At 38.3% G+C, this 61,606-nt stretch overlaps 4 protein-coding genes and 1 long non-coding RNA gene across 12 annotated transcripts in view; 1 reads left to right on the top strand and 4 right to left on the bottom strand.

The window, feature by feature from the left end:
• The window catches only part of LOC147495629 (DNA excision repair protein ERCC-1-like), a 7,584-nt gene extending 5,256 nt beyond the window's left edge, over window positions 1-2,328 (bottom strand). The window contains exons 1-3 of the mRNA XM_086564233.1: window positions 2,093-2,328; window positions 1,791-1,887; window positions 1,593-1,696 (exon numbers count right to left, since the gene is read on the bottom strand). Of these exons, the coding sequence (XP_086420359.1) occupies window positions 1,593-1,696; window positions 1,791-1,887; window positions 2,093-2,298 (407 nt within the window). The 5' untranslated portion in view covers window positions 2,299-2,328. The remainder of the gene's footprint in view (window positions 1-1,592; window positions 1,697-1,790; window positions 1,888-2,092) is intronic.
• A 21,817-nt stretch (window positions 2,329-24,145) lies between these two features.
• LOC147495630 (uncharacterized) lies at window positions 24,146-26,085 on the bottom strand. The gene is made up of 3 exons (XR_015197615.1): window positions 25,850-26,085; window positions 24,838-24,928; window positions 24,146-24,350 (listed from the first exon to the last, which is right to left on the bottom strand). It is a non-coding gene; the product is annotated as an uncharacterized LOC147495630 (long non-coding RNA).
• Window positions 26,086-28,715: 2,630 nt separating this feature from the next.
• LOC147495631 (putative disease resistance protein At4g27220) lies at window positions 28,716-35,965 on the bottom strand. 4 transcript variants are annotated; one of them, XM_086564242.1, is made up of 4 exons: window positions 35,843-35,965; window positions 35,469-35,647; window positions 32,205-32,281; window positions 28,716-32,088 (listed from the first exon to the last, which is right to left on the bottom strand). In XM_086564242.1, the coding sequence occupies exon 4, from the start codon at window positions 32,080-32,082 to the stop codon at window positions 28,822-28,824; it is 3,261 nt and encodes a 1,086-aa protein (XP_086420368.1). In that variant the 5' UTR covers window positions 32,083-32,088; window positions 32,205-32,281; window positions 35,469-35,647; window positions 35,843-35,965; the 3' UTR covers window positions 28,716-28,821. The 4 variants fall into 4 exon arrangements, with proteins under 4 accessions (XP_086420368.1, XP_086420367.1, XP_086420366.1 ...); XM_086564243.1 differs by lacking the exons at window positions 35,469-35,647; window positions 35,843-35,965 and adding an exon at window positions 32,623-32,860 and having other exon boundaries at window positions 29,379-29,539; window positions 29,623-32,088; XM_086564241.1 differs by lacking the exon at window positions 35,843-35,965 and having other exon boundaries at window positions 35,469-35,822.
• LOC147495632 (putative disease resistance protein At5g43730) lies at window positions 35,962-51,999 on the top strand. Of its 5 annotated transcripts, none has more exons than XM_086564238.1 (5): window positions 35,962-36,102; window positions 36,367-39,720; window positions 39,893-39,956; window positions 41,318-41,400; window positions 51,707-51,999. In XM_086564238.1, exon 2 carries the CDS (start codon window positions 36,369-36,371, stop codon window positions 39,684-39,686), a length of 3,318 nt encoding a protein of 1,105 aa, XP_086420364.1. In that variant the 5' UTR covers window positions 35,962-36,102; window positions 36,367-36,368; the 3' UTR covers window positions 39,687-39,720; window positions 39,893-39,956; window positions 41,318-41,400; window positions 51,707-51,999. The 5 variants fall into 5 exon arrangements, with proteins under 5 accessions (XP_086420364.1, XP_086420365.1, XP_086420361.1 ...); XM_086564239.1 differs by having other exon boundaries at window positions 36,044-36,157; XM_086564235.1 differs by lacking the exon at window positions 35,962-36,102 and having other exon boundaries at window positions 36,212-39,720.
• A 1,556-nt stretch (window positions 52,000-53,555) lies between these two features.
• LOC147495633 (DNA excision repair protein ERCC-1-like) lies at window positions 53,556-58,138 on the bottom strand. The gene is made up of 4 exons (XM_086564244.1): window positions 57,856-58,138; window positions 57,550-57,646; window positions 57,352-57,455; window positions 53,556-53,770 (listed from the first exon to the last, which is right to left on the bottom strand). The coding sequence occupies exons 1-4, from the start codon at window positions 58,095-58,097 to the stop codon at window positions 53,704-53,706; spliced, it is 510 nt and encodes a 169-aa protein (XP_086420370.1). The 5' UTR covers window positions 58,098-58,138; the 3' UTR covers window positions 53,556-53,703.
• Window positions 58,139-61,606: the final 3,468 nt, after the last annotated feature.

A 61,606-nucleotide genomic window follows, 5' to 3' on the forward strand; every position in this document is an offset into this window, starting at 1 on the left:
ACATATGACTGATACAACTTTGACAGATATACGAACAAAAAACGAAATATAAACACAATATACCATACTTCTGAAAGAAATGGTATTTTGCTTACTTGTGGTACATGAAAACTGAAAGGTCTCTAATAAATCTTTTGTCCTTTCAAATACAACTTTGTAATTTGTGTGGTAATCCATTACTAATTCGCCTTCACTGAAAACTTCATATGCAGAAGCCACGTAATAGATGTGGAACTGACAAATTGTACGGATCACATAGAAGGCATCATCGATGATCCTCACTGTACTTGTTATAATCTCTAAATTGTTGTTGAAATCTAAATAGTTGGTTGGGTCAATGTATAGATGAAAGAAGAAAAAGGATCCACAACTACAGAGAAAATACATACTATGACAAGAGTCTATTCCATGAAATTAGGCATTTGTCTTCTGGTTTAAAATTTATCTTTTCATAAACCTTAAATGACAACAACAGATAGACTGAGTGATTGGAATCCTTCAAGTGCCATTGTGACTTTTTTTCAGTAATTTGGATGATTTAAAATACTTTTATCAGTTGTTTATATCAAGTATTTAAGATAAAAAAGGGGAAATTAGGTGTAAAATGACGAAATTGAGCCCAAAAATGAATGCAGACATGGTAATTATGATATATACCTTTACTTGGTTCACTTTCATTTATATTGGAGAATTTCGGTTGTCAATTTCAACAAAAAATCTTGATAACAAAATAGAATAATGGACTTATCCGTGAGCGAAGCGAACTTTTGGGATGAAATAGTGTGTACAAAAATTAGCTTAATTGTCCGTCTTACCCCTTTCTTGTCTTCTCTTTGTTAAGATAAAGTTGTCAAATGGACTATCAAGCTAATTTGTGTATCTACTCTCTTTACCCAAAAGTTTGCTTTACTCCCGGATAAGTTCATTATCCCTCTTTGTCAAAATTTTTTTTACAGATTCGTAACACAAAAAAAAAAGGAAACGCACTCCAATATAAATGGAAGTGAACCAAGTCACATGTACCATACACATCTCTTCTTGGTTTGTGTTCATATATTTATAATCATTGTGTTGTCTGCAATCATTTTATCAACTTTTCCGCATTTCCTCTTATTTCTATTGAAAACTTGATCCAAAATAACACCTTATAAAGGTGCTTTTGTAGTCCAAATTGCATATTAACTACTTGGAAAAGAATGAAGTCGAGAGGTTTCATATCAATATGTCAACCTATTGTTGCCCCTATTTCCGAAAATAATAAAGGTTTTGAGCATATATTATTTTTAAACAAGAAGACAAATGTGTTATGTCATGGAATATGCCCTTTATCCTAGTATGCATTTTTTGTTGTATCTATATATCTTTTCTCTTTCTATCATCTATGCATTTACCCAGCAAATTGTTTAGACTTAAACCAAAGTTTAGAGACTGTAACGAGTGCGGTGAGGAGTATCATTAACGTCTTATATGTAATTAATACAGTATCGTACCAGTTACGTGGGTTCTTGAAGGTGAATTAGCACTGGATAACACGCAAATCATTGAAAATGAAAAACACATAGTAAAGTAATAAACGCTGTAGATAACATAACCTTAAATATAAAGCGCATGAGTTCTGCCCCAGCAAGTAGTCGCAAATAATATCTGCAAACACCCACTTTACATTCCTAATGTGCTTGAGCAGCGGATTCCCTTTCTAAACAAAATTACACAAAGGTGAAACAATTGAGAATGTGAAACCACAAAATGGTATTCTAAGAACATCGATAAACTGAAGTAAACAAACACACCTGTCTATGGCTGACGAGTATGGCATTGCGATTCTGAAGAGAAAAAGAAGAAGAAGAAGTTGATGTTGAAGGAGATGCTTGTGGTTGAGTAGTTTGGCTGAAACACTAAAATTTCTACTTAGCTTATATTCTAGTTCCAAAAATACAAACTTTAAAACAACATGGGCTCAAATTATAATAGTAAAAAAACAAACTTTCATTACAAATTAATGGGCATCTCAGTTTCATTGCATTTCATACATAATATCAAAAATAAAAACTTAAAAAAAATGAAATACTGAAGAATTAAGAAAAGGGGGCACCTTGAAAATGAAGAAGGTGGAGGAGGGGCAGAGTAGAATTCAGTGTTTTTGATGAAGGAGAAAGCTTGAGAAAAAGAAGGAGAAGGAGTGAAGAGAGATGGAGGTGGTTTTGGATTTGAGGTTTCTGATAAAACTTCTTCGTATGATGGGATTGTTATTATGTTCTTCTTCTTCTTCTCTCTCTCTTCTTCTCTTCCATTCTCCATCTCTTTTCTCTCTTTCTTTCTCTGTTAATGAGAAAATGGCCGAGTAGTTTCAAGGTTTGAGATTTTAATGGGCTGGGCCAAATGGGCTTTGAGAATGTAAGTTCACTGGGCCTAGCCTTGAAGTTTGAACAACTAAAATGTCCGAACAGATTTTAACATTCCGTTCAAGGCTCTTTTCAATTTCTTTGGTTTGGATGATTACTATACTGATTAATTATTACTTGGATAGTATACAAAAATGTTACAAAGACAAATGATTACTTAGATATTGATATTGCATAACCATCTGTGGGATACATTTATACATCTGCAGAATGACTGATGTGAGCGTCTTCCATGACACTGATCTCTTCTCGATAGGAAAGGGACTCAGAAGCTTCATTTGAAAGCAGTAATCGACACCAACAGCAGCAAAAACAAAGACAAGAAGATTTTCTGAGACGTAAACTGCACCATCAACCGCCATGTGAAAAGAAGCTCGCACTAATTAATTCCAAAGGGGGTCCGGTCCCTAGTGCACCAAGCCCTGCATTGTCAAGGAAGTGCATTATCTTACTATCTGATACCCACAAGATTACATACAACTAATTGTGCATATAAAACATAAATATTTTTAAACATACACCACGAACGTGAGACTCAATTTCTTTTTTATGATAGGCACCTACTCAGTTAACTACTAGTACCGTTGGTCTTTTACAACGCCATAAGCAGCAAATGCCCCACTCTTCCGATGAATGTCATCCAAGTCTCTCCTTGTAGCGTATTGATACGCTACTCTAAATAAAACACAATGACTACTCAATACCTGAGAGAATAAAATTGGGAGTTTTTGGGCAATAATTCACCTAAACACACTAATGAAGTCGTAAGGGTGTTGACTATGGTAGAGAAGAGACTAAACCATATATGTAGCTGCCTACGTATCCATAGTGTTTTCCATAATCAAGTCTCCATAATGAGAAGTCTTATTTATGTAAGACAGTTGAAAAGTTTCATTTATTGTTTAAAATCTTACGAAGCTTTTTAAAAGGAAAAACATCTTGCCATGTTTGTATCTAGATCAGATGGCCGATTATGTGGCTGATTATGTTGGAGTAACAATATATTACAGTATGTGGTATATTTAAAAAGTATATTGTAATCTTAACAAGTATATCGTAATCTTTCCCTAGATATGTAGATCTCTTATAATCATTCCTATAATAATGGGAGATCTTATGTATTCATAGAATCCTTCTTGTATATATACCCCCTTGATATATCAGTAAAGATCATCAATATTCATTCAAACATCTTTGACGTGGTATCAAGAGTCAACTCTGATTTCATTTCCACTACTCCATTAATATAGGAATAGGAGCCTTTTTTTTGTGTTTGGTTTCTTTTTCTGGTTATATAATACAATTTGTTACATTATATCAGATTGTATTTATTATCCCCTTCTTACTTATCGTTGTTTTCGATCTACTGATCTAGTTCATTGTTTGTGTTATATATCATAATGACCGAATTAAATTCTAATAATGATTTCCCTGCCGTGCCTGCTCTTTATATGAAAGAAATGTCCTCACTAATTACTCCATAATGACTTGATGGTACTAATTACATCGCGTGGTTCTTGAATGCGCAAAACAAGATCAAAGGCAGGAAGCATTGGGGCTTTGTTTATGGTACTAAGGTTGCTCCAACAGACATAAATTCTGAGGAATATGAAGCTTGGGAGGACGAGAGCTGTCTGGTCAAGTCTTGGCTCCTTGATGCAATGACTAAGGACATCATGTCAATTTTCCTTCGTTTGTCTACGACCAAGGAAATTTGGGAAACTGCCAAACAAACTTACTCAGTCATCCAAGATACATCAAAGGGTTATTAGTTATATTGTGAGGTAATTTCTGTCCGCCAAAATGGAGGTTATGTTATTTCTTATTTTGGAAAACTACAAAAATTATGGCAGGAATTTGACACTATTAAAGATTGCACTATGGAGTGTGCCAATGACATTAAGAAATATATCACAAAGGTTAATTCTCAGCGTGTGTATGTTTTCTTGGCCGGTCTTGATTCTCATTTGGATGGGGTTCGTGGTCGTGTTCTTGCTATTAAACCACTTCCAGACATATAGTCTGTTTATGCCACGGTTTGTGCTGAGGCGAATCGTCAGGATGTCATGCTTGGTGGGACTGCTATGGCGGCTCGAAAACCATTTGCTCGTCCTGAGTCAAAGAAAGGTGTTTGTAAGTGTACTCATTATAATGGTGCTAGATAACCATGTAGTTGATACGTGCTTTAAGCTCCATGGTTATCCATATTGGCATCCAAAGGGTAAGATGGCATCTCCCATATTTTCTAACTCTAAGACAAAAGGTTCAAGTTCGAAGGGTCACTGCTGCCGAATTTGTTGCCCAGTCAGGTATGTCTAACTCTGTTTTTAGTCTTACTGCTTTTACTAGAAATAGTGATTGGATAATTGACATGGGTGCTATTGATCATATGACTTGTGATCGCTATAAATTTAGCCATATCTCCTCTAGTTGTTCAAAATCAGTCATTACTAATGCTAATGATGTGTCATCTCCAGTTATTGGTGTTGGCACTGTACCTCTGTCCTCTACTTTATCTATCCATGATGCTTTATTTGTCCCATCACTAAAATGTAACTTTCTCTCTGTTAGCCAGTTAACCAAGTCTAATAATTGTGTTGTCTTGTTTTTTCCTACTCACTGTATTTTTCAGAACATCCATACCAAGAAGAGGATCGGCAGTGGTAAACAAAGTGGAGGATTGTACTATCTGGAGGATGGTTGTCAACTGTCCAGTTGAGGAGTACTAGCTCATGTTATGAGTGATGACAATGTTAAAAATAATAAAAGAGAGATTTGTCTATGGCATAGACGACTAGGACATCCCTCATTTAATTATCTTAGGAGATTATTTCCATCATTATTTAATAGTTGTAGTCTTTTTTATTTTGCTTGTGAAACTTGTGTAATGGCGAAAAGCCATCATACTGATTTCTATTCGAGTGATAATAAAGTTGATGCTCCTTTTTTTTTAGTTCATTCAGATGTTTGGGGTCCTGCCCCACGTCCTACACATAACGGAATGAAATGGTTCATTACATTTGTCGATGATTGCACCCGGATGACTTGAGTATACTTTCTGAGACATAAAAGTGATGTATGTACAATTTTTCCCCTTTTCCATAAGATGGTGTTCACACAATTTGGCATCTCTATAAAGGTTGTTCGCTCTGATAATAGGGGTGAGTATTTCAAGAAATAATTGACTGGATTTATGCATTCGGCTGGTATTCTACATCAAACATCTTGCTCTTATTCACCTCAATAGAATGGGCAGAACGAAAAAACAGACACCTTTTGGAGGTCACTCGGTCTCTATTAATTGGTGGTCATGTCCCATCTCACTTATGGGGCGAAGCTTTGAACTATGTTGTTTACTTGATTAATCATACACCTTCTAGCGTTGTAAAATTTTGGAGACCCTTAGATGTGCTTTCTGACCACTGTACACTTCCTCCCATTGTTCATTTAGCACCTCATATCTTCGGGTGTGTGGTGTATGCTTAGTCACCAGAACATAGAGCGGAAGCGGAAGCGGGAGCGAGAGCGAGAGCGGAAGCGGGAGCGTCAAAGCGCATGACTTGAGAAGCTCCGCTATCTAGAGCGTGGTGGGAGCGCTCACGTTACGTAATAAATTATATAATATTTGTGTATTACTAAATAATAATATACTTTAAAATAGTTGATTAATAATTGATTTTATGAATTAAATTTGTTAAATATGCTTTTTACCCATGAAAATTATGTGTTTTATAAAATAAATAAATAAATAACATTAATAAACAAAATTAGTGTCAAGTCATTTCAATCTTTCATGATAAAGTGAAATAATATGAGTAATATTATTAGCTTAAAGTGGTATTGACACCTGTTATAATTTGGATGCCTCTAATTTACAGTCTATAGGCAAGTTACAAGTAACAAAGATGAAAAAAGGATCACCGGATCAAAAGTTAGAAAAGGTGCCCAAATTCAATTATGGGAGTGGTTTATGCCTAAAATTATGGGAGCGCGATCTAAAAAACTGGGAGCGCGGTTTTGGAAATTTAAGAGTGCGGTTTGATCGAGCTTTGGGCCTAAAATCGTGGGAGCGCGGATTTAGAGCGGGAACGGTACACCGTGCCCACGGTTTGTGTGACTAAGGGTGTATGTTCACTTACATACACAACAACGCACCAAACTAGCTTGACCCACGTGAGTTGAAGTGTGTATTTGTTGGGTATGGCTCAACTCATAAGGGTTATAAGGGTTATCATCTAGCTTCTAAAAACTTTTATGTATCCATGGATGTCATTTTCCATGAACATGAACTTTTTTATACAACAGAGATCACTGATTCTTCACTTCAGGGAGAGGATAGAAATGAAATGCAGAATCATGATGATATAATGGTCTTTGATTTATCGAGACCACAATCATCGAATGATAAAAATTCATTAGAAGAAGTCGATACAACCTCCCCTGAGTGCTTAGGTGAAGAATGCGAAGATCAAGCCCATGATAGTACATTACCTCCTACAACGGATCCACTGATCCAATCTTCTCCAGAGGACCCATTAGAGGTATCACGCTAACTCTATTATTGATGATTCCAATATTCATAATGTTGTTGATTCTGAACTAGTTCAATATCATCTTCCACCTCGATCTAATCGTGGCCAACCACAAATTAAATATGAACCTGATCCTAAAGCTAAAATGAAATATCCCATAAGCAACCATGTGTCATCTCACAAGTTGTCCAAGTCATATGCATCTTATGTATTCTAGTTATCATCTGTCTCTATTCCTAGTAAAATACAAGAAGCTTTTAGCATATTCTAGATTGATCAAAGCTATGGCAGAAGAAATGGCAGCACTGAAAAAGAATGCCACTTGGAAACTTGTAATCTTACCAAAGAGAAATAAGACTGTGGGGTGCAGATGGGTATTTACAGTCAAGCTCAAAGCAGACGGGAGTATTGAAAGATACAAAGCTCAGCTAGTTGCAAAAGGGTATACACAATCTTATGGTGTAGATTATCAAGAAACTTTTGCACTAGTTGCCAAACTCAATATTGTGAGAGTACTTTTGTCATTAGCAGCTAATAAAGATTGGCCTCTTTTTCAATTTGATGTGAAAAATGTTTTCTTGCATAGAGATCTTAATGAATAAGTATATATGGATCCTCCCCCAGGTATACCAGAATACTTGGATACAACTAACAATGGTTAAGTTTGTAAACTAAAGAAGGCATTGTATGGATTGAAACAGTCCCCAAGAACTTGGTTTGGCAGGTTTACCAAGTCTATGAAGAAGTTCGACTACAAACAAAGCAACTCAGATCACACTTTGTTTTTAAAACACAGAATAGGTAAAATCACTGCTTTGATTATCTATGTTGATGATATGGTGGTGACAGGTGATGATCACGAGAAGATTTCTAGTTTGCAATAGTATTTGGCTTCTGAGTTTGAAATGAAACAGCTTGGAGACCTTAAATATTTCCTTGGGATTGAGGTAGCTCGATCAAAACATGGTATTTTCTTATCCCAGTGAAAATATATTCTTGATTTATTATCTGAGACGGGAATGCTCAGATGTAAGCCAGTTGATACTCCCATGGAGCATAACCACAAGTTGTTTCTGTGTTTGAATACAACTCCAACCGATAAGGGGAGATACCAGAGGCTTGTGGGAAAACTGATCTATTTATCTCATACTAAGCCAGATATTGTGTATGCAGTTAGTGTCGTGAGTCAATTCATGCATGACCCACGTAAACCTCATATGGATGTCGTAAAGCGCATATTGAGATATTTGAAATCTGCTCTAGGTAAAGGTTTATTGTTCTCAAATCATGATCACCTAAAAGTAGAAGGCTACACTGACGCTGATTGGGCAAGTTTAGCCGACAACAGAAGGTCTACCTCAGGATATTTCACCTTTGTAGGTGGAAACCTTGTGACTTGGAGGAGTAAAAAATAGTCAGTAGTATCAAGATCAAGTGTTGAAGCTGAATATAGAGGTATGGCATATGGGGTATGTGAGTTGAGAAATTTGTTGAAGGACTTGGGTTTTAAACCAAATTAAAGTGGAAATGAATCTATATTGTGATAATACATCAGCTATAGCGATAGCTCATAATCCTGTTCAACATGATCAGACGAAGCATGTAGAGATTGATAGACATTTTATCAAAGAAAAACTTGATGCTGGAATTATTACTTTTCCATTTGTAAAGTCTGAAGACCAACTAGCAAATGTCCTTACTAAACCATTTGTAAAGTCTGAAGACCAACTAGCAAATGTCCTTACTAAAGTAGTGGCTAGCAAGGCTTTATTGACTTTCTTGTCAAGTTGGGCATGTGTGATATCCACGCACCAACCCTCATTGGGTAACAATATATTACAGTATGTATTATATTTAGCAAGTATATTGTAATCTTAGCAAGTGTATCATAATCTTTCCCTAGATATGTAGATCTCCTATAATCATTCCTATAATAATGGGAGATATTATGTATTCATAGAATCCTTCTTGTATATATACCTGTTTGGGTAAAAACTCACCCGAACACACTAACGATCTTGTTAGGGAGATTGTTGTAGAATTGTTGAGACTGTACCTTCAATGGATGCCTACGTATCCAAATCGTTCTCTAGAATCAAGTCTCTCAAATGAACGTACTTCTTTGTTTCAAAAGAATGGGGTATTTATAGGATAATAATGAGAAATATTATTTCCTTAATTGCTAGAAAATCTTATGTAATATGTAAAGTCTTAATATGGAAGCATATCTTGACAAATATATTTTTTAAATCTGAACCTGCTATATCTAGCTTATGGTGCCATAATTTTGGGCAGGGCAGGAACGCCGTAATTTTGGGCAACGTACCTATTAGTGAGTGGCGCTATAGTGGTACTCGACAAATTATGTTTGTAGGGTTACGAATATAGTGGTACATACATCTCCCCCTCTTTGCTATATGGAATTTATTCCTTGTAGCAAAAAATAAAAAATTGTTGCATATATAAATAGGAACTCAAGCCATAAAATTAAATGAAGGAAAATTTATGGTAGACACGTAAATATCGTCTTGAGATGGTGTAAAACATTGTTATGTCCATACCATGACTATTGATGTCTGAAGTAAGGTATTACAAATGCAAACTTGATGACCTTTGTTACGTAGAGTAAGGTGTCGCAAATGCAAACTCCACAACTTTTGATGCCTAGAGTAAGGTGTCGTAAACGCAAACTCTATGACTTTTGATTCGTGAAGTAAGGTGTCGCAAACGCAAATTTCACGACTTTTGATGCCTAAAGTAAAGTGTCATAAACGCAAACTCCACGACTTTTGATGCATGGAGTAAGGTGTCGCAAACGCAAACTCCACGACTTTTGATGCGTGGAGTAAGGTGTCGCAAACGCAAACTCCACGACTTTTGATGCGTCGAGTAAGGTGTCGCAAATGCAAACTCTACGACTTTTGATGCCTAGAGTAAGGTGTCGTAAACGCAAACTCCACGACTTTTGATTCGAGCCAACGAATTTTTTGTTTGTTTGTATAGACGAAAAATTTTTATATAAGAGAGGATCGTCTCTACACCAGAGAACTAGCTTGCTTTTAAACTCCATGATATGGTTGTTTGGGTCGCTATTTACTTTACCAAACTTTGGTAGATCTGAATGTTTGAATCCTTCTTAACGCTCTGCATTCTGTATCATCAAAGGAAATTGCCCAACGACATCTTCGTTTACAACTAGGTATTTCCAACGAGTTTTAGCTACACCGGAGGAACTTCTTGGCGTTATATTTCATTTAGTGGTCGCCTCCAATTGTTGCTTAGCTTCAGAGTCCGTTGGTTTCTTGAATTGTGAGACCTAAGTCTATAGTACAAACTATACTGTCGAAGTTGAGAGTAGTTTCTTCAATACGGTCGCATTCTGAGCTAGTCTACAGTAAGTATTCTGTATCAATTGTTTGTATTCAAACCATCGTGTTTAACTTTGTCGCCCCCAAGTTTTGAGTTGTACATAAAGTAGTGGTGAAGCTTGAACTTTATTGTAATACCAACTTCTCGATATGTCTCCAATTTTCTTTACGAATGACTTCTTGACCATGTCTTTATTTTGCTGGTCAGTGTAGGCAAGCTGGGGTTCTCTAATGTTTTACGCCATATTATATGACCTTGACGTCGATTTCTTGCGGTCGCCCCCAGTTCTGCATTTTGTATCATCAAAGAAAATCGCCTAACGACATCTTCATTTACTGTAAGATCCTTCTATCGAGTTTCAACCACACCCGCATCGTTCATTGTTTTCTTGATAATGTCTTTGATTGTTGTATTGTGAATGTTGCTCCTGTGGCATCTTAATTTTAAACTTAAGGAGTAACTTCGCTATGCTGCATCTAACGGTGTGGTCGCCCCCAGTTGTTGCGTACTTCTAGATTTTGCTGGTTCCTTAGACTGTGGGACCTATGCCGATAATACGGGCTAAGCTGTCGAATTGGGAAGTAGTTTCTTTGGTGTGGCCGCATTCTGGGCTGATCTTTGTTAAACCTTCTGTAGCGGTTTGCTGCATTTAAACCATGTCTTAGGTCGTGTTGCAATTCGTGCCTGAGGTCATGACCTTGTCGTCTGGCATCTCCTCTTATGGTTGATGTTGTCCATCTTTCTGATCTTCTTGACGTGTTGCGATTAACGCATGATGATTTTGGAATCTCATGGGAGGTATGATGTCTTCCTGACAACGTGTTTTGTTGTTCTTTATGTCTTGTGCTATGACCCTTGCTACGCCCATCGTCCTTGTTATTTTGAGATCTGGATCGCCTCCTCGAATGGGATGAACGTCTGCTTGACCTTAAGTGATTTGGATGATTTTCAGGGACAAGTTCTAATGGACGGAATCTGCCATTATTATCCTGTATTCGGTTGAATATATTTCGATTTTCACTCTATTTGGGGGCTCTTGCCATTGTGGAAGAAGTAGCATCGGTGTCATTCGTTTGTATTTGCTTCCCTTTGTCCAGTTGCTTCTGCAAGTAGTTGTTGTGTTCATTTTCTCTTCTGAACCTTTGACGCATCATTTCTAATGTAACGTCTTCATCTTTTGTCTGCATATTTTCTGGATCTACTTCATTTGCATTTGTAACATCTAGATCTTGAGGATGAGCTGTTGGATCCTTCGGTAGTGTACGTCTAGATCTAGGTTGTCGTGGCATTTGGAGATGTGAAGGTCGAGCTTGCAGATCTTGTGCAGCTAGTTGATCCATTGCAGCCTGATTAATCGAAACTTCAGGATTTGGTAAGTTGTTTTCTTCTTCTTGTCGTGTTCTTGCATTCTAGCTCCTGTGAACCTGTGTATAAAGGTGTCTTCAGTTAGACCTCGTGTACTTTTGAGAGAGTGGGCAAGTCGTGAGCCTGGAGCTCTATGTGAACCCATAGGGCAGAGGAGTTGAGTAGTTTGTGGTTAGACCCTTAGTGCTTCGACAACATAAGTGAACACCATGTTAGCCTAGTGCGTAGATGGTGTTATTGATTTTCCTTATGATGTTATCCACTAGTGTTTCCCCACTTCTGTTGCTCACTAGTGCTGCCCACTGTTGGTGCCCAAAAATGTTGCTTACTATTGCTTCCCACTTTTGGTCAGAACTAGAAGTGTTGCTCGTTGGTGCTGCCCACTTTTAGTGCCTACGAGATGGTTCCATCTTCCTCCGTTCTTGTTATCTGTTGCCTTGTATTCAGTCCATACGTTATAGTTTATATTAAATCTGATTGTGTTATAGAAGTGGCACGTTATTGTCGTTGTCTATCTTGTGGTTGTTTCATTTTGCTTTACGCTGACAATATTGTAGCGTCTCCTATGTAACGATGGTATTGTCTTGTGTGCAGTTATGTTTTCCATTACTGAAGCCTACGGACAAAAATAAATAGTAACAAAAATTTAAACAAAGAAAAAGTGAAAAGCAAATATTAAAACTTTAGACTGTAAAAGTCTGGATCTACATTGTGGTGGTCATTAATGAAGGCGGTAGAGGATGCAAATTAATATTGAGCATTTTGGCTTAACAAGTCTCTTTATCCAGCGAGTTGTTGTGTTAGACTGATGAACTTTTGTTTGCCTGCTTGTATGATATCGAGTAACAACCGTTAATGAAACTTGAAAGTAGTAGATCTATTTCGGCTGATAGTTAAAATTTGAATGTTGTTTAACTTCTTCATTCCGTTTTTCGCCATGGTTGACTTTGGTGTTCTTCTCTGTAAGGGTGTGAGATCTGATAACATCTTGGAGCACTTGTGAAAATTCTCTTGCGTTTTCGCCATTGTTGATAATTGTACTGGCCTCCTTTTGTTTAGTTGCTTCTACAAGTTGTCGATAAGTTTCTTTGTTTTTCTGAACCTTTGATGCAGCACTTCTAGCTAGGGTCAGGCTTTTATCATCTGTCTCCATATTTTTTAGATCTGCATCTCGCGAAATTGTGCCATTATGAGGAGAAGATACTGGCTAGTCAGACCAGAGAAGTTTAGATCTTGGCTTTTGTGGTATTTGAAGCTACAAAGGTGAAGCCTTTTGGTATGGTGGAACTTGATTGACTGGATCTTCAAGATTTGCTAAGTTGTTTCCATCGGACTGTTGCGTTCTTGCCTGGTTGTTTACTTGAGATCTTGTAGTTGTCGCCATTAAAGGAGTTTGAAGAAAAAACATGGAAGAGGGCCCGTTGATATGAACCACAGACGACGCCAATTATGTTTGGGTAAGAACTCACCCCGAACACACTAACGATCTTGTTAGGGAGATTGTTGTAGAATTGTTGAGACAGTACCTTCAATAGCTGCCTACGTATCCAAATCGTTCTCTGAAATCAAGTCTCTCAAATGAACATACTTCTTTGTTTCAAAGGAATGGGGTATTTATAGGATAATAATGAGAAATATTTTTTCCTTAATTGCTAGAAAATCTTATGTAATTATGTAAAGTCTTAATATGGAAGCATATCTTGACAAATATGTTTTCTAAATTTGAACCTGCTATATCTAGCTTATGGTGCCATAATTTTGGGTAGGGCAGACACGCCATAATTTTGGGCAGCGTACCTATTAGTGAGTAGCGCTATAGTGGTACTCGACAAATTATGTTTGTAGGGGTATGAATATAGTGGTACATACAATACCCCCTTGATATATCAATAAATATCATCAGAAATATTCATTAAAACATCTTTGACAAGGCGCACTAGTGGACAATGAAAGTGGGCCACACTAGTGAGCAGCGTAAATATGCAACCCTTGGTACCGAACGATGGCCACTTGTAGGGGTACGAATATGGTGGTACATACAGAGAGCCCAACAAATGTGCCAACCAAGGCAGAAACAGATGTTGCTTTAACAGACTCCCATCTTTCTTGATCTTAATTTGTCAATTTCCACATCTTCAGGACCAACATTATCCATGTTCAGTGCAAGAGACCGCTCGGCCTCTTCAACCATGGCCCTAGCATCAGTTATTTCCTTTTGGCATTCTGCAATCTTTGACAAACATGAAACCCGGCTTAAAGTGCAACAAATTTGGTACTACAAATATAAACTCAACAAGTGAATAATAGAAATTTCTTTGATCGTCCTATTATTGATACTCCTTTCAAAGCCTAAACAAAAGCACAATTCACATATGGTAACTACATCTAAAGGATGGAGACACATCATAGCAAGATTTTGTGGCTACTGATAGATATAAGGGCTTACATAACAAAAGAAAAACGAGTTTCAAGTAAACGATCGACATGACAAACTTGTTAGAAAAATGGATGTGCAATTGAAAGTTCAAAGTGTAGTGAACACATTGAACTTGGATTTACACAAATCCATTAAGAAATGAATGAGTAATTTGCCTCCCAAGTTACCCCACTTGAGATAAAATAGTTGAGAAATTAGTGTGGAAAACACTTAGTCCCACATGGAAAGAACGCCAAAGAGTTGTCAAGTTTATAAGGCCTAACTGTGGCTACTTAGGTTGGGCCCCAAGGGGTACCACTAATTTTCCATGGAGACGGAACATAATCAAGCTCAACAAGAAACATACGCGTGCGCACCGCCGCCGTCCGATCAGCTGGGCTTGGGCATGGGCATGGCTAGGTGGTGTGTAATGTATATTCTTTTTGGACAACCAATTTCTTAACAAAGCCTAATCCATTTGGATCCATAAGGCTTAATAGTTTCACTTGAAACAGTAAAGAGAGAAAACATTTCCGAAATAGTGCAACAATTTGAAAAGTTGCATTATGCCGAAAAGATGCGACCTTTTGAAAAATACAACAGTTCAAAACGTTGCATTTTGCCGAAAAGGTGCGTCCTTTCGAAAAGTGTGATTGTTCGAACAGTCTCTGTGTCGTTTTGAAAAGGCACCACTCTCATATAAATATCGAACGTTTTTGCATGAAGAGAAATCTCTTTCAATCGCTTTTCTCCTCTATGTTCTTAGTCAAAACACTATGTTGAGTTCGCTTATTCTGTGGAATTGAAATGTTGTTTTCCATAGAAGGAAAAATCCATTCTATCTTGGGAGACAGTTTCTCATCCAACCTTGAAGCACCGTGAGGGGGAAAATTTGTCTTACGGATTGTAATTTTCGTACTTGGCACAAAATAGAGAAAGGTTTATTAACCAAGCTAAGTTACATCAAGTGTAGTGATCTTAGCTCTCATAAGATTAAGATTGGTTTGATCCATTTAAGCTTTAGCACATGATTTTTTGTATGGGTTAACTAGTATTACACCCCCACTAGATGACCCAGATGGGAAATTAGGGTCCCCCCAAATATACTGAAAAAAACACACGGTCAACCCCAATTTTTTTTTTTTTTTTTTTGTGAATGGCAGGGGGGAGACCCTAATTTCCCATCTAGTGGGGGTGAAATCCTAATTGGCTCATCTAGGGGGTGTAATACTAGTTAACCTTTTGTATTAAGTGTCAACATGCAAAATAGTCAAATTTAGCCCAAGTGTTAAGTTACAGGCATAGTATATAGGAGTAGAACTTTATATCAGACTTAGTAAGTTAGAGTATATTCAATTGCTAAGAAAACAATCCTTGCATAATATACACGGAACGGGAGTAGACGAAGGACTGAAGTGAGATGTATGTACCAGTGTACTCGTACCCCTACGAACGACCATCATTGGGTACTACTATAAGAGCCGCCCACTAATGAGGCATGCTTGCTTGCCTACTAGTGAGGCGTGCTTGCTTGCCCACTACTATGGCATTCCCGCTTGCCTACTAATGAGGCGTGCTTGCTTGCCCGTTACTGTGGCATTCCCGCTTGCCTACTAGTGTGGCATTCGGGCATGCCCTCTATTGGAGCAATGACACTGCACACTAATATAGCACCCAAGTTATATATAGCAGGTCCGGAGATATGTCAAGGGATTTTTTCCATATAAAGATTTTGGAAAGATTTCATATAAAGAGGGAAATATCTCATCAAATAAGGAAATGGTATTTTAAGCAATAAAAAGCTTAACATATTAATTTTTCTATAAATACCCAACAATCATTTCAAACAAAGAACTACGTGCATTTTTTAGACTTGATCTAGAGAACGATTTGGATGCGTAGGCAGCCATTGGTGGTACAGTCTCTCTCAGTTCATATCAATCTCTCCAACAAAATCATTGGTGTACGTGTTTGCGTGAGTTCTTACCCAAACATGATTAGCGCCGTCCGTGGTCCTTATTGACGGGCCCTCTTCCACGTTACTTCTTCCAAGCACCATTAATGGCAAAAACTACAAGGTCCCAGGCGAACAAGAATGCAAGAACAGAACAACAACAACAAGAAAATCCGAAAGTTCTAGTCAATCAAGAAGTGATAGATCAACCCGCTGCAACAGATCTGCAAGATCAGCCTTCACATCTCCAAGTGCCACGACAACCCAGATCTAGACGTCCACCAACTCAGGCTCCAGTAATTCACCCTCAAGATCTAGATGCTACAAATGCAAACGAAGTAGATCCTGAAAATATGGCGGCAAACGATGATTACCTTACGTTAGAAATGATGCGTCAGAAGTCCATAAGAGAGAAAGAATGCAACAAAAACTTGCAAAAACAACTGGACCAAAGGAAGCAAGTACAGAGGGATGACGTTGATGCAGCATCTTCCACATCGGCAAGAGCCCCCCGTGATCCGGGCGAAACCGGGCGTATTCAACCGAATACAAGATAATAATGGCAGATCCCATCCATTGGAACCCATCCCCGAACATTGTCAAGATTACTCGAGGATAAGCAGACATTTATCCCATTCAAGAGGGCGATCCAGATCACGAAATACCAACAACACTAGGCGTAGCAGTGGTCATAACACAGGGCACGAAGAACAACAATACATATTATTAGGTAATCATCATACCTCCCTTAACAGGACAAGGTCATTAAACGTTGATCGTAGCGCGTCAGAAAGGTGGACAACATCCACAATAAGAGGCAGTGCTGGACACCAAGATCATGACCTCAGAGCCGAATTGCATCATGACCTTAGACATGGTTTAAATGCGGCAAACTGGTACAGCAGATTTAACGCAGATCAGCCTAGAATGCAACCACACCAAAGGAACTACTCCCCAGCACGACAACCTAGCTTGTCTTACCAACACAGATCTCATAGTCCAAGGCACAAGCAAAATCTAGAAGTAAGCAACAACTGGGGGCGACCACACCGTAAGATGCAACATAGTGAAGTCATTCCTCAAGTCGAAAGTCAAGCGTCGATGAGCAAAGATTTACTTTAACAACAAATCAGAGACATTATCAAGAAAACACTGACCAATGCGTGTGTGGCTGAAACTCGATGGAAAGACCTTGCAGTGAACGAAGATGTCGTTGAGCGATTTTCTCTGATCATACAAAATGCAAAACATCAAGACGGCTTCAAACAACCAGATCTTCCTAAGTTTGATGAAGCAGGAGGTGACCCGAACGGTCATGTCATGGAATTTACAAGCAAACTAATTCTCTGGCGTGGAGATGACCCCCTCTTATGCAAACTTTTTTCATCGACATTAAAAGAAGAAGTTTTCCGTTGGCTCTCCACCCTGCCAGCTCGTTCTATCACATCATTCTAAGAATTAGCAAGTCAGTTCACAGACCGGTTCAAGCATAATTGGACACGTCCTAAGGATATCAACATCTTGCTAATTATCAAGCAGGAAAAGGACGAAACTTTGGCAAAGTTTGTAATTCATTTCTGCCAAGTGCAAGCAGAGGTTACTGATGTTCCTGACATAATGATCATTCATGCATTCAAGGAAGGAATACATTTCGATAAAAATGGAATTTTCAATTCCCTTGTACGAGACCCCCCGCAATCCAAGTCCGATTTGTTTACACGAGCACAACAGTTCATTAACGTCGAAGAAGATGTTATAGCAAAAGCCTCAAGAGACAAAGATTATTTTCGAGTAAAGATTCAAAGCCGATGGTAAAGCCAAACAAAAAGCAAAACACTACGGAAGGAACAACAAAAAATCGCACCACGGTTAAGCATAAGAAATGAAGCTTACTCCATTAAATTCCAAATATGCAACAATATATGAGAAGATTAAAGGACGTAACTTACTTTTTCCTCCAATGCCCTTACCTGAAAACACAAAGTCTAGGAGTGACAAAAATCTTTGGTGTCACTTCCATAATAATTTCGGTCATGAAACTGAAGATTCCAGATCCCTCAGGGGAAATATATAGAGGTTAGTTGAAAAAGGACAGTTAGACGAGTTTTTACTTCCAAAGACTATGAAGCAAAATTTAGCAATGACGGGCTACAATGTCATCCTAGCTGGTCATGCCAAAATTAATTACATTTCATGAACAAGGCAGAAGTATGAGCAATGAGCCAAGTTTGGTTTCTTGCATGAATTTTATCACGTAAATAACATTGATTTTGCAGAAGGAATTCGTTTAGAAACTACCGAACCCGGTCCCTTATGTTTTAGTGATAAAGACCTAATAGGCGTTCATCATCCTCATTATGATGTGGTCGTCATCTCTGCTTTCATTGGATTATGGCGAGTTCAACGCATAATGATAGACACGGAGAGTTCTGTCAGTGTCATTTTTGCAGGTTGCTACAAGAACATGCAGCTTGCAGAGAATTTGGTGGTTGCAGAAAATAATCCAATAGTCAGTTTTGATGGAACAACAACAACCCCAGTGGGCAGAGTTTCTTTACCAGTCACACTCATGAACAAGATGGCAGACATTGAATTCCTTCTGATGAATTGCAAATCCCCTTCCAATGCAATCTTAGGAAGGGATTGGCTCCACAATATGGGGGACAGTAGTCTCTACTTTTCATCAAGCAGTCAAATTCCCATCCCTCGGCAAAATTTGTAAGATACCAAATGGCTTCCCACAGCTGCCCCAAAAAAGTCTTGGAGGAGTATCGTCAGTCCGATATGCGAGGAAATACAGTTCTCAGCAATTCGCGGGAGGTGTCTAAGTCAGAATCAGTACCACACAATATTTGTACAGCTAGTTCACGAAATGAAGGGCCGCCAACTATAGACCGCCTCTTAGAAGTGCAGATTGGGAATTCAAGCGGCGAAACAACTTTCATATCGGCGAAACTGTCAGAAAGCGAACAAGCAGAGATGATTGTCCTCCTAAAAAACAAGACGATATTTGCTTGGTCAGTAAAACAAATGTTTGGACTTATCCCAAATATTGCATGCCACACACTTCACATTGATCCTACAATCAAGCCAGTGCGACAGAAACCTAGGCGTATGACACCGGATAGAAAACTCAAGGTCAAAGAGGAGATCGATCATCTACTCTCAGTCAAGCCTAAGAAAGATGGTAAAATGAGAGTGTGCATCGATTTCACGATCCTTAACAAAGCTTGCCCAATTCATCCATACCCTCTTCCGCGGATATCATAACGAGTAGATGCCATATCTGGCTACCCGCGATTATCATTTATGGATGTTTCTTCAGGATACCACCAGATTCCGCTATCTATTAAAGACCAAGAAGCACCTGCATTCATAGCTGATCAGGGAATTTTTTGTTACCAAGTCATGCCTTTTGGTTTAAAAAACACGGGTGGCACTTATCAAAGGATGATCAACACCATATTTGGAGATATGTTAGGCAAGATAATGGAGGCGTACATTGATGACATGATTGTAAAATCCAAGCATAAGGGAGATCACATCTCTGACTTACAATTAGTTTTTGACATAATTGAAGAATTCAACATGCGGCTTAATCCTTCGAAATGCGCTTTCGGGCTAATCTCCGGAAATATTCTGGGGTATTTGATGACTCATCAAGGCATCGAAGCTAACCCAGAGCAGATCCGATCCATTCAAGCCATGCCAGCGCCAAAAACAAAAAAGGAGATTCAACAACTCACAGGACGCTTAACAACTCTCAACCGTTTCATCTCTAAGTACTCGGACAGATGTCGTCCTTTCTTTCAGACTTTAAAGGACTCAGCAGGGTGGAATGATGACTGTGAAAATGCCTTCCAATCCATCAAGAAATACTTAGTCTCGCCACCAATGTTGGCCAGCCCAGCCACAGGGCAACCTGTCAGAGTTTACTTGGCCGCTACAGACACTGCAGTCAGTGCACTGTTCATCGATGGAGAAGACGGTCGTCCAGTCTTCTTCATTAGTAAGACCCTAACAGGGGTGGAAACTAGATATGCGAGAGTTGAAAAAATCGCTCTAGCATTGGTTCATGCTGCCAGACGCCTCAAGCCATACTTCCAAGGAAGATTTGTCAAGGTATACACTAAATATCCATTTCGCAAAGTTTTCCGCAGTGCTAAGGAATCAACCAGACTGGCTAAATGGGACATCTATTTAAGCACTTATAGCATTGTCTTTGAACCTCACATTTCAGAAAAGGGTCACACCCTTGCATCCCTAATGACAGATTTTCCAATTGACGATTTTGTCCCTAAAATCAACCAAGATGGGGGCATCTCTAGTGAAGCGCCAGTAGTTGGGGGCGAGGAAGGCCCAACAAATCTTATGGCCCCATCACCCGATTCATAGATGGTTTACAAAGACATCTCACACAACAAAGCCGGCTCTGGATTAGGATAGGCTTTTATCAAGCCAGACAATTAGTAGTTTGGGCCGACAGTTCCTTAGAACTTGTCCTTGAAGTAATTTTCTTTTGTTTTTCAGATTATCACTCATTAATAAATGCATTATTCCACATTTCTTTATTTTCATTCAGTTAGTTAGTCAAAAATAATATATATCAATTACTCAATTACCATTCTTAAAGACAAGCAGTTGATAAAAAATCTAAATTATAAAAAACATATACAAATTCAAAAGTCATGGAGTTTGCGTTTGCAACACCTCTCTCCATGCACCTAAAAGTCGTGGAGTTTGCGTTTTCAACACCTCTCTCCACGCACCAAAAAGTCATGGAGTTTGCGTTTTCAACACCTCTCTCCATGCACCAAAAAGTCATGGAGTTTGCATTTTCAACACCTCTCTCCATGCACCAAAAAGTCATGGGGTTTTATGCTTTCAACACCTCTCCCATGCACCAAAAGTCGGGAGTTTATTTTCAACATCTCTCCACGCACCAAAAGTCATGGAGTTTGGCGCTTTTAACACCTCTTCATGCACCAAAAGTCACGGAGTTTCCGCTTTTCAACACCTCTCCATGCACCCAAAAAATCGCCAAGTAAGCAAAGGAAACACCAACAAACACTATGCTTAAAGCAATAAATATTATTCATGCGAAGAAGCATGAACCAAAGATACCCCAGGTTGCAAAGGAAAAAATGTCTTACAGTTCACTAAGCTGGAATCGAGTCATAACCTCAACCCCCAATCAAATAACACGCTTCGCAACATAGCGTATCATAAGCAAAGTTTAGTAGTCTTAGCCCACACAAATGCATCCTATCACAAGTCCTTTTTCATCGACTCATATCCCCATAAACAAACATATAGTTCTTCTGCATCTTGAACCCAATTGTCTTTAAAGTGGGTAGTACAGCAACCACCTACGAATTAAGTCTTGTGGTTTCAACGCAATCATAGTTAAATATATACATAAAAGCTCTGTACTAACTTCATTATACAAGTTATACAAATGGGTTCTTTATCATAAATTATATCAAACAACAAAACAAGGAGTATATATTTGTATATGCAGTTGTTTTACTTCTTGCAATTTGTGTATCCCAGTAATACACATGTCTGAAATATCCTCCACACCTTTCGCATTATTCGAACTCATCTCCATTACCAATGGATTATTCATATACTCTTTGCCCATCTCGGTAGAGAAAACTATATCATCTGTTAGCTTCAGCGCCTCTATCACATCATCATCAAGAAATACAGTGGGAATGTGATCCGTGTGGTGGATTGGTATACCATTTGTGGCATACAAGGAGACACCAGGCACACTATTTTTAGTCCCATCTTCAATAGCACGATTGGGGGCGACTTGGACCTGTTCGATTTCCGTAAACGGTGGCTGCTTCTCCATAGTTTCAACGTCCTTTTCGGAAACAAGAATATCAGTAATCATAGCCTCATGGTTTAAAGCAACATGATGTGGCCGATGCTCAACACCCTGGGTAAATTTCCCCTAACCAGCTCCTTTGGCATCAATATCAACACTAGCATTAACAGATGCCATGTCAAACGGGCGGTTGCTACTATCAGCTTTGTCATGCACTTGCATCACAAATATTTCAATCACACTGTTTCATTCTTTTGCAGTATTATAATGTTTATTCTTCGCCGCAAGGAACGAATTCCATCCGACGAAGAGGGGGCGGTGTATGTACCAGTGTACTCGCACCCTTATGAACGACCATCATTAGGTACTCCTATATGAGCCACCCACTAATGAGGCGTGTTTGCTTGCTTACTAGTGAGGCGTGCTTGCTTGCTTACTAGTGAGGCGTGCTTGCTTGCCCACTACTATGGCATTCCCGCTTGCCTACTAGTGAGGCGTGCTTGCTTGCCCACTACTGTGGCATCACTTGCCTACTAGTGAGGCGTGCTTGCTTGCCCGCTACTGTGGCATTCCCGCTTGCCTACTAGTGTGGCATTCAGGCATGCCCTCTATTGGAGCAATGACACTGCCCACTAATATAACACCCAAGTTATATATAGCAAGTCCGGAGATATGTCAAGGGATTTTTTACATATAAAGCTTTTAGAAAGATTTCATACAAAGAGGGAAATATCTCATCAAATAAGGAAAGGGTATTTTAAGCAATAAGAAGCTTAACATATTCATTTCCTATAAATACCCAACAATCATTTCAAACAAAGAACTACGTGCATTTTTTAGACTTGATTCCAGAGAACGATTTGGATACGTAGGCAGCCATTGGTGGTACAGTTTCTCTCACTTCATATCAACCTCTCCAACAAGATCATTGGTGTGTTTGCGTGAGTTCTCACCCAAACATGAGATAATGCCAAACGTTCGGAAACACTTGTTCCATAAAAAATTCTGTGGCAGCAAGAAAATGGAAATGTCATATTACTCTTCGTATTTGCAAGTCTGTTTAGCACATTTCAAGTACCTAATATGATAGAATGTGACTTGGGACCTGCTCTATTACTTTTTCAATTTGTTCATGAATCTCCACATAGCAATACGAAAATTGGTATGACTGAAAAGTCTATCTAAGATTCTAAAAACTTCCTAATGACTAATGAGACATGTACTGGCTACTTTAACTACAACATATATTGTTGTTTTCTCGAGAGGGATGGGCTTATGCCCATGTATATGGTGACGCTGATGACAACCCTACTTATATGATTGGAGATCCCATGAAGTAGGTTCAAAAGAAAAAACAAGTCACTTTGTCGTCCTGCAGTACTATCGTCTTATGTATTTATGAGACGTCTCCCCAGTCACCCTATAGCGAGATGGTACTATAGTATACATTGTATGACTAGAATTACAGTGAGTAAGAATGAATTATTTAACTCTTAATGGATTCTATAGCCCATATTTTAATGAGGTGGCGTATTTAAACTGCAATCCACACCTGATGGAAATCCACTCATGTGAATGTAAAATTGGGTCAGTTCTTATGGATATTTGGGCAAGTATTCTAGAGCATTCATGTAACACAAGTAGCGCAAGATAAAAAAGCACAACACTGCAGAGCAAACAATACAATGAAAGAGCAGTGTGGGTGCATGTCCTCTATCTCGCTACAAGGGAATGTTGGTTCAAAGATTTTATTCTACCACTTTCATGTGAGATATGATTTGTTGCCCTATGACTGGTTTAAGCCCGTAAGGCACCTATCACTACAAAAAAATAGTCTATAAACGACAGCCATTCACCGTCGTTTTAAGTCTAAAACAAGTGCTATGGTCTGTTGTTGGGGCCGGCCATAAAATGGTCAGAAGTATTTGAAAAACGGCGGCCCGACACTTGTTATGCTTAAAAAGAACGACGGCTTTTAACACTTGTTATTTAACGACGGCCTTCAACCGTGGTTTTCTTACAGATTCGGTCCACTTTTTAAAAAAGTAACAACACCCCATAGCCGTTGTTTTTGCACTACTAAAGGGATACCGGTTGGTATTTTGTTATTTATTATCCCATGACCTGCTTATACCTGATAGCTTTCCACCATGAAATATATAAAAACAAATATAACACAAGCTAAATAAATGAAAATATTTCATTTCATATTTCAAACTCAATCCCAAGTAACAAACAAGTCTTGAACTTGAAAAAAAAAAAAAAAAAAAAAAAAACGAATCAAAGTACACCAAAGGTTCTTCCATTAACTCCATAAAGTCAATAATCTCATCCGCTACAATCCTATACGCATTTTCAGGTACCGTACCCCTCACGGTTGCTAAGCAATCTTCCAACAATAATAATTCTTCCACAAAAACTTTGCAACTCCCATGTAGATTGACATGATGACGACGCCTCCCTTGGAATCGTTGCACTACAAAAAAAACAATCAATTGATGAAAGGCTTGGTAAGCAAGCATACAAATATGACGTAAAAAGGGATGGCAAGAGAATAATGCAGAATGCTCCTTAACATATGTTGTAGGCATACTTGTAAATAAACTAAAAATATACTAGGATCCATGTTGATGGAGCAAAAATGTAAATTACCATGGCACTTGATTTCTGATGGTGTTAGTGATGGCTCTCTTAATTGCCAATTCTTTAAAGAAGTGGTAGTAAAACCAAAGGAAAGTTGTAAAGATGGGCAATCGGATTTAAAGCTACTAAAAACAGTAGAAAAATAAAGACACTTGAGCCATTTGTCGATCTGTATGTACTATTACACATGTCACCTTCATGTAAAAATTTTATGTTACTCATTAATTATTTAGGCATTTCGCCAACAACATGATTTACATCTAGTTGAAACCTGTAAGGACCAACTCCACACCATAAAATCTGACGAGATAAATCACTACCTTAAAATCTGAGCACTCCAAATGCTACCGGACTCCATCTGGTAAGACCTATACCAAAGTTGTTGTAGAGAGGTAGATAGTCCGCTTCATCCTGGCCAGCGATACAATATATCATGTTGCAATGAGATATCTAGTGAGGTTCTAAGAATTGCAATCGAAGAATTCATGATAGTTTATAAATATATTATAAAAAAGAAGCACAATGATGTCGAAATAAGACTTATTAAAGTAAAGAGTGAAGCAATTACTGCAAAAGCCATATTAAAGTAAAGTAGTAAACCATGTCAATCAAGTAGCTCGGTCATACTAGAGGGCAATCTCACCCTCCATCGAACTAACACATTGTCATAACAAAAGCAATGTGGCTCTTTACAGAAAACCTCAACAAATGCTCATATAAAGGAAATACTAATATTTCAAAACTAAGCTAGCCTTCAGTCACACAAAGCTTGATCACTGACTGTAACTAATGAGATAGAGTACTTGAGCCTCTTGTCCCACACTCTGAATGCGTAGAATTCTTAGTGTTTACATCCAGCTACAACTGCCACCCCAACCTTGCACTAGTACTTCGCAACAATCTATTCCATCTCAAGGTTGAAATTTATAAAGAAATATAGCGTACTCTTTGGACTAAAGAACAGTATTTGTAGTTCTTGGCATGCATCACTAATACCTTTATATGGGGAACATGTGTATGAAGAGAGTGACAGAGAAGCACTTGGTTTGCGCTATTACTTATCTCATTTCATAAGTCCAATTAAGATGTACAAGTGAACCTTGGTTTAAGTGCAAATGCATTACATATGAAAAGTAAGAACTGAACAACCAAGTCATAGTTATCAATCTTCAAGAACTCTAGGAGACAATGCCCAAGACAAACCTCACCTTTAGTACATGGTCTTATAGTATTCTACTTTATTAACTTTCCCTAATATATATATATGCAAGAGAAAGGAAGACAAGTAATAAAAGAAAAAAAAAACTTGTCAAAATATGATGGGTAACTTACTAGTAGTAAAGGCGCTTGTAAAGGCACTTTGTGGAAGTACTGCAAAATCAATACACGAAAAAAAAAATGAATATCTCCTTGAAACAACAAAAACTGAAATAGCAATAGCACCATAAAACAAGGAACTAACATACTACCAATGACCAATCAGCTATGAATTAAATACTTAAGTGACCAAAGTACTTATAAGCTTCTAGCAAAGTCATGGTCTTTGGGTAGCAGTAGGACTGGTATGTATAAACTAACCATTATGATGTACATTGTCCAACACCTAACAACTGAATGAGTATGCTCCGGTGAATTGAACTTGAGCCACCCCAAAAAAAAACCAACCTAACGTTCAAACAACATAAAGTACACAGGTCGCCAAAAATAGAAGTTTAACAATAATTTATTATCTCACCATAGTGTCTACTGCGCCATAACCATTTCTCCATGTCCAAATGTTCCAAATGTTCATGAACAAACTAATCCCATGCCAACAAAAGAAAAGAAAATACAAAACTTATTCCTAAACAATATTAATCTGCCAAAGTTTTTATTAGTCCTAAGTAAGCAAGTTTTGTTACAACCAGACTGATCCCATGTCAAATACACCCAATAAGTTTTCCAATTCATTTTTTTAAATACCCCAAGTGGTGGATAGATTACCTTATGAAGTCAAAGGTTAATTGGAGCTTACTTCGGTGCTTGGCATCGCTTAGACACTAAGAAATCCAACAACCCAAAAGAAAACTAAAAGAAGATAACCTTACATACTACTACCCGTCAGCAATACATGCATGATATAATTCCTCACAAACACAAAAGGATCAATGTGGATTTTTTCTACCAAAGCATAAACCAAAAATTAACTATGGCCCTTTATCGAAAAATTAATCTAGTGTAAACTCGACACCAAGTGTAAAACTTAACCTTTTCCTATCAAATGTCTTTAGTCAATAAGCTAATCTCAACCTACACTTTCACTTATCAAAAGGGATAATTTACAAGATGTATCGAAGTTGCGCGCAGTGGGTGGCTGGCAGTACTCTCAAGTGAAAAAATTACTCTATGGAACCCAAAAGATTTAGGCAAAAGCACACATTCTAATTATAGCATTTGGTAACTACGGAATAGAAATAGTAATAATTGTTTCCTTTGGATTTTAACGCCCATCATTATCCTAAAAGTAGAGAGATCAGAGAGAGAGAGAGAGGATAAACATCAAGTATACACCCTTGCAGATCGAATCAAACAAGTCATAATATACAAACAAACACCCCTAAATTTCACACATTCATTTCTTCCAGAAATATTTATCACAAACAAACATAGCAAACCCAATTCCGTAGAAAAGATTCAATTTTTTCTCATTAGGCATACATATTTCTATAATAACATAATTCAGTTAAAATTGTACCTGTTAATCAATGATTGAGAGAGAGAGATAATTAAAGGAACCTCTAAAGAACCAGAATCCAAATCCACCTGAACCAATAGCAAAAATGGAGAAGAAATAAAAGTAGTTAAGAAGTTTCAGCGCCGAACTATAACGATTTGAACTGTAAGACAGAGAGAAAGAGTTCCCGATTGAATAGCTGCTGCCAAACAACACAACAATTTTATCGATTTTTCCATTAAACCAAATAAAACCCTAGAACATAAATCTCATTACTTATTCTTTTCTCTGAGTTTCTAGTTTCCTTTTCGATTTTTTAAATTTTCATAGACCCGAACCAAACAACTAGAAAACAACGGCCCTTGGGTACAATACGATAGCTAAGCCCACTTGCTTTAAAACTAAGGCTATTAACCGTCGTTTATGACTGGTTGTGGTTGTGGCTTTTTGAGCAAATTGGTGTAGTGTATATTTTATGCAATGTAATTTCAATTCTCTCTAGCACTTCATTAACCTTTTTGTCATATCCTATTTCAAAATAGTGGGAACTATAAGTATTTGAAATAGTGGGGGATTGTTGGAATTCTCCTTTTGATATTTCAAATTACTTATGTGAGCTTGGTTGAGAAGATGAACAAGTGTGTTCTTTCTCTCCTTGTATTTTGTGTGATAGTCCCACATTGGTTGGTAAACTCTTGGAAACCAGTTTTGCAGTCTATATTATTGTTTTAGTCCCACATTGGTTAGTTAACTCTTTGTGAGTGACTTGAACTTCTATATAAAGGCTTGTAGTCATCAACCAAAGATATTCAATAATTAAAACCTAAACCCATCTCTTTCAATCAAGCCTTAGCCGTCAGAGAGAGTTGTGTTGCTGTTCTAGTAGAGTGAATTATTGAAGTGTATCTTAATCTACTTCTGTCATTAAATCATGTGAGTAGAGAAGCCTATGAAGCCTTATTCACACGCATTGATTGTTCTTGTTTCTTCTGTCCTTTTGTTCTATTCAATTATCTAACCCCGTTTACAACTTAACAAAGTCCTCTTAGGTCCTACCAATCATTTAAGGGAAACTCTGATTGTGATTTGGTTAAAGGGAATGGTTATATGAACTCCACCTTATAGTGACTCAAAAGTTACTCCACTCCTAAAAGTGGACTTACAAGATGAATTGAGAGCTAATATTTTGTGGATATGTAGATCACATGATGAAGAACATCCCTACAAAAAATCAGCTCAATTAAATATATTTAACCTTGTCAAAATTTGTTATGAATTTAAAAAAATATGGGTCGTTAGATAATTTAATAACATTCTAAACGATTTTTAACGATGTTATAGATCTTCAAATGAATTGATTTTTTGCGAGGATGATCTATATTGTGTGTGAAGAAGATCTCCACTAAAAATCAGTTTCTAATTCATTGTATTTAGTGGTGGAGTAACTTTGGAGTCACTTTAATTGGAGTTCATATAACCATCCCCTTGGTTAAATTCTTCAACTTTAAGATATTGAATGTGTTTCGGAAGTGAGAGGGCATTACAAGGAATATCCTTTGAGTTGGACAAACATAGACTTCTCTCATGCTCACTAGGGCCAGATAGTATGCATCTTTCCATCCCAATACGTATCTAAGAGATGTTCAGGACATGGATAATCCCATTCGAGTGAATCCCACCACTCTCTGTGTCCTTCGATTTTTTTGAGAGAAGGTGGTGCTGATTGATGTTCTCGGTTAAACAGAGGGAGCCTTCTCAATTCGGGACAATTGCGTACTCCAACTGTTTGAAGAGAGTCACAAACCATCACACCCTTCCAAATGCTCTTCAGTTTCGGTAGATAGCCGAAGGACAATGTCTTCAACCTTGGGAGTGTGACAGTATAATCAATTCTAGTACCAGTGTGGTTGCTGTTGTTGCACCCTTCAACTGATTCTTCTTCTTCTTCTTCTACAATTAGCTCCTCCAATTCCACACAATTCTCCACAGTGATCTCTTCTAGGTTTTGAAAGTGTTGTTGTAATAACCTCGTTGAAAATAGGTGGTCTGGTTGATCCAAACTCCAAATATCAAGATATCGCCAAGAGTTGCTGTACATGAATAGCCGACTCCAAGTGCTCTTCAATTTTGGCAAGAATCCCAATTCTAATTTGTGTAACCTCGGGAGTACTGGAATGGCGGCATTCTGAAAAGTACTACTACTAGAGCTCCCTTCACCACACTCATCTCCATCCGCTATCACTAGCTCCTCCATTTTCGCACAAGATCCCACGCTGATTTCTTCAAGGTTAAGAAGATGTTGAAGCAACCTACACGACAAGAAAACTTTGATATTACCACAATTACAGATCTGCAAACTCTTCAAACAAAGAAAAGCTCCGTGTGCTGAGACCTTCTCATATATCTTGCTTAGACTTTGACACTGACTAATAAACAACTTCTCAATCCGTTGTAGGAAGATGCCATCTTCATATTCTGGTACTATGAATTTGATTGAATTGCATGAACTAATCATAAGTTCTCTTAGGTCCGGCGAATCATTTAAGGGCAACTCTGATAACCTTGTGATTTGGTTAAATCCAAAAACTACAAGATATTGAATGCATTTCGGAAGTGAGAGGGCATTGCAAGGAATACCCTTTGAGTTGGACAAACATAGAGTTCTCTCACAATAACTGCCAATATTGCATCTTTCCATCCCAATCGAGTACTTTTTTAACCCTTCAAAGTTTCCAAATTCACCATAGGCAATAAAGTCCGACAACTCGTGAAATGCGATTTGAAGATTTTCCAATTGTGTCAAGCTTGAGAGTTCCCGCACAAAATCTCTCCCTCTTTCTCGCGCATACACATTTCCCGGTTTTATATTATGCAATTTTAACTCTTGAAGTAAAAAAAACTTGGATATCAATCTTGAGGGGAACATTTCTTTCAATTTACGATTGTATCTTAGATCAAGGCATCTAAGGTTGACCAACATTTCCATCCCTCGAGGCAGTTCTTCTATTGCAGAATATGTGAGCTTCAACACTCTCAGTGACTGAAGCTTGGATAGAGAAGGCACTCTAACTAATTCCGTACAATGAATTAAGAGTAACCCACGAAGATTTACCAAATCAGAGACTGAATCTGGTAACGACTCAATAAGAGTCCAAGATAAATCGAGAACAGTGAGACTTTTCATGTGCATAAAAAAACCACGTGCAACGTGTTTTAGTTGACGACCCTGCCAACCTTGAGAAATTATCAATGTCGAGAGTTCAGGGCATTTGGGAATAATTGAAATATCTTCTATACCACTTTCCATAAACGAAACCCTCTCAAGATCTTCCGACCAATCATCTTCATGCGGTATTTCTATTGATGAAATCCCAGTTCTGATCATGAATTTAGGTTTTTTTTTCGTGATATAAAGAGCCATATCTCTAATCAAATCATGCATTTTAACGTAGTCCCTATCATCTACATAACCACGACCTTCAAAAGAAACTTCTTCTAGCATGCAACAACGCTTTAGTATATTCAGTATGACATGGCCACGAAGCATTTCATCTTCTTTGCTCGATCCCTTAACTAACCCTTCCATAACCCAATACTCAATCAACTCACTAGTGTCAATTTCATAATCTTCAGGGTACAATGCACAATATAAGAAACACTTCTGATGATTCTTCTCCCTCAATCGATCGTAACTGAACTTCAGACGCTGAATGACCTGTTCCTCCATGTCCATGTTCAAACTTGTAGACTTTTTCAGATCTGATAATGCAACTCGCCACTCACCAACATCTTTGCTTCTCATAGATCGACCAATTATGATGATTGCAAGGGGCAAACCACAACATTCTGCAACAATTTCTTTTGCAATCTCTTCCACTTCAGGAACAAGCTGCCCAGCAACATGTACCAAGAACAGTTCCCATGCTTCGTACTCAGAAAGCGGTTCAACTTTGACATGTTTCTGGCACAACATGCTTATGCACACTTCCTTTGACCTGGTAGTCAATACTATCTTGCACCCATTGTCTTTTGAAGGTTCGGGAACTCCTAGCTCATGTAGATTAAATGGCTTCCATATGTCGTCCAAGAAAAGTACAAATTTTCCCTTTCTCTGCAATGCTCTGAGCAATAATGACGATCTACTATCTTCATCTTGTTCGTCAGAAAGATCCAAACCGAGTACTTTCGCAATTTGCTTTTGAAGTGTTTGAGCATCAACAGCTTTGGATACAGTGACCCACAAAACATTTTCAAAACAAATACGTTGTTGCACGAGTTGGTTACTGATTGTCTTCATAATGGCGGTTTTTCCCACGCCACCCATACCGTAGACACCAATTTTCTGAAACTCATCACCTACTATACATTCCCAAACCATCTTGAGGTTCTTATCAGCAGTACTACCAATCAGTCTTGTAGTCGGCATCTCCATTCCCAAAAACGTTAAAGACTCTTCTGAGAAATGACTAGCCTTATTTAAGAGATCATCCATCACTTCAACGCATTTCAAAATTTGTTTTTCCAACTTCAGCCGTGAACAACAATTAGGCGTACAAAAAACTCCAGATGTGCATATTTTTGCGGCGTTGGCTTCTTTGTCTACAACATCTGCCATATGTATAATAGTGTTGGCAGTATGACACCAATCCTGTGCGTCCTTTTTGCGCGTCTTTCCATGTATCTCTGCGATTTGTAGAATTTTGTTCACCTTGTTTACTCTGGCAATCAGTTCTCCTTTTTTGTCTCTCAATGTCTGAATTTGGACACTCAGACTTTTGACACCCAACTGATTAAGTGCATGAGTCAGTACGCTTTCAACAGCTACTCCAACTACTGCTCCAACAACTTCCATGTATACCTGTCATTACAATACATTGGTTGTTAATTAAAGTGATGAGACATGATAGAGCTACTCCAGTAGGATATATGTAAAATACATAACATTAAGTAAATAGAGAATATGTATAATCTCACTTGTTTGGGCAGTTAGCTGTTCTTTGAACCTCTAATAACAAGAACCAAAGGAAAACGTTCAAGTACGAACTGGATATCTGCACATTTAAAATCATGTAAAGGTGGAGAATTAGCAGCTAAAAATACATATCAGTTTTAAGAGATAGTCATTATTGGACTTTATCAGTAGAATTGGTTAGCTCAAATTTCAAATAAGTGATTGATCAAGAGTTCAAGTTTGCAAAACATGGTTGTGTTGTGAACATTTAACAATGAATGACGATTAAAGAAAATAATAATAATAATAAAAGTGGAGAATTAATAGATAAACATACCAATGGAACGTAGGATAATATCTTTGACAGATTAAAAAAAGAGTAATAATCAAGTGTGTGATAACAACAACAAACAAAAAAGTAAAAATTTGTAATGAACTGACCTTATATAATATAATATAATAATTGATTGAGTGATGTTAAGATGAGTACTAGATCAAGATCGACCAAGCTAAGCAGACCACCGCAAAGAAGTTATGGAAAACACTCTCTGCCTGTTTGTAATGAAAAAAAAACCAACAACTCTGCTTCTTCCTGCAGTCAATAAAGAGAGAACGTGTATTATTACGTCTCCTCTTTCTTTCAAATCTTCTTCCTTTGCGCATGGTGGTGGGTCTTCAATTATTGACTTATTGTTTGTTAGGTTTGGTACTTTAGTAAGATGCATGTACCTGGACTGTTATTGACTTGCTTCCTACGTAACTTCATTTGAATTTTTGGTCATCCGATTTTCTGTTTTTGCCGACATAAAAAATGCAAATTTCATTACAAATGTGAATTTTTTATGAGAATATTCCCAATGTAAATCACTATGAGGGGAGGGGAAATTAAGAGTTTTCACCTTTGAATACCAAAAAATCCTTGCCCGATGCAAATGTGATAAAGTTGGTGACTTGTAACTAAGTCACAACGAGGATACCACTTGCTACTGAGATTTTCACTGTGGAATGTTTTATTCAGTCTTGTGTGTGTTTTTTAATTTTTTTCTGTTTTTTTTTTTCCAGACGGAATTTCATTCAGTCCCGTGTGTTTTTTCGATTTTTTTTTGTTTTTTTTTAACTTCAGATGGAATGTTTCATTTTGTCCGGCGCATTTTTTCGATTTTTACATGAATCAAATATCCCGTTCGAGATTCAAAATCACCTCTGCATTGGGCACCCTCACCTTGTTTTTCACCAAAACAGTAGTAAATAGTGACTTGCATTGAAAATGCTCTGAATAGTGTAAATATATACAATAATAGATTCTTGTGGTTTTGTTCATCATTCAGTTCAAAATTGTACAAAGTCTGGTCCGGAATAATTCCTTTGTATTTCTTAACATCGGTTTAATTGTAAACTAAGTAGTAAAAGAATAAATGAATGAGAACATAACTTGATTGCTAGTATGATAGAATATAGAATGCGACTTGGGACCTGCTCTATTAATTTTTCAATTTGTTCATGAATCTCCACATAGCAATACTAAAGTTGGTATGACTGAAAAGTCTATCTAAGATTCTAAGAACTTCCTAATGACTAATGAGACATGTACTGGCTACTTTAACTACAACTATAACACATATAGCTGTTTTCTCTCATTGCACTCAGAAAACTCAATTTTCAACAACAATATTAGTACACTAATGTCTTGCAATTAGTTCTCAGTTTCACAATTAAACCAATAACAGATATATTTTAGCATGAAATGAATCGAAAACAAATAAGAAACTAAAATTTAGCTCAGATTATCTGCTTTCAAGATAATTAACATACTTCTTCAACGTTGTGTTGTATGCAGATAAAAGAAAACAATAGAAGACAAGGACAGAATAACAGGTAATAACCAAGGCGCGGATTAGGCTGTCCTTAAGGAAAGATTTCGCCCCTTCCAATGGTGCAGAAAGGCAACAGTGGCGTCTTCCTCACAGGATTCAATGGTTAAAGAAGATTGAAGCAATAAAGACTTATCTGTTTCGTGTAGGTAAGAGAAGGGTGTAGCACGACTTCAACAACTTCTGTTTCGCTGGTTCTATAGTGGCAGCATGCACGACTTCCTCGCCCCGATATCGAGGCAGCAGAAAGACACCTAAACCACTACCCACTAGACAACCAAGCCCACGACCCCATTACCCATTTCCGACTGCGGTCGCGGGTGGCTTTGGGTGAGTCCTCCCTCCTAACACAAAAGCATTTGTACCCTAAGGGCACGCCCTTATGCTAGAGGTTCACCTCAAATACCTCACTACCTAGTGGTGGTTCACCAATGTGGGACTAAACAACACACAAGTATTTGAAATACACATGAAGATTCCAACACGTTGCAGCTTCAATCTCCTGTATTTTAATCTCAGCAAGTTCTTTCTTTGCCATTTCAACTCTTAAACTAGCTTTATCTAACTAATTTAACAGCCCCATACTCTCTTCTTTCTTCAACAGTTCTTCTACACGCTTATCCACCATACCAGATAAAATACTCTTTAGACAATCATTATTATTACTCTCTTCTGAACTACATTTAAGAAGAAAAGATTTGGATATTGAAGAATACCCATTAAAGGGTCTGATTGAGATTGAAGAAGAAACTTTGAATTGAGTTGTGAGAAGAAACACATCTGCTCTAAAAACCATCCCTTCACTTGTTCCTCATGGTGACCGATGAGGCGATGGGTATGTTCAAATTTAGAACCTCCTCATATTTTGACCAATATACACGTCTGCAGGTGCATGTTCAATTTGTTTTACCCGTGTAAGTTAAACTTTTAGGAGACTTGTCGGCTTGTTAGGTTGGAATTCATGGCTTCGTGCCTTTGTGCACAATGCGGCCAAAGTACAGAACAGGGAAATAGTAGTCTCATATCTCTAAGCCACACTTCATCAGGAAGCTTCAAGCATTGGTAAAAGAAGATCAAATTATTATTCAGTTAAGAAAAAAGAACACAAACTTTCATACTTTACAACTCGCAATCATAACCATTGTAGGAGTATCATTGCCTGTTTGTCCCAATTGCAATGCCACATTCAATTTGTTCAGTCGTGGTACTAGGACGGAAACAATGAACAAGGAAGTTGACAGAACAAATTATAAATGTAGGCAGCAACGCAGCATGGAACATGGTAACAGTCTTTCATATTCTTTTAATTCAATCGTTTGTACTAACAGTCTAACATCGGTAGCGTAATTGAAAATCACAAAGTTAAACTAGCACAATACAATCCAAAGAAAGGAGAGATGTACAAATAGATTCCACCTTGGTTGGACTTCATCGACGCTTGGAGCTTCCCCAGGCGACCTCATCCATGCTTTGTCCACGTCGTCTATATCTTCCAACTCGTGTCGTGTTTATATTCATCAACCTTGGGTGAAGTTTATATTCATCTTTACTGGTGATGCCAGTCTGGTTTGGGACTTCTTCTAATAAAGAAGTAGCTGAAGGAGTAGAACGAAGGGAAGTGCGTTTAGCTTTCGCTTTAATTAGTGGTAATGAAATGTGGGACCAAGCTAGCTTTTGTTAGTGGGAATAAACCTTTTTGACTTGGGAAGAAAATCATCTAAAATATGGCAGAACAGAATGTGATACGATGAGATAGAATGCAATAGAAACAAAGACAGGGAACGGGTTACCTGCTCCTAACGGTCAAAGCAAGCCCTTTCATTCTGAATTGCCGTGCAAGCTAAGCAAAAACTACTTTCTTTTCTCTAGTGTGAAAAAAGAGATCGAGTTGGCTTCTTCATTTTGAAATACGGAGAGATCCAAGAGTGTGCTTTCCTGAATTTCATTGTTTCTACGAGAGTGATTTTATAAGCTTTCTGCTTGGTGTTTGTTCTTGATCAGACCAGCTTAATCCATTTAGTCTATAACATCAGTTCCCACCAACTATAAGGTCAGCTCTATTATATATTATAAATTCTCTTCGACGTGCCTCATTATAGATCAAAGTGAGTTATCCTCACTTCATGTATAATTAATATCCAGGATGGTCATGGTCTTATTATGTAATGCTGTCAAAACCAGCTCCATAGTTTATGTAATGAGTCTTGGAAAAATGGATATTTTGTTTATTGTTTACTCGTTCTGTTTTTCCTATGATTTATTCAGGTATGGTATCGTCACTCTTTAACAACTAATCAATGCGTTGTAATGACAGGAATGGAGATCCTTGTAGCAGCAATTGGAACCATATTGAGTTGTGGGTGTAACAGCATGAACGCATCACTGGAAGAGAAGTGTAAGTATATTAAAAGTTCGAAAGAAGAAGTTCAGTCGTTGAAAGACAAAAAACAAAAATTGATTGCCCAAGTAAACGATGTCAAAGCAAAACTGTTGATTGCGGAGGGGGAAGGAAAGACACGCACAAGTAATGTAGAAAACTGGTTGAATAAAGCCAATGGTGTTATATCTCAGGTGGGTGTAGTGCAAGCCGAAGCTGAAGCCGAAGTACCAAACAGTTGCCTAAGTGGAGTTTTACCTAATTGTTGTTCAAGAGCGAAATTGGGAAAACAAATGATGAAGCTGATTGAAGAGATGACTAATCTCTTAAATGCTGGTAAATTCTCAGAAGAGGCGTTGGCGTTTGTTGTTCAAGAGACAGGACTAGAGATGGCAACAACAAGACTGATTGGTAAAAATACTGCTGAGAAGAACTTGGAGATGGTTTGGGAATGTTTAATAGGTGATGAATTTCAGAAAATTGGTGTCTATGGGATGGGTGGCGTGGGCAAAACTACTTTAATGAAGAACATCAATAATCGACTCTTGCAACAACAAAACCTCTTCGAAAATGTACTGTGGGTCACCGTATCCAAAGAAGTTAATGCTCAAAAACTTCAAAAGCAGATTGCAAGAGTAGTCAAATTGGATCTTTCTATTGAACAAGATGAAGCTAGACGGTCATCATTGTTGCTAAGTGCATTGCGTAGAAGGGGAAAGTTTGTGCTTATCCTAGACGACATGTGGGAGGCATTCGATTTACAAGATCTTGGAGTTCCTGAACTCACAAAAGACAATGGGTGCAAGATAATATTGACTACCAGGTCAAGGGATGTGTGCGAAGCGATGTTGTGCCAGAAATATGTCAAAGTTGAGCAGCTTCGTGAGGACGAGGCATGGGAACTGTTCCTGGCAAATGTCGGTGAGGAGCTTGTTCCTGAAGTGGAAGAGATTGCAAAAGAAATTGTTGCGGAGTGTTGTGGTTTGCCCCTTGCAATCATCACAATTGGGCGAGCTATGAGTAGAAAGGATAAGATTGAGTGGCGAGTTGCATTATCAGATCTGAAGGAGCCTACAAGTTTGAACATGGCCATGGAGGAGAAGGTGATTCAACATCTGAAATTCAGTTACGATCAATTGAGGGAGGATCACCAGAAATGTTTCTTATATTGTGCACTGTATCCTGAAGATTTTTTAATCAAGCCTAGTGAGTTGATTGAGTATTGGGTTATGGAAGGGTTAGTCAAGGAATCTAGCAAAGAAGATGAAATGCTCCGTGGCCATGTTATACTGAATATACTAAAGCGTTGTTGCATGCTAGAAGAAGTTTCTTTAAAAAGTAAAAGTCGTTATAAAAATGATGAGGATAGTGACCGTGTTAAAATGCATGATTTGATTAGAGATATGGCCCTTTACATCACGAAATCAAATCCTAAATTTATGGTCAAAGCTGGTTATTTATTTGATGGAGTTCCGCCTGAAGATGATTGGTCGGAAGATCTTGAGAGGGTTTCGTTTATGGAAAGTGGTATAGAAGATATTTCAATTATTCCCAAATGCCCTAAACTCTCGACGTTGCTCTTTGCTCAAAGTGGGTTATGTTTAGAGCAATATCGACTGAAACACGTAGCACATGGTTTTTTTATGCACATGCCAAAACTCACAGTTCTCGATTTATCATGGAGTTTTATTGAGTCATTACCAGATTCAGTCTCTGATTTGGTGAATCTTCGTGGTTTACTCTTAATTGATTGTTGGAAATTAGTTAGAGTGCCTTCTCTATCCAAGCTTGAGTCACTGAGAGTGTTGAAGCTCACACATTCGGCCATAGAAGAACTGCCTCATGGGATGGAAATGTTGGTCAACCTCAGAAGCCTTGATCTCACTTACAATTCTAGATTGAAAGAAATGATCCCCTCGGGATTGATATCCAAGTTTTCCTTACTTCAAGAGTTAAAATTGCCGGGAATAAAACCGGAATATGCGTATCTGCAAGAAAGAGGGAGAGATTTTGCGCGGGAACTCTCGAGCTTGACACGCTTGGAAAATCTTCAAATCGAATTTCACGGGTTGTCGGACTTTATTGCCTATGGTGAATTTGGAAACTTTGAAAGCTTAAAAAATTATGCTATTGAGATGGAAAGAGACGATGATTTCATAATTCAGCGTGAGAGAACTGTATATTTGTCCAACCGAAAGGGTAGTCCTTGCAATGCCCTCTCACTTCCGAAATACACTCAATTTCTTCAAGTTCGACATTTCGATGAAATCACAAGGTTATCAGAGTTGCCCTTAAATGATTCCCAGGACCTAAGAGGACTCGTGATTGTTTCATGCAATTCAATCGAATTCATATTACCAGAGGATGAAGAGGGCATCTTCCTACAACGAATCGAGGAGATGAGTTTCAATTCATGTCAGAGTCTAAGCAAGATATATAAGAAGGTCCCAGCACAAGGAGCTTTTCCTTGTTTGAAGAGTTTAGAGATCAGGTATTGTGATAATATCAAAATTCTACTGTCATCTAGGTTGCTTCAGCAGCTACATAACCTTGAAGGGATCATTGTTGGGAATTGTAAGCAGTTGGAGGAGCTAGTGATAGCGGATGGAGGGGAGAGTGGTGAAGGGAGCTCTAGTAGTAGTACTCTTCAGAATAATAGTGATGCCATTCCAGTTCTCCCGAGTTTACGTAAATTGAAATTAGATAAATTACCAAAACTGAAGAGTACTTGGAGTCGGCTATTTATGTACAGCAACTCTTGGCGGTCTGTTAATTTTCAAGGTTTGGATCAACTGGACCACCTGTTTTCAACGAGGTTACTACAACACTTTCAAAACCTGGAAAGCATCACTGTGGCGTATTGTGCGGAATTGGAGGAGCTAATTGTAGAAGAAGAAGAAGAACCAGGTGAAGGGTGCAGCAACAACAACTACACTGGTACTGAAATTGATTATACTGTCACACTCCCGAGGTTGGAGAACTTGAGTTTGTACAATCAACCGAAACTGAAGAGCATTTGGAAGGGTGTGATGGTTTGTGACTCTCTTCAAACTGTTGATGTAATCAATTGTCCTGAATTGAAAAGGCTCCCTCTGTTCAATGAAGAACGTCAATCAGCACCACCTTCTCTCAAACGAATCAAAGGAAGCCAAGAGTGGTGGGATTCACTCCAGTGGGATTATCCGTGTCCTGAACATCTCTTTTGGAGATCATTAAGGGTTAATGGTCCTTTCTGGAGGCTTTGGTGCGATTGTTAAGGGATAATGGGCCTTTGTGGAGGCTTTTGTGCTGGTTAGTGGAGGCTTTTGTTCTTTCTAATTATTCTTTTAAGTTATCCATATATTCTGATCTAATGAAAATTTTCTTACAAGCGAAAAATTTAATCAAATGTGGCTATTAGAATTGAAATTGGTGCTTTCTCTCTTTGGTACTTGTGTTTCAAATAATTGTCTTTAACTTTTAGGGGTTGAGCATGTGGAAGTGAGCATCAGAAGGATTAAACTTGATGAAGAGGAACGTCAGTATTGGTATGCTCTAATACCCCGATGTTTGTATTGGCTTGTTCTTTCTTTATTTTGTAGTTTTTTTGTTATTTCCAAATATTGTAGTTACCTGCAACTGAAATTGATTTTTATTTTTATCTTTACTTTATTTTACATGTTTCCTTCTTTGCATGTGACCATACAAGTGAATATATGAGATCCTTTTTTCTTTGCGGGGCAATTGTATGGTGATATAACTGTGAGTCATTTACATCTTAGTTGGAAATAGATTAGGGGTGTGTTTGTTAAACTTTAACTTGTGGAAAGGAAAGGAAATAAAATGGGTGGTCCACTATGGAATGGAATGGAAAGGAAATAATTTTAAATGGTATGTATTTGGTAAACTGGAGAAAGGAAAGTAAAAATTGGAGAAAGGAATAATCATGTTTGTTTGCAAAAGCTATGGAAAGGAATAATTGTATTGTTGGGTCATGGGTGTATTAGTAGTAAACCCTATCTATCTATTTCCTTTCCTTTCCTTTCCACAAAATTTTTAGAGGTTAGCTAAGGACACAAAACCTTTTCCATTTCTATAATTTTGTTTCCATATGGAAAAGCCCATTTCCTTTCCATAGGTAAACAAACACCTTAAAAACTATACAAAAGGTGGACCACTCTTATTTTCCTTTCCTTTCCATAGTGTTTCCATCATAACAAACACACCCTAGATCTATTTTTGTGGTTTGATCAGTAGCAAGTCCTGTATACATGTGTTTTTGTTGTTCACTTACCAAAAACCTGAAAAAGGAAAAGAGAAAACATAGAGTTTGCCATTCTGAGTTCCTATCCCTTTTTTAGGCTCAATTGTGGAACTTCCCAGAAGTACCTATAGATTATATTTTAGTTTATTAAACTTAATAAAGCTATGTCTTGTAGTCGAAGTCAGTGTTTACTAGGGATATTAATTAACTAAGTACTGACTCCCAATATTGACTAGTAATTACTGACTGTCAACACTTGGGAAGAAACTTCATAGCGTAATCATGTTCAGCAGAAAATATTATTGTTTTGTTCATAGTTTTGCATGTGTATTTTTATATAGTTGTTGGCAAGGTATGAGGGATCCAGGGATCTGATATTAATCTTACAGAGAGTCGGCTTATTTATATTATTGTAATTTCCATCTGTAAGCTTCAACTGTTGATATACAATACATGTATGTCACCTGAGCACTCTCCTTTGATTATTCATTTGAAACACAAATAGCAAAACGCAATCGGAGTAAATAGTCAACTTGGCCTACACGTACTGTATACCAGACTCTTAGGTTTGGCCATTTAGGGATATTCATGCGGATGAATTGAATTTTTTGGTTGGACGGAAACTTACCATCTCATCTATTTCAGGTCTCTTCCTTCCAGCTGTAGTCAGGCCTATGTTGGACAAATTTGAAAGAGCTAATGAAGCAGAAGCTCCTCCTTTAAAAGATGTAAGTATTTAGCTTTTCAGTTCTGTATATTCTTTTAGCACTCTTTTTTTCCCCTTACCATTGTCTACATTTCATCCCAAATTATTGTGTTCGTGCATTCTCAATTTTGATTTTGTTTGGGTGTTGGGAATTTATCTCTGCATTGACTTTGAACGCAGTCATGCGATGAGTGAGAATCTAGCGACTTAGAAGTGTGTGCAACTGCAAATCTGCAATTGAAGTTGAACAATTTACACGGTTTCTAATTCAAGTATTTGTCCTATATTCATGTATATATATCTTGAAGTAATTGTTTAGTTGTAGTGTTGGTTGATATCCATGTTTGATGTACAAGAGATTTATAGTACCAATATTGTTTGGGTAATGACTTACACAAACACATCAATGATCTTGTTGGAGAGGTTGATAGAGAGTGAAAGAGACTGTACCACCAATGGCTGCCTACGTATCCAAATTGTTCTCTGGAATCAAGTCTAAAAAATGCATGTCGTTCTTTGTTTGAAATGATTGTTGGGTATTTATAGGAATCTTATTGCTAAAAATACCCCTTCCTTATTTGACGAGATATTTCCCTCTTTGTATAAAATCTTTCCAAAAGCTTCATATGAAAAAAATCCCTTGACATATCTCCGGACCTGCTATATATAACTTGGGTGTCATATTAGTGGGCAGTGTCATTGCTCCAATAGAGAGCATGCCCGAATGCCACATTAGTAGACAAGCGGGACTGCCACAGTAGCGGGTAAGCAAGCCCGTCTCATTAGTGGGCGGCTCTTATAGTGGTACCTAATGATGGTCGTTCGTAGGGGTACAAGTATAGTGGTACATACACCGCCCCCTCTTTGCTGGATGGAATTCGTTTCTTGCGGCGAATAATAGACATTATATTACAATAAAAGAATGAAACAGTGTGATCGAAATTTCTGCGATGTCATGCGAATAACTTAGTTAAGGTTAACTTAACTTAGAATGTTTTGTAATCGTGAGATCGACTGACCTAGCGGGTAACTCGGATCCCGTAACCTCAGTGACTTTGACCATGTGCAATTAATTACATTAGTAAGGGTAATGTAGTAAAAGCTGGCAAGCATGTCAACTAGAGTGTTTTCTGTTTTGTAGGAAAGGTTGGATGTTATGCCGTCCAGTGGGATATTAGTTTGGAGTTATGCAGAATAAGTGGACGGTTATAGGTCACAAACACTGTAGTTAACTTCATGTACGATATTTGAGTGTATGAACATCTCTTGCAAAGACAAAGAAAGATGGAGCTAATTTCAAATCTTGAACCAGCTCGTCTGACCTTCCATGACTTCTGTTTGAGTACAATAGTGGTAGGTTGGTCAATTGCTTCATTGAGGATGTATTTATATTTAATTTTAACCTATACTTTTCGACCAACAGTATAAGCATATGGAGATTTATAGTATCATGAAATTGATATGTAATGTAATTCTGAGACCACAAATAATGTAATTGTGTGGGAGAAAATGAATTGGCTAAGCATTGTTTGGGTGGCCTGGTTTCTTCATCTTGCAAGTAAGAGTTTTGTTTTAGCCAAGGGTACAAGCCGTTGGACCGCAAACCAACTTATATTCGTGTGGTAGAAAAACATGGATATTTTATTGCAATCTAACAGCTTGCTCCCTTTGCCCATATGTTGAATTTTCACCGTAAAAAGTATACTCTTGTATACTAATATATCGTGTTCTATACGCGTTTGTGTGTTCAGTCTCTTTTATAGTGAAGAACACCTAGGTGATAATGTAAAATTTGGGAAACAGAAATTTCGTATTGTTGATGGACACGATAAACCAGTTTGCATTTATATAGTCATTCCCGCTTGATTGCTATGTGATTTGTGATGAGTGGGGTAAGGTATTGTAAATGCTAACTCCACGACTTTCTGGTGAGTGGGGCAAGATATTGCATATACAAGCCACGTGACTTCTTGATGCGTGGAGTAAGGTGTTGCAGACGCAAACTCCACGACTTTGTGATGCGTGGAGTAAGGTTTTGCAAACGCAAACTCCACGACTTTTTTATGCGTGGAGTAAGGTTTTGCAAACTCAAACTCCACGACTTTTTTATGCGTGGCGTAAGATTTTGCAAACGCAAACTCCACGACTTTTTGATGCGTGGAGTAAGGTTTTGCAAACGCAAACTCCATGACTTTTTGATGCGTGGAGTAAGGTTTTGCAAACGCAAACTCCACGGCTTTTTGTTGCGTGGAGTAAGGTTTTGCAAACGCAAACTCCACGACTTTTTGATCGTGGAGTAAGGTTTTGCAAACGCAAACTCCAATGACTTTGAATTTGTGTAGGTTAAATACCAACCTCACCTAAACTAAGGTGGTGGTGACTGAACTAGAGTGCTTTTCGTACATTGCTTTTTTTGAGGAATTTATATACACTATCGTGCCTTCTTTGAATGGAAGTAAAGAAGTCAACTATGGAAGAATGGAATTTTATTGATGATTTGAAATTTGAAACAACATAGCTAGTTTGTCTCATGGACATGCACTAAGGAGCCGCCACTCAAGCTACCAATATGTACTAATGGGAAACCAATTTAACGATAAAAACGCCTAAGATGGAGAGCATTCTATGGTTTCGGAGGGGTTCCCGAAATTGTCTTGAAGGAAATATGCCCTTTGAAGCAAGATGCGGTCAATGATAAGAGGTCCTTCCCGCCAGCCTAGCTTCCCTCGCATCGATGATCTTTGATTGTCTACACAAGACCCAAATCGCCCGAATGAAAAACTTTCAAAGCCAAGCTTCTTGTCATATTGCTTCTTCATTTGCGGCTTGGTAATGGAGGAGACGAGCAATACTTTCCTCACAAGACTTCATCTAGATTGGCCTTTGAATGAGCTACTAATTCGTCATTATGGCCATCATTTAAGGCAGCGGTGCGGGTCGTCCCAGCAAAAATTTCCGTGGGTAACACCGCTTCTGCTCCATACGCCAGGTTAAATGGTGACATTCCTGTCGAGCGCTTTGGAGTTGTTCTATACGCCCATAGAACGGCTGGTAACTCCCTTGTCCACTTGCCTTTAGCCTGTTCGAGTCGACGTTTGAGGATTGCTAAGATGGATTTATTTGTAGCTTCGGCTTGCCCATTTGCTTGGGGGTGATAGGGTGCAGAAAAATTGTGTTGAATATGGAGACTAGCACAAAGCCTGTGTATTTCTTCTGCATCAAATTGTTTTCCATTGTCTGATATTAACTCAGCGGGGATACCAAATCGGCAAATTATATCCTTCCATAGGAACCGTTTGACGTCCGAAGCTTGTATGTGCACCAAAGGTTGTACTTCTGCCCACTTGGTAAAGTAATCTGTAGCTATGAGGAGAAAGCGAACATTCCCTGGAGCTCTAGGTAGGGGCCCAATGATGTCTAAACCCCATTTTGCAAATGGCCATGGTGAAAAAATCGGGTGTAGCTCAGTGGCTGGAAGAGTACCCAAATGATAGTGTTTCTGACAAGGAATACAGGTCTGGGAAATGTTTTTGCATCCAATTGCATATGAGGCCACCAATATCCTTGTGTCATTGCCTTATAAGCCAAACTTCGACCACCTGAATGATTTCCGCATATCCCTGGATGGATTTCTTGTAGCACGGCTACTCCTTCCTGTGTTGTGAGACACCTCAGCATAGGAGATAATGAATTACCTTTCCTGTACAATTGCAGAGTTCCTGTGGATGAAGATACGAGTATAAACTTCCATGCATCTCTTTTGACGTTATCTGCAATCTTGGGTTCTGAAGGGACTATGCCATTGCATAGAAATGCAATGACCGGTGTCTTGTCGTCGTGTCATCCGCGACATTTGGGTAAGTGAAGTTGTCGGGCTCTTCTACAATTTCGTCGTCATCTTGATTGTTACTTTCAGGTATAGGGTAGGAGTCTGCATCATTTTCTTGAAGAGTCCTGTTTCTATCTTTCTGGGAAGCGTCTTCACTGGGCTTGTCTTGTAGGGGAATATCATACTTCCTTTTCCTCATTATTGACAATATTAATGTCCGATGGTAGATGTTCCCTATCCATACCGAAAAAGCAACACGCGTTGATGTAAATGTCTGCGAAGTTGTTCTAATGACAAGTCAATGCTCGGTCTTGGCCGGAAATCAACGTTAACTTGTCTTGGTCCATCAATGTCTCTTCTGGGGATAGATATGCTAAAGGCGCCTCGCATGTCGAACATCATTCCGGTAGGCCTTTGTATAATCTGGATGGTTTCAAACCGGTGAGCAAGTCCGTGAATTAAGTCTAGGTATGCTGCCATTTTATCGTCTCGGGCTTCAAAAGAGTCAGAGAATTGCCCTGCCACCAACCGTGAGTCAGTGAAAATTTGTAATTTTCAAACTCCTAAGTCCAAAGTTGTGCGCATTGCGTACATGACAGCTTCATATTCTGCTACATTATTGGATGCCTTGAACCCAAAACGAACTGAGCGCTCAATGGTTGATTTATCTGGCTTGATAAAAACACATCCTAATCCAGAGCCGGATTTGTTGTGTGAGCCATCCGTATAAACAATCCATGAATCGGATGAAGGGTCAGTATGCTTTGGCAGGGCTTCCTTGCCCCCAACTATAGCCGTTTAACAGCTATAGATAATCTGCCTTGGTTGACTTCGGGACAAAATCGTCGATAGGAAATCTGCCATTAGGGATGCAAGTGCATGACCCTTTTTCAAACGCGAGGTTCAAAATTGATGCTATAAGCACTTAAGTAGATGTCCCATTCCGCGAGTCTACTTGATTCCCCGAACTTCGAAAACTTTAAGTAGAGGATATTCCGTGTATACTTTGATCGGTCTTCCTTGGAAATATGGCTTGGCGTTTGGCGGCATGAACCAAGGCTAGAGCAATTTTTCAATTCTCGAATATCTGCTTTCCACCCCCTCGTTAGTGTTTTACTAATGAAGAAGATTGGACGACCGTCTTCTCCATCGATGAACAGATCCGCACTTATCGCAAGATTCAGAAGCGCTGACCAAAATGCACGCTCCAACAAAGTTTGCCCTATACCGGGCGCCAAGATTGGTGGTGCGACCGGTAGTTCTTAATTGATTGAAAGGCATTTTCACAATCATCATTCCACTTTGTCGAGTCTTTTAACGTCCGAAAAGAAAGGATGACACCGGTCCGAGTATTTAGAGATGAAACGATTTTAGTCTTTGCTAAAGCCTACGTGAGCTATTGAATCTCCTTTTTGTTTTGGAGAGGCAAGGCTTGAATGGATCGGATTTGTTCGGTTAGCCCGATGCCTCGGCGAAATATCAAATACCCTAGAAATTTTCCCCGATATCAGCCCGAAAAGCACATTTCAAAGGATTTAGCCGCATGTTGAATTCGTCAATTCTGTCAAAAACTGATTGTAAGTCAGAGATGTGATCGCCGTTGTGCTTGGATTTTACAACCATGTCATCAATGTAAGCCTCCATTGTCTTGCCCAACATATCTCCGAATATGGTGTTGATCATCCTCTGGTACGTAGCCCCTGCGTTTTTTAAACCGAAAGGCATAACTTGGTAACAAAAAATCCCTTGGTCAGTGATGAATGCAGTTGCTTCTTGGTCTTTAACAACTAGCGGGATCTGGTGGTATCCCGAATACGCATCCATAAATGATAAGCGTGGGTAGCCAGACGTGGCATTTACCAATTCCGATATTCGTGGAAGAGGGTAGGGATGAATCGGGCAAGCTTTGTTAAGGTTCGTGAAATCAATGCACACTCTCATTTTACCATCTTTCTTGGGCCGCGCAACCACGTTAGACAACCACCTGCGATATGAAACCGGCCGTATGAACCGAGTTGAGAGTAACCGATCAATTTTCTCTCGACTTTGAGTTTTCTATCCGGGCCATGCCCTGGAAACTACCGAACCGGGCTTGATGGTAGGATCCATGTCAAGTGTGTGGCATGCAACTTCGGTCGATCCCCTCGCTCTTGCTTTCGAATCGACCAAGCAAAAATTTTTTTTCTTTTTTTCGAGGAGTGCTACCATTTCTTTTTGTTCATTTTCCGTCAGTTCTGCCGATATGAAAGTTGTTTGTCCGCCTAAATTCCCAATTTGAACTTCTAAGAGGTGGTCGATAGTCAGCGGTCCTTCATTTTGTGAACTAGCAGTATAAATACTGTGCGTGGCTGACTCTGATTTAGACACTGCTTGTGAATTACTGAGAATTGTATTTCCCCGCATATCCAACTGACGATATTCCTCCAAGACTTTTTCGTGACAGCTGTGGGAAGCCATCTGGTCACCGCGCACCTTACAAATTTTGTCGAGAGATGGGAATTTTACTGCCTGGTGAAAGGTAGAGACTATCATACCATCTTTGTGGAGCCAGTCTCTTCATAGGATTGCATTGTAAGGGGACTTGCAATTCATCAGGAGGAATTCAATGTCAATGGACTTGTCCATGAGCGTGACTGGTAGAGAGACTCTTCCTACTAGAGTTGTTGTGGTTCCGTCAAACCCAATGATTGGAGTACTTTCTGTAGTAATTAAATTTTCTGACAGCTGCATGTTCTTGTAGCAACCTCGCAAAATGACCGGTAATGAACTTCCGAAGATCTATCATGATGCTACCGAACTCGCCATAATCCAACGAAAAGCCGAGATGACGACAAAGATCATAATGAGGATGATGGACTCCAATTAGATCTCTATCACTAAAACATAGGGGACCAGGCTCTGTGGTTTCTGAACGAATTCCTTCAACAAAATCAATGCTATTGACGTGATAAAATTCCCGCAAGAAACCAAACTTTGCTCGTTGTTCACACTTTTGCCTTGTTAAGTGAAACATCATTGATTTTGGCATGACCAAATTAGTATGACATTGTGGCTAGTCATTGCTACATTTTGCTTCACCGTTTTTGAAAGCACAAACTCGTCTAATTGTCCCTTGTCGACTAGCCTCTGTATTTTTCCCTTGAGGGATCTGCACTCTCCTGTTTCATGGCCGAAATCATTGTGGAAGTGACACCAAAGATTTTTGTCACGTGTAGACTTAGTGTTTTCAGGCAAGGGTAGCGGTGGAAACAGTAAGTTGTGTCCCTTGATCTTTTCATATATCGCATCGTACTTGGCATTTAATGGAGTGAGCTTCATTTCCTCACAAACTGTGTTAACCTTGTTGTATTTTGACTTCTGTTGTGGTCCTTCCGATATGTTTTGCTTCTGTTTGCCTTTACCTTCGTTTGAGTCTTTACTCCGAAAGCCGTTGTCTCTTGAGGCTTTTGATCTAACATCTTCCTCCACGTTAATGAACTGCTGCGTTCATGCAAACAAATCGGATTTTGATTGTGGGGGGTCCCGTACAAGGGAGTTGTAAATTCCGTTTTTATCGAAATGGACTCCTTCCTTGAATGCATGAACGATCATTACGTCAGGGACATCGGTGACCTCTGCTTGCACTTGACGGAAACGAATTACAAACTTTGCCAATGCTTCATTCTTTTGCTGCTTGGTGTTGAGCAAGATGTTGACATCCTTAGGACGTGTCCAATTATGCTTAAACCGATCTGTGAACTGGTTTGCTAATTCCTGAAATGACGCGATAGATTGAGCTGGCAAGCTAGAAAGCCAACGTAGAGCTTCTCCTTTTAACATAGACGGAAAAAGTTTGCACAGTAGGGGGTCATCTTTGCGCCATAGAATTACTCTACTTTTAAACTCCATAATATGATCGTTTCGGTCTCCTCCTGCTTCGTTGAACGTAGGAAGGTCTGGTTGCTTGAATCCTTTCTGATGCTCTGCATTTTGTATATTTAGAGAAAATCTCCCGACGACATCTTCATTTACTGCAAGGTCTTTCCATCGTGTTTCAGTGACACCCACATTGGTCATTGTTTTCTTGATGATGTCTTTGATTTGTTGTTCCGTGAATGGTGCATCTGTGGCTTCTAGATTTATGACTTGAGGAGTAACTTCACTACGTTGCATCTCACGGTGTTGTTAAGCCCCATTGTTTGCTTGCTTCTATATTTGGTGGTTCCTTGGGTTCATGAGACCTATCTTGATAAAACGGGCTAGGTCAATTTAACCGGGGACCCATTTATTTGGTGTGGCCATATTCTGGGTTGACCGTTGTTAACCTGTCTGTATCGGTTTGCTGCATTCAAGCCATCTAAGGTCATGTTGCAATTCGTCTCTGAGGTCCTGATCTTGGCGTCCAGCATTTCATCTTATGGTGGATGTTGTCCACCTTTCTGATGCGCTATGATCAACATTCAATGATCTTGTCATGTTATGACCACTTATACGCCTGGTGTTGTTGGTATTTCGAGATCTGGATCGTCTTCTTGAATGGGATGAATGTTTGCTTGACCTTGGGTAACGATGCTCAGGGACAGTTTCCAATGGACGAGATGTACCGTAATTAAATTGTAGTCTGTTGGATACACTCCGATTTTCACCGGATCTGGGAGCTCTTGCCGGTGTGGAAGATGCAGCATCGACGTCATCCCTTTGTACTTGCTTCCCTTTGTCCAGTTGCTATGCTCCTTCTCTCTTCTGAACCTCTGACGCAGTACTTCTAACGGCACGTCTTCATCTCCTATCTCCATGTTTTCCGGATCTACTTCGTTTTCATTTGTAACGTCTAGATCTTGAAGGTGAGTTACTGGAGCCTGAGATGTCGGACGTCTAGATCTAGGTTGTCGTGGCACTTGGATTTGAAAAGGCTGATCTTGCAGATCTGTTGCAGCAGGTTGTTCTATCACCTCCTGATTGATTAGTACTTCCAGATTTTCGTCTTGTTGTTGTTGTTGTTGTTGTTGTGTTTTTGCATTCTTGTTCGCCTGAGATCTTGTAGTTTTTGCCATTAATGGTGCTTGGAAGAAGGAACGTGGAAGAGGGCCCGTCAATAAGGACCACAGACGGCGCCAATTATGTTTGGGTAATGACTTACACAAACACACCAATGATCTTGTTGGAGAGGTTGATAGAGAGTGAAAGAGACTGTACCACCAATGGTGCCTTTCATCCAAATTGTTGTTCTGGAATCAAGTCTAAAAAAATGCACGTCGTTCTTTGTTTAAAATGATTGTTGGGTATTTATAGGAATCTTATTGCTAAAAATACCCCTTCCTTATTTGACGAGATATTTCCCTCTTTGTATAAAATCTTTCCAAAAGCTTCATATGGAAAAAATCCCTTGACATATTTCCAGACTGCGCTATATATAACTTGGGTGTCATATTAGTGGGCAGTGTCATTGCTCCAATAGAGGGCATGCCCGAATACCACATTAGTAGACAAGCGGGACTGCCACAATAGCGGGTAAGCAAGCCCGTCTCATTAGTGGGCGGCTCTTATAGTGGTATCCAATGATGGTCGTTCGTAGGGATACAAGTATAGTGGTACATACAAATATAATGAACGAAAGAGGGAGAGAATTTTGGGGGGAGGGGGGTGGTTGTTGTTGTTGTTTAGTGATACTATTCTTCTAAAATTTTGCTTTCCGGTGTTTCAGATAGAAAGTATTGTTACTTACTGAATTGGAGTGCTACTTTCCTTGACAAAATTTATATTAGTGTATGCAAGAATGATATCTCATACTTTTCTCGACATATGAAATGGACTGGCATAACAAGAGTTCATTCTATGAACATGCCAATGGTACTAAGAACCCACGCGTGCTAATGCTCAAGTGTTCTGGAAGCAAGGCCGAAAATATCGGTCGATTTATCGAAAAATCGCCGATATATATCGTTTTTTCAGCAATCCGACTTCGAAAAATCCGAAATATCGGCTCCGAAAATTTAATATTTTTTAAACCGATATATATCGGTAAAACCGATATAAATATATATATCAGCGATATATTCCGATATATTCGATATATATCGTTTGACTTGGTTGGACAGTTTGACTTTTGACCGATTTTGTTGACTGTTGACCGATATATAACGATATATCCCGATATATCGGTGATATTTTCGATATATTCCGATTTTTTGATTTTTTTGAATATTATCACCAAAATAGGCAAAAACGATTTATCTCTCCGACATATCGATATATCCGATATATATCTTTTTTTGGCCTCTCCGATATATCCTAATATCCCGAAAAATTGGGCCTTGTCTGGAAGAAAGGGAAGCCCTGGGGGGTTTTCTTTATTATTGTAATTTGACGGTCTAACCTGATGAGATAACTTTGACAGACCGTGCTCAGTTTTATTACCTGCTGTACTTTATTATACTGTTATGTAGACCCCGCAATATTAAGTTTGACATATATTTTGTATGATCGTGTCGTGATCCTTTTGTCTGCACAATTTTTGCAGGTGGTTGCGAGTATCAAACCTATCTGATCTGAGTGATGTTGAATGAGAGATGTATTGTCTTCGCAATAATCCTACCTTACCTCAGCACATTGTAGATTCAAACTATTTCCTTTAGTTTTGTTGGTATGTAATCAATGAAGACAGTGAACTTTACATCTGGAGTCATGCTCTGGTTGTCTTTTTAGATCCCTGCATTAGTCATTCCCGTTGTTAAATTCAGACTGCAATGTTTCCCTTGAGTTAAACAAAGAGAAGTTTGTTAATAATTGATTTCCAACTCGTACCTTTGAAAAGACCGATGTTGTTTTTATCAACAAGTCATACTAACATCTTTTCTTAACTTTCTTACTGTGGCCTTTAAGTTTTTGACCTTATGTTCAAATAAACCCCAGTATTATCTTGTTTCGAGGAGTGTTATAAGGTAATGGTTCAGCTAGTCCTGCTACTAGAATTTTGATTGGCTGGTTCAGACTGTGGATTCACTTGGAAAACAGTAAATCAGCCGAAGGCAAGCTGATTAAACTATTTTGGCGAGTTAAGTACTTGCGTGCATCTACATTCCGTGGAGGACAGACAATATTGTTTTAGACTATCAGATTATTTTACTGTTGGATGTGCCTGTAAGGGAAGCATTGTTTAGGCAAAATATTGACAATGCAGTCAGTGAGGAAATGGTATACTCAAATACTGTGTGCTAATGAATACTTCAGATATGGAGATGCCCCGATAATTTACGAAATTACTAATGCCATAATCACTACTACAGGAGTAATTAAGTAAACTGACATTGTAGTATTGAACTAAACTAAACTGCATAAAAAGCGTAAAGGTAGAATCTGATCATTCTGAAAAATATCTGTTGTTAACGACTTAAAGTTAATCACATGTCATTAACCGAGCTTCTACCAAAGAATTAAGCTTTTAAGACCTTAAAAGGCCTGTGAGTTTTATTATGCTCCGCACTGATCTTCTTCAGATGATTATCCTTTAAGGTGAATGAGTGCTTATAACTTGACCAAGAATCTAAATCTGCTCCTTGGTATATAACAGTATAACACTCAACACGGATCTTCTTCAGATAAGAATTCTGGTCCTTGAAACAACAGCCCAGAGCTTGCCCCTAGACCTGCAGTTTGTTACACACAAGGAGCACACCACTACGGAGGTGTGTCGAACGCCACTACAAATGTTCTGCTAAAATTTAGAGAGAAAACTAGTTTGACAATTCTGACATGCGATAATTGACAAGTGAGAAGAGGCAAAACACCGAGATTTTTACAAAGAACATTTCTACATTGCAGCCACCAGATTACTGTAACAGACATTCCATAGAGAAGTTGCGTACTGGGCATAGGGGAAAACTGTACAACACCCTCATTTTCAAAGCCTTTTCTCTTTTTATGTTGACAACAACTAGCCCAACTATTTCCATTTCTTAGTGCACACGAAGCCTGAAAATGTCAGACATGTTCAAGATCTTCCACACTTGGATATTCTGGATTCAGTTCTCATTCCCATCTCCACCTTTTAATCTTTTGTTTTCCTTTTCCTTGCTTGAATCAACACTAGGTTTTATCCCTTTCTCAGCTGCAGTTTTCTTCTTGTGAACTTTATCCGAATACTTTGCAAAAGCTGCGTTTAGTGCTGATTTAATAGACAAGCTGGGTTCATCTTTGTTTTGCTTATTTTCAACTTCAGCAACCTTCTCAGCTCTTTTATCATCATCTAGAGAATTAATAACAGGATTCTCCTCAACAGGTGGTACAGAAACAGTTGGAGGTTGACTGGTAACTGCACGCCTGAACGGTTCATGAGACGTATCGTACAAGCGTTTTACCTGACCAGTCGAGGGATATGAGTCAATATGAAAGTTGTGCAGTTCTAGACTTTTTATTTTTGAAGTGCATCAGTGCATGCGATCGTCCAAAAAAAATTGGAAGAAAACAAAACAATTTAAAAGAATTCTCGATTTTATCAAGATCACAAACTAAACAATATTAGTTTTTCTGCATCTCCCTTATTCGGTAATACAAGTAGTCTGGATGAAGTAGATGATATCGAAGACTGCATCAAATATTAAAATCAACTTGAATGATTATATGACATAGAACTAGATGGAACTTGTGAGGAGAGATCGAATTGGGAACCTTAGGATGTGCTCGTGTGTAAAGATATCATGCAAAAGAAGTCGAAAGTAGACTTTCAAGTGCTTTCCAATGCAAAGACTTCAGAATCGATAATGCAGAATGCTAGAATGCATGAAGACTTTGAAGGCAACTAAGATGGCAGAAAAGTCTGGCCAACTTTAATCTTAATGCAACCATTTATTGGAAAGAGAGCCAAAAATCAAAGAATTAAGTTGGAGGAGACAATAACTTGCTTACGAATTGTTTTCTTCCATCGTGACAGTCTATCATCTGTATCCTCTTTATTCCATTTGCATCTATACCATGGTGAACTTGATGCACGGACTTCTAATTGGTTTTATCATTTTGTCCGAATAATCATTAAGACTTTGTGATACATGCTTCAAATAACTTAAAACTAAAACAACAATAGAGCGAAAGTCGTTTGAAATATTAATCTGACTTCGGAGAAAATAAGCTATTATTTATCAATCACAAACTAACGTGTATTTCAGCATAAAACCAAAGAATGTTGAGACCTTTTGAGAATTTTCAGTTAACTGCTATGATTTTTTGATGATGAAGAGGGATGCATGTGTTCGTTTTTTCGTAAGTTGCATTGGGACGGATATGAAGTGTCTGACACGGCAATGTATAAAAAATGGGGCTAAATCACATACATATGTGTATGTGTTTTGTCCGACATGGACATGTGGATACATAAGCGACACGGAGTATTTCTATTAACATTGGTTTTTTCGAAAAGACGGTACTACATAGACAGTAAGCATGTTCAAATACCTCAGATCACGAAAAGTCTTCTATAAGAATTATGCATAATTGAAATGGATCAACAAAATATGGCTTCACACATTTCTTACAAATATGGCTGACCATTCATGGACTAAGAGCATCTCCAATGGGGGGTGCAGAGTTACACCTCCACATCGGCTGCAACTACGATTTTACAACACCTCCTACACTCTAATGCATATTATAAAGATAACAACACTAGATAGCTTCCAATGGGGAAATTTTACAAATTTGAACTTCAAAACACAGGAGTCATTTCAAGTGACGCCATGCTCACTTTTATACATTAAAAATTACTTAAGTTAAACTAGCGCGCCACTCCAACTGACGTCCAATGGGGAAATTTTACAAATTTGAACTTTAAAACACGGGCATCACTTTACAGTGACGTCATGCTCACTTTTATATATTAAAAATTACTTGAGTTAAACTTGCGCGTCACCCCAAGTGACGTCCGAGCTTATTTTAAATTGGTACGTCACTCCAAGTGCGCCCAAGTCTTTTACCAACTTCTATCCAGATGGAGAATTCTCCACTCAGTCTATTTACACCCCCATTGGAGATCCCCTATAGACAAGGTATAACAGTTTTCTAATGAGATGACTGCATCCATTTATTTGGGCCGTCCCAGTGGAAAATCCCAACCCCAGATAGCTAATTGATATAAAATAGACAAAATATTAGCTAAATAACTTTATTACAATGAAAAACGTTTGATCAATTTCAGCATCTATAATTAACTTTAACGTCACAAAAAGAAAGTTGTTTGTACAACAGGTGGAACTCTCTACAATGAAGGTATGCCATCAGAGAAGTAGATTCCTATTAGGGTAAGTGTTACACTTTATCTTCTGTTTGTTTTGGCTATATAAGATTTTATATTTGTGGAGCCCCGAATGATTCGTGCCTTTTAAAGGACTATACATGATCCAACCATCTAAATAATTTACAAACAATTTATGTTAGAATTTCCATTTATGTCAAGGACGACTGATGGGAAAAGGATACAACAGTAGCAATTTAGAAACAATGGTCAAGCTGAAAGAAAAACTAAATTAGGAACCATTGCTCCTAAATCAAAATTTAATTGTTTAAAAAGAAACAAGTGAAAGAACAATTCTCATACATATGACTGATACAACTTTGACAGATATACGAACAAAAAACGAAATATAAACACAATATACCATACTTCTGAAAGAAACGGTATTATGCTTACTTGTGGTACATGAAAACTGAAAGGTCTCTAATAAATCTTTCGTCCTTTCAAATACAATTTTGTAATTTGCGTGGTAATCCATTACTAATTCGCCTTCACTGAAAACTTCATATGCAGAAGCCACGTAATAGATGTGGAACTGACAAATTGTACGGATCACATAGAAGGCATCATCGATAATCCTCACTGTACTTGTTACAATCTCTAAATTGTTGTTGAAATCTAAATAGTTGGTTGGGTCAATGTATAGATGAAAGAAGAAAAAGGATCCACAACTACAGAGAAAAAACATACTATGACAAGAGTCTATTCCGTGAAATTAGGCATTTGTCTTCTGGTTTAAAATTTATCTTTTCATAAACCTTAATGGACAACAACAGATAGACTGAGTGATTGGAATCCTTCAAGTGCCATTTTGACTTTTTCCAGTAATTTGGATGATTTAAAATACTTTTATCAGTTGTTTATATCAAGTATTTAAGATAAAAAAGGGGAAATTAGGTGTAAAATGAAGAAATTGAGCCCGAAAATGAATGCAGACATGGTAATTATGATATATACCTTTACTTGGTTCACTTTCATTTATATTGGATAATTTCGGTTTTGTCAATTTCAACAAAAAATCTTGATAACAAAATGGGAGAATGGATTTATCCGTGAGCGAAGCGAACTTTTGGGATGAATAGTGCGTACAAAAATTAGCTTAATTGTCCGTCTTACCCCTTTCTTGTCTCCTCTTTATTAAGATAAAGTGGTCAAACGGACTATCAAGCTAATTTGTGTATCTACTCTCTTTACCCAAAAGTTTGCTTTACTCCCTGATAAGTTCATTATCCCTCTTTGTCAAAATTTTTTTTACAGACTCATAACACAAAAAAAAAGGAAACACACTCCAATATAACTGGAAGTGAACCAAGTCACATGTACCATACACATCTCTTCTTGGTTTGTGTTCATATATTTAAAATCATTGTGTTGTCTGCAATCATTTTATCCACTTTTCCGCATTTCCTCTTATTTCTATTGAAAACTTGATCCAAAATAACACCTTATAAAGGTGCTTTTGTAGTCCAAATTGCATATTAAACTACTTGGAAAAGAATGGAGTCGAGAGGTTTCATATCAATATGTCGACCTATTGTTGCCCGTATTTCCGAAAATAATAAAGGTTTTGAGCATATATTATTTTTAAACAAGAAGACAAATGTGTAATGTCATGTAATATGTCATTTATCCTAGTATGCATTTTTTGTTGTATCTATATATCTTTTATCATCTATGCATTTACCCAGTAAATTGTTTAGACTTAAGACAAAGTTTAGAGACTGTAACGAGTGCGGTGAGGAGTATCATTAACGTCTTATATGTAATTAATACAGTTTCGTACCAGTTACGGGTTCTTGAAGGTGAATTAGCACTGGATAACACGCAAATCATTGAAAATGAAAAACACATAGTAACGTAATAAACGCTGTAGATAACATAACCTTAAATATAAAGCGCATGAGTTCTGCCCCAGCAAGTAGTCGCAAATAATATCTGCAAACACCCACTTTACATTCCTAATGTGCTTGAGCAGCGGATTCCCTTTCTAAACAAAATTACACAAAGGTGAAACAATTGAGAATGTGAAACCACAAAATGGTATTCTAAGAACATCCATAAACTGAAGTAAACAAACACACCTGTCTATGGCTGACTAGTATGGCATTGCGATTCTGAAGAGAAAAAGAAGAAGAAGAAGTTGATGTTGAAGGAGATGCTTGTGGTTGATTGGTTTGCCTGAAACACTAAAATACAAACTTTAAAACAACATGGGTATTGGGCACACCTCAGTTTCAAATTATAATTGGGTAAAAAAACAAACTTTCATTACAAATTTGCTCCTCAGACATAATGGGCATCTCAGTTTCATTGCATTTCATACATAAATATCAAAAATAAAAACTTAAAAAAAAATGAAATACTGAAGAATTAAGAAAAGGAGGCACCTTGAAAATGAAGATGGGTGAGGAGTGGAAGGTGGAGGAGGGGCAGAGTAGAATTCAGTGTTTTTGATGAAGGAGAAAGCTTGAGAAAAAGAAGGAGAAGGAGTGAAGAGAGATGGAGGTGGTTTTGGATTTGGATTTGAGGTTTCTGATAAAACTTCTTCGTATGATGGGATTGTTATTATGTTCTTCTTTCTCTTATTATTGTTGTTCTTCTCTTTCTCTTCCTCTCTTCCATTCTCCATCTCTTTCTCTTTCTCTTTTTCTGTTAATGAGAATGGGGAAATAGTTATGATTTATGAAGGTTTGAGATTTAAATGGACTAGGCCCATAAAGAACTGTAATTTGGGCTTTGAGAATTTCAGATTACTGAGCCTTGGTTTTTACTATGCCTCTTTTCAGTTTCCACCTTGTAGTTCTGGGATAAAAACTTGGCAAATCCAACAGTAGTTTTGAAGTTTGAACTCTTGTGCTTGTCCTTCATTTGTGGCAGCGCGATCTCAGCACCTACCACGCCTCTGTCACAACATCGCCTCAGTACAGCACGGTCTGAGTACCAGCCCACACTCATCATCACTTGTCAGTGTCTTAACGGGTAAGATCCGCATCTACTCCAAGGAATCGGGTCGGGTAGACCCGAAATTGAAACCGAATCTGACCAATTCGGGTCAAGTTCGGGTCTATTTTCAAATTTGTTTTTGCATTTAGGTGGGATACGGATTTTGGGTAAATTTTTAAATTTTTAGTGTTACCCGATTGGATATTGGGTTCGGATTCGAATATTATCAAAAAATCCGGATATTGGTATCCGACCCATTCCCTACCCTAGCCACCATGCATGTACAGTAGCGCACTATCAGCCTATTAGCATAGTCCAACACCTAGCCTAATTGTCATACCACACATGCATTTATATAAAGGCCAACCCCAAACTATATTGGCTTGGTTCCAAATTCACCATTTGAGCTAGATACGTAGACAATTTCTCCATTTCAATAGCAACTATTACATAATAAGTTTGTGGACGCATTAACCGCTTTCTTTGTCCACAAGACTTCAGCTGCTGATTGGTGGAGTGGCTGCCCGAAAAAACTATTTTACTGTTCAAAAAAATTGTTAAACTGTCCGAAAATAGATTTGACCAATAGAAAGGTACTGTTTGTGGACAAGTCTGTCCACAAATTCGTTCTCGCAACTATTAACAAACTCCCAAACTTTCTTCTTCTTAATCCCAAATCTTCAATAATCAAACACATTTAATGCAATATCAAACTTAAACCCTCAAGACTAAATTCGGTATTTACATAAGGGTTCATCGAACTTGACTACAAGCATTTGTATCCATATATAGTTCCTTGAGTTTTGTGGAGTACATCAGAGAAGGGAAGAAAGTGTACAATATTGGAGAAATTGCGGAAGGTCTAGAGGAGGCTCCATCTGCTCTAATTGAACTCTTTTCAAGACGCAATGTCGATAAAACAGGTGGTTCATATATTGTAGATGAATGATAAATATCTAAGATGGGAAATCAAGTTGCAGTGATATAAAGATGCATATTAAACAATTTTGTTATCTTGTATTTGGGCTTTTCTAATAGTACATAAGTTATTCATAAAAAATAGTTGTGCCATGTGAATAAGTGAATCCATTCTTGAAGTGCTATTTCCACTACTTTCCCTTCCCATGCCTAGAACAATGCTCAACAGGTTCCACTACCCAACAATCTCCCACTTGGAGCATGTTGACAACCACAAACTTCATCATATCTCAATTGTACAACTCCATCCAATCCAATTAGCTAATACGTAGCTCGGCTCATCCGACACGTCGTCAAACAAAAAGACCCGACGAAGTTGAACACTTCAACTTCAATTTCATCTTCACAACACCCCTACCATAACATAGACATGTCTCCATTGTACTCAATGAATCACACATTCACTACTTCCCAATGATGTTTGCCGAGGTTAGTCATAAACCTCCAAGTAACTCTCACTGCATGGGATATATGTGGGAATGTGCAAACCAACTCCATCCAATCCAATTAGCTAATACGTAGCTCGGCTCATCCGACACGTCGTCAAACAAAAAGACCCGACGAAGTTGAACACTTCAACTTCAATTTCATCTTCACAACACCCCTACCATAACATAGACATGTCTCCATTGTACTCAATGAATCACACATTCACTACTTCCCAATGATGTTTGCCGAGGTTAGTCATAAACCTCCAAGTAACTCTCACTGCATGGGATATATGTGGGAATGTGCAAACCATGTACCCTGTCAGAAACCATATAAACAATTTCTCAGCTTGCGTACCATATTCTCTCTACTCGGCCTTCTATACGAAACTCACCGATTGTTGCGTCTAAATCTCTTCAAGATGGGCACAATAGATGTGAGCAGTTATCACATCTAACTACTTAAGATTTAAACCTTACGCTACAATAATACTAAACACTAGCTGAAAAGTATTTAGGAAAAATATCATTGTCATACATCTCTTGGAACCATCATGTTCATTCTTGACTCAATACACTCATTTGCTCTGTAAAGTCGTGTCCTTGGATAATATGGCCAACTCCCAAGTGACACTAGAGACAAGGGACTTCATCTCATCATGCATAACAAGCTCCCATGCATGTGCTAGATCATCAGCCTCCAATGCCACATCATCGTAATGGGGTTCTCCATCATTAGTAAATAGCAAACAATTGCAATAGGTTGAGGAATGATACTTCATACTCAGTACAAGTTGCTTAGATAACCTCCTTAGTGCACGAGGTGGAAATAGACTCGGTGGCGTAGTCTCATCATCTGAGTCGTTATTATCATCATCTGACTGTGGAACTTTCACAACACCACAACTCATAACAAAGTTTTCCAACTCAACCTACTTAGTGCCACTCTCTATAATTGACTCCATAGGTTGTGCTTCATTTCTATCATTGTACAAAACCATCCCATTGAATACGACATCTCTGCTTCGAATAACTTTTCGGTTTTGATCAACCTAAAAGCGATAACCAAAATCATCATGCCCATGCATATCTAATGAAGGTACACATACTTGACATCAAACTTACTTCTAGCTTGGTCACTAATAGGCACATAGGACATACACCCAAACACTTTCAAATGGGAAATGTTTACATCTTTCCCGCTCCACACCTCTTTTGGAATCCTAAAATCTAAAGATATTGACGGTCCTCGGTTGATCGGGTAAGCTACTGTGCTAACGCTCTCTGCCCATAATAGCACATGCAACTATGTAAGTCTGCTAGTGTACATATACACCTAACCCTAACTGTCAGTGTTCTAATCATCCATTTTGCAACCCCGGCCATTTTCCTAAGGTGTCCCTAACAAAGTATTTTCCATCTTGATGACATCGTCATCACAATACTCCTCAACATACTCTCCAATATTACCGGATCTCAGCTTCTTCACCTTGAAGCTTGTCTCATTCTCAACCATGGTCTTCCACGTCTTGAACACTTCCCATACGTCAGACTTGTGTCTCAAGAAATAGACTCATACCTTCAAAGTATGGTCATCAATGAAAGTCCCCAAAGTATGACTTCCCGCGAAGGGAAGAGACGACATTAGATGGCCCTCAAGCATCCCTATAAATCAACTCAAACTTACTCCTAGCTATCAATAGCTATCAAAGTTCGACCCATTTCCTGAAAACTCACTTTTCTCTATTTTTCAATTACGCAAATCTCACAGAAGTCAAAGTTTGTTGAC

The sequence above is a fragment of the Coptis chinensis genome, chromosome 6, assembly GCF_015680905.1.
Source record: "Coptis chinensis isolate HL-2020 chromosome 6, ASM1568090v1, whole genome shotgun sequence".
Classification (NCBI taxonomy): domain Eukaryota; kingdom Viridiplantae; phylum Streptophyta; class Magnoliopsida; order Ranunculales; family Ranunculaceae; genus Coptis; species Coptis chinensis.

Coding starts and splice junctions, on each gene's coding strand:
- LOC147495631 (XM_086564242.1), bottom strand. CDS start 32,082: ATGGAAGTTGTTGGAGCAGTAGTTGGAGTAGCTGTTGAAAGCGTACTG.
- LOC147495632 (XM_086564235.1), top strand. CDS start 36,360: ATGACAGGAATGGAGATCCTTGTAGCAGCAATTGGAACCATATTGAGT.
- LOC147495633 (XM_086564244.1), bottom strand. CDS start 58,097: ATGGAGAATGGAAGAGAGGAAGAGAAAGAGAAGAACAACAATAATAAG. Junction 57,456..57,549: donor TACTAGTCAGCCATAGACAG/GTGTGTTTGTTT, acceptor AATTTTGTTTAG/AAAGGGAATCCGCTGCTCAA. Junction 53,771..57,351: donor TCATGCGCTTTATATTTAAG/GTTATGTTATCT, acceptor TATTTGATGCAG/TCTTCGATATCATCTACTTC.